At 37.1% G+C, this 72,089-nt stretch overlaps 4 protein-coding genes and 1 pseudogene across 5 annotated transcripts in view; 3 read left to right on the top strand and 2 right to left on the bottom strand.

Annotated features, from left to right (window-relative positions):
• LOC107563376 (transcriptional repressor protein YY1-like) overlaps positions 1-1,254 on the top strand; it is a 4,819-nt gene extending 3,565 nt beyond the window's left edge. For both annotated transcript variants that reach the window (XM_016248234.1, XM_016248235.1), the window contains 2 exons: positions 1-151; positions 271-1,254. The exon at positions 1-151 is cut by the window's left edge and continues 8 nt beyond it. In XM_016248234.1, coding sequence (XP_016103720.1) covers positions 1-151; positions 271-453 — 334 coding nt within the window. In that variant the 3' untranslated portion in view covers positions 454-1,254. The remainder of the gene's footprint in view (positions 152-270) is intronic.
• A 1,574-nt stretch (positions 1,255-2,828) lies between these two features.
• Positions 2,829-7,694, bottom strand: LOC107563370 (tripeptidyl-peptidase 1-like; annotated as a pseudogene).
• Positions 7,695-10,269: 2,575 nt separating this feature from the next.
• Positions 10,270-10,793, top strand: LOC107563372 (growth/differentiation factor 6-A-like). The gene has a single exon (XM_016248229.1). It carries the CDS (start codon positions 10,404-10,406, stop codon positions 10,719-10,721), a length of 318 nt encoding a protein of 105 aa, XP_016103715.1. The 5' UTR covers positions 10,270-10,403; the 3' UTR covers positions 10,722-10,793.
• A 1,317-nt stretch (positions 10,794-12,110) lies between these two features.
• LOC107563371 (growth/differentiation factor 6-A-like) lies at positions 12,111-17,124 on the top strand. Its single transcript, XM_016248228.1, has 2 exons — positions 12,111-12,554; positions 15,820-17,124. The coding sequence occupies exons 1-2, from the start codon at positions 12,245-12,247 to the stop codon at positions 16,785-16,787; spliced, it is 1,278 nt and encodes a 425-aa protein (XP_016103714.1). The 5' UTR covers positions 12,111-12,244; the 3' UTR covers positions 16,788-17,124.
• A 6,118-nt stretch (positions 17,125-23,242) lies between these two features.
• Positions 23,243-63,767, bottom strand: LOC107563373 (lipid droplet-associated hydrolase). Its single transcript, XM_016248231.1, has 7 exons — positions 63,690-63,767; positions 62,652-62,846; positions 51,555-51,689; positions 41,085-41,254; positions 35,759-35,999; positions 28,233-28,315; positions 23,243-23,578 (listed from the first exon to the last, which is right to left on the bottom strand). Exons 1-7 carry the CDS (start codon positions 63,715-63,717, stop codon positions 23,399-23,401), a joined length of 1,032 nt encoding a protein of 343 aa, XP_016103717.1. The 5' UTR covers positions 63,718-63,767; the 3' UTR covers positions 23,243-23,398.
• Positions 63,768-72,089: the final 8,322 nt, after the last annotated feature.

Below are 72,089 nucleotides of genomic sequence, written 5' to 3'. Positions count from 1 at the left end.
AAAAATGTTTCGGGACAACTCCGCTATGAGAAAGCACTTGCACACCCATGGGCCACGGGTTCATGTCTGCGCTGAATGTGGGAAGGCATTTGTGGAAAGTTCCAAGCTAAAACGGCATCAGTTGGTTCATACTGGTGAAAAACCTTTCCAGGTATTTTTCCCCCCTTTATATTAATGTTCTAAAAAGTTTAATGATGCTGTTCAATTTTAGAAAACTGAAATATGTTAAATATAAATAATAAATGTGCTTTTTAATCTTTTCCTCCCCAGTGTACATTTGAGGGATGTGGAAAGCGCTTTTCATTGGACTTTAACTTGCGCACACACGTGCGGATTCACACTGGAGACAGACCTTACGTTTGCCCGTTCGATGGCTGCAACAAGAAATTCGCTCAGTCCACCAACCTGAAGTCTCACATTTTGACACACGCGAAAGCTAAAAACAATCCGTGAGATCGCTCGCTGAAGAAAGATCCCTTAAAGACTCTGTCTGACCACAGCTTCCTGCTCCAAAACCCACTTTGTATGTCGTTTCTAGAACCATTATTTTCTAAGAGAATCTCAGTGCACATTTTGATGGGAATTGAAATGTGAATGAGGACCTGACACCAAACTATCCCGTCAACCTTCTCACGGTATAGACCCGAGTTAAATAACTTCCCGAGTTATGAGAGTTTCTTCTTTTGAAGATGTGATTGTTTTTGTGGACCCTCATTCGCATACAAGATGCTCATTAACCTGAGCCCAAAGAAGCAAATTGCCCATCGGTGTGTCTGTTTCTACCAGTTTGCAAAGACAAAGACTGCTTTTTAGATGTCTTCAAAGTGTGCATATTGTACACTTTTTAGAGCGTAGAGCTGTCATAATGTGTGTGTGTGTCCCTGAGACTTAAAACCTGTGAATGCTTTTCTTCAAGGAGAATGAGATGCCGTTCAGCTATTTTCAATGTAAATACAGCTTTTCTTTGTGAGGTATCCTGCGCAGGTATCTCATTTTGTACACCCGACCTGTACAAATGTTTTGAAATCATGTAGATAATAGAGATGTTGATTAGATTGTGTGTAACCAATTAAAACCGTTTTATCCAGCTTCAGGAAATACTGCTACATACACATGCCTTCTTTTGTAACACAGTAACAGTCTACTCAGTATGTGAAAAGACACTTTTCCTTCAAATTCTCTAATTTATTTAATGATATGGAATAAAGCTAAACTCCCCTGTGCAGTTCCCAAGAGCCTGAAGTTCATCATGCTGTTCAGTATGCTGAATGTCCTCTAGCCATTGATTTTAAGATTTAATGATATGGAATAAAGCTAAACTCCCCTGTGCAGTTCCCAAGAGCCTGAAGTTCAGTATGCTGAATGTCCTCTAGCCATTGATTTTAAAAAGCAAGAATTTGTGAAACTTTAAACCTTATGATATGGTCTGGTGAAAGGTAAAATTGTCACATAAAAAGTCATGTTTTCTGTAGTAGACAATGGTAGCAAACGGCAGTGAGCCTAAAAAGCTCTTGTTTAATCCAACAAATAACTTGGTGTTGTAACATATAAGCGCTTGGAAGTATTGCAATGACATTGCAATTTCATATGCTATTTTAAAATATCTCCACTGACACACTGCATTACTTCCAGCTAATAATTTTGTTAATAGGATCCTAACTTGGCATATGCACAACATTTAGTTATTTGTAAATTACACAATTCTTGCTGTTTAAAATATGTAGTTTTTTTGAAAAGGTCCTATTAGAGATTGCGTTTGCTGACACAACCTCATGTGTTCTTATATATCAAGACTTGCAGTGTTTTTAGAAACTAGTTATCCTTGCATAACCCTAAAATATATTGAACTATATTAATCTGAGCTGATTTTATTTCATGTACATCCTATATCTGACTTAAGGCTGCATTTACATTTATATAATGTAAAAAAAAAACATTTAAATTATTTAAACTTTTCTCTCATGTATGTTTTGAGAGACGATTTAAACTGAATTGATCCATGCACCAATACCACATGCTTATTTGCCATTGTAAATGCGTAAATATGTTCTGCCAACTCCAAATTACAGTTCCTTCTCAAAAACGTATATTCTTTTGTACGTTTCTGGATTATATTAAAAATAATTAAATCCAAAACTAAGCACACAAATGCATTTATTTAAAAGTAAAAACTTTAATTTGTATTTTTCAAGCAAAAAAATGAAACATCAGTCTTCAAAATATCCTATAAAGGCAATGCATCTTTAAAAAAAAAAAACAAGTTGGACCAGTTGCTCAAACAACATTCAGTGCACCAAACGTCTATAGTAGAAAAACATTCTTAATCTTACCAACGACCTAGTAATTCCAGAACAACAAATCCATTCAATATTTAATTCCCTGAGGATCTCTTCACAAAGTCTGTTAAATCAACCCATTAAAAATGTCAAAAAACAGGCCATTGGTCTATGCAGCTCTCAAGTATGTTCAATAATTAGGCTGGTTTCATTAAATGCTACATTTGAACCTTGGAAAAACCTAATGTTTATGAATAAAGGATCTATTTTAATTGTTTTAAAAGGAACTGAAATGTATTATTAGGGAATATTGCACTTCTCTTAGAAAATCTATCAATTTAATTGATTTTTCATGTCACACGGTCTTGTTTAAACCAAAGAAGCTTGCAAAACATACAGTTGTGGTCTACACCTGGAAACCTCTGATCCTTTACTTTGGGACAAATCAACCTCATCTGAAAGAACTGAAGTGGTATGACCTGTTGGACAGAGAGAAGAACTGTGGGAGGGTAAATCAACTAGTCATCAAAGGTTCAGTTTACAATGAAAGAACATTATTTTTTGAAAATGATTCTTAGATGATTGACAGCTATGATATGTTGACATGATTACACAATGCATAGTCATTTAGATGCTTCAACAAACATGAAAAACCAATACATTTCAAAAAAAAAAAAAATAGTGCAAAGGGTGGATATTTCTTTTGCAATCTGACTAAAGCAACAGCTCAATCCATAAGAGCTTTTAGAAGAGCAGGATAATTTGGTGTTCCCCATCCCGTTACTGGATCCCATGAAGGGGAGGCACGGAAACCCTTCCCTTCAACTTTATCATCCAGACAACTCTGGTGACATCCCTCTGTTACCTAAGGGTAGGAGGAGAAAACGCTGTTAAATCAATTTGCTAGGCATCTATGGTTACATGAACAGATAAAGTGAAGGTTTTAAGTGTCATACTTAAGCTGTTACACAAGCTCAATTTCATACATAGCTGCTTTCTGAAATGTGAGTGCGCTGCATGTAGTTGCCACAAGGGACACTACAGCGAGTATTTCCATATACTGCCTTTTATGATCATTTCATACATGGAATTATTTTAGGACAGTAACATTAAAATTGAAAGATCATTAAACTGACATTTTAAATATGGATTTTGTAGACATAGTAGTTCTGAACACAGGGAAAAGGCTAAAAGAGAGGCTAATGTTAAAAATGTTTTTAAACACTTACATCATAAAGACCCTTGCCTTGCAGTTTGTAAAGGCGAGGGTTGATGAATCCTAATGAAGGAAGACCCTTCAGAAAGCGCTGGTCATTTATGAGGGACAGCATTCCACCCACTACTGGAGTTGATGCCTTGGAAAAACATTCGGTTTATGAAATATCAGACTTTAATGGGTAATGTATTGTAATCTAATCTGTACTTTCAATTGTTACTAAAATGATAAATGTACATTGTTTTTGCATTTTCTACCTTACAGATGCTTGGGGTCAGTAAGATTTTTTTTGTAATGTTTTTGAAATAAGTCTCTTATGCTCAATAAGATTTGCATTTATTTGATCAAAAATACAATGAAATATTACAATTTAATAACTTAATTTCATCCGGAATTATTTCTTATTAATAATGTTGAAAACAGTTTTGCGGCTTATTTTTCTAGAAACTGTGATAAAAAACATTTTTCAAGATTCTTCAATGAATTTAAAGTAATATACTGTAATATAAGTGCACTAGCAAACACAAACCCATTTTCTTTGTATTATTACTAACCGAAGTTCCAGAAACCCGTGGTACGGGTACACGGTTGGTAACAACCCAGTAGTTGTCAGAGAGCGCAGCTAAATCTGGATAGGCTCTTCCAGTGATGTTGAAATATGTCTGAGGAGGTAGAGGCTGAACACTCTTCAGATATGCTTGAACAGCACCAACCTACAGAGAACAGAACACAATAGCCTTGTTTGTCAGAAATAAGCAAATAGATAAAAGCTTCCAAAAGTACAGTATGCAAAAGATCTGCATGTATGGAATGACCTACATTTACACAATATCACATAGCAAACACTTTCTCTTTCCATTGTGATGTGAAAAAAGCAGCGATTAAAAACATAAATAAAAAAAATTTGATTTTGCCAAATGATATTAAAAACGCAAGTATTTTTTCCAATATGACAACTGTATTTGAATTGCTGACTTGAGGTCATGGGGGGGGAATCATGAAGTCATGTGACAAAGAGCCGTTTAAAACAGAAAATAGTGCTGATTTCAGCTACTTAAATAGACTCTAGGGACATTCTGCACAGTTATCATTAAGCAGCACGATAGTATTCAAAACACAGCAAAGGATGCAGACTCATGGAGCTTTACCTGATAATCTGGCATTGCAAACACATTACTGAAGCCACCTCCACTGATGTAGTCTGTGACCTCATAGGTGAGTTTGAAGGAGTTCTTGAAAGAAGTCCCACCCACCGTGGTCACATAGGGACTAGATAGTGAAGAGATTAATTTCACACATTAACTATTTTTCAGTATAAAAGGTATCATTATACAGATTTTTTAGAGAGCAACAACTACCTGGATGCAGGAAAACTTGGCCTAAACGTATTTCTTTCCTTGGTCAAGTGTCTACAGCCTGCTCCACTGTCACCTGCATTAAAAAAAAAAAAAACACACACACACACAGAGCTATTGAATGAGTGTGGCTTTCTTTGAGATTTTAGACCAAAAGAAGAAAAAAATTTAATAAAGAACTAGTATATGCAACCAGCAGTTAATCAAATTTCAAAATAAAATGCACAAAAGAAAAAGTTTTTGTTCCTGCAACATGGTTTTTGTTATCTTACCAGAAGCAAAAAGCATGGAAATCCCTCTGAGGCCACCTTTCATGAACTCGGTGTTGATGCGGTTCATATAGGCATCAGAAAGGCTGTCCTCATCATCTCCATAGCTGATAGTGTGGACCCAAGGCACTGCAGACATGTTGCTGAGCAGCACCATCCACTGAAGGAACGGCTCCTGAGACTCATGACGACCTGTTACCAAGACCAAGGGAAAGTTGGTAACCTTTACAATGCATGAAATAAAAGAACCTATTTGGAAAAAGACCCAACTGATGCACTAAAATCAGGTCATTTGAGAAGATCAATACTGAATTTGCAAAAACAGTAGACATGATCCTTAATGGAATCGTTCACCCATAAATAACAATTTGCTGAAATTGACTCATCCTCAGCCCATCCAAGATGTAGAGGAGTTTGAGATTTGGAGAAGCTTCACTAGAGTAAGTGTTATTATGGATCCCCCAATTGTAAGTCGCTTTGGATAAAAGCGTCTGCTAAATGATTAAATGTAAATGTAAATTATGGACTCATATTTTGGCCAGAAGCAACAGTTTAATGGTAAATGGTTTTAATGATGGATTTGTTTCTTACAAACACTTCAAAAGAAGTGGACTGGTGTTGTGTGGATTACTTGTGGCTTATTGTGATGTTATTATCAGCCATTTGAACTCTCATTCTGACGGCACCCATTCACTGCAGAGGATCCATTTGTGAATAAGTGATGTTATGCTAAATTTCACCAAATCAGATGAAGAAATAAACTCATCTACATCTAGAATGCAACAGCAAACTTAACTAAGGCAAATTATGTCCATGAATCAAAGTTATTATAGTTTGAGAGAAATATTGTTCTGGCAACTAGCTGAAATAAAATAAAATCAACTTAACGCACTAAAACCGAAATAAAAATTAATAAAAACTATACAGACAAATAAGAAATAATAATAGAAAATGACACAACAAAACTACTAAAACTTAATAGAAAACCAACTCAAAATACTAATAAAAACTATAATAGCATCTGGTACTAACATAATGCTTCCATGGACCACATACCTGGATTTGTGAAGACCCATGTAGAAATGTTTGCTCCACTGCTCATGATGTACTCCACATCCAGACTGGCCTCAATGCCAGCTTTCCCACCGCCCTGAGTGCCCACGACCCGCTCTACAGCAGACATGTGTGTGAATCCTCCAGCAAACAGACTCATAAACTCAGCCAAGTCAGCGGGGTGGTAGTACTGCTCCAAGAACTACTTAGTGAGGATATTTACACTTCAGAATTCTGTTCATATGATTAAATTAATGGATTTAATCAGTGAAATGTACACAGTAAATATGAGAGTTGGACCTGTGCCACTGCCTGACTGTTGTTAGTGGCAGTGCCCACATCTTTTGCTGTAAGGTTGTAGCGACTCCTAATGACTGAGGGGGTGACACCCAATTGATAGCCTAATGCTGACTGTCTTGCTCCTTCCCAGCCTTTACTGATATCTTTTCCTTTTGGTGGAAAACGGTTCCTGAGAAAGACAGATAGAAGATGAGAAACTGGTCTAATTTTTGTGGTCTCTTGATACTATAAAATTCACTCAAAATGTGTCCTTACTGCACAGTCATGACACATTGAAGGAAGTCCCGTGTTACAACTGTGTGACAGTTTTTGACCCCATGACTCTGGAGCCAATTCTGCACTACTTTCTCGGTCAGCTGAGTAGGCTGCACAAGAGTAGCCACTTCTTCCAAACTCAGGTACTTCCCTAAAAAAAATTACGAGAAAATGAGAACTTCATTTCTTTATTTGATCATTTGGATTATAACAAATGAGCGGCTCAATACCATATTGATGCGAGTCAGGGTCCGACACTAGTTTCAGTAACTCTTCCATCTGCTTAACATTCTGCTGCTTTAATGCAAATGTAAGTTCCACTTCCTCCAAAGGTTCAACCCCTTCAACTAGAATCCAGTTCTCAGGCACGCTAAAACATTGAGAATAACATTGCTCAAGGGCTGTTTCTAGTGTAAATAAATGATAGAAATGACATCAGAAGTTACCAATATAGTTCATAATTTAGACATCATTTATAATTATTGCTAGACAGAGGCATGCATGGGCTTACGAAGCATCTTGGTCAGCCTCAAGCAGCTCCCCACTGACGAGCCAAATAAAGCTCAGGACAAAAACAGCACTCCTGTAAAAATAAACACTGTCACTTTAAGAACCCACTTTAATGCACAATGAATTATTTTATAGCCAACGCACAAGAGCAGGAGGTTACTGACTTTTGTCATTTTAATTCTAATAGTCAACTTGCAATAATGAACATGCTAGAAAGCAGTACACGAGGGAACACGTTTAAGTGAACCGTTTGTCCTGACCATCTGACCTCACGAGGTGAGCCGCTGTCTGTGAGATTTACAAATAGTTTCTGCAGATGTGATCTATAAACTACGACTAGCGTAAGATAACTCTATGTAAACAACAAAATACTCACCGCATTGTTTTCGCGTTCATGTATCCCGATATCTGGAAAAACAACACCAATGCCTGTGTCCTAATGTACTGATCATGTGATAGTCACGTGACCCTCAGCTGATCTATTATTTTGATTGAGGAAGTTAATGTGCAGGATGTGTCTGCAAATAAAAACTTGCAAGAAAAGCAGAGAAAGTCTTAGCTTGCGTCCCAATGTGCATACTATCCATCCTAAATTCTATGTGGTATTAATTTTCAATACTATTTAGGGCAGATAGGGTGGATAGTATGCACAATGGGACGCAGGGTGTGTTTTCAGAACGATCTTATAAAACAGGTAACACAGTGCATATTTTTATTTGCAAATTTACAAAGGGAATTTTAAATGTTGTACTCGCATGTTATCGGTACAAAAATGACCACGATAACCACAGTTTCCAAACAAATACCACAATTAGGCTACCAGGTGTTATTTGCCTTAAAAAGAATAAGACATTTAATTAATAATTTAGCCTACATTTAATTTTAATTAATTTAAATGTATTTCTTTTAAGGGTAACACCCACATTTGTTAGCAAGAATTACAATACCAGTCCTTGTGGGGACATTTTTTGTTTTGGTCCCCAGGGAAACCGCTTATAAATCATACTACATCAATTTTTTGAAAATCTAAAAATGCTGAAGTTTTTTTTGTGAGGGGAAGTTTGTACCGTATAAAAATCATTACTTCTATGCAATGTCCCCATAAAACATTGAAACCCAACGTGCTTGTGCGTGTGTTGGCATGTGGTTACAAACACTTCAAAAGAAGTGGACTGGTGTTGTGTGGATTATTGTGATTTTTTTATCAGCCATTTGAACTCTCATTCTGACGGCACCCATTCACTGCAGAGGATCCATTTGTGAATAAGTGATGTAATGCTAAATTTCACCAAATCAGATGAAGAAACAAACTCATCTACATCTAGGATGCAACAGCAAACTTAACTAAGGCAAATTATGTCCATGAATGTCCATGGCAAATGGTATGAGCTGATTCATAGATAAAACACAAAATTGAGATATGACATACTTCGTAGTGAGTTGGTGGAAGTTTATTTAGTTTCAAGGGAATGATGATCATGATACTCATTTTTGGAAACAAAAGGCCATAATCTTTCAAAATATATAATCATTTAGACATTAATTTAGTTATGTTTTGAACTTTATGATAACACTTTTTACGTATGTCCATTTCTTATACATACATTTACAAAATCTTTGTAGCTATTTGACAGCAATGAGAAAAGATCTGTAATTGGCGTCTAATGCAGGGCAACTGATCACAAGTTACTGAAATGCTGGAGTGGAAATATACTGTAGTCAACATACTAGTCAATTATTATGAGGGGTAAAAATACCATTTTTTCACCAAGATAACCTTTCAGTCCAAGCTCATGCTGTGAGCTTAATAAATGTTTCTTTGGCTACTAGAATGTGTTTAGTTTACTGAACATTAGTTATTAACTAATGAGGTCAGGAGAGGAAGCAGAAGAATTGAGCTTCCTGGCAAAAACTCCTGAGTTAAACATGTTACCCATATACAGTACATTATAGCAAAGTGTTGGATAATCCAGGCAGCAAATCAACACACAATCAGCTGCATGTTGACATGTTGAATTTATATAAATTAGGTGTTCAGGTAGTAGCCTACCATTGGAAATGTGCTTTACCTCAACATTGTGATCCAAAGTTAAATCTCTATGGTACCATATTTTCAGCTGGACATTTTCATCTTAAATTGAGCAGATGTTAGCTGTAATGAAAAAGTAATGGATTGTAATGCTCCTTCTTTGAATCCAGCAAGTGACAAGTGAAAAGAAGCGTATGCGTGACTGATTATGTATATGATAGTCTTTATTTTTTGGTAGCTGACAAGGTGTAAATTAGTAGAAAAATGGACAGCATGAAGAAAGAATCAGATCTAAATCCATGCTATTAATCTGCATGAATGCATTCACTAATGGCTTGCACAGCAGAGGGAATATCATATAACATAGTGAATGCCTTTAGTGGCTTTATAGTCATATTTTCGTAGGTTGTATTTTTGGCCACAACAGTGATTTGATATATACAGAAATTGACTTTCAAAAAGAAAACTACACTGAGAAATATTAACCCGAGTATGAAGTGTGACAACTCTGTTCCCCCTTAGCATATGTAGCCTATAAGAAAGGCAGTATTTGTACTTAAAAGCATGGACTACTATTCCTGCAGTGAAAACGGATTTTACTATTAGCGGTTTTGTACTGTAATTTCACTTGCATAAACTTTGCACGTGTATTAGTTAAGTGTTGTCAACGGTAGATGGCAGTGTGCGCGCATTAAACGGGGTCGATTGCGCAAAAGATGTTACAGCATGAAAAGCAACTTTTCCGAATACTTCCAATAAGCTTATTTTAAATTATTATGCTTATTTTGAAGAAAAATGTCAATGCTATATAAAAAAACAATACAAGTGTACTAAGAAAATTCATAGCAAAGCAGAATAATTCTTTTCATTCTTTACTTTAAGCTCAGTCTGTTTAGCATAATTTTATTTATTTAAAAATGACAAAATTGCCAATAATATCAGCCCACTCCTATCCTGACTTTAAACACACGTTAACGCTTCCAAATATCTTTCCAAAGGGGGGCGCTGTCTGAATACAGAGCAACAGGCATTCAGTGTTACTCACATTCCAGATATTAACACTATCTAAAGAGCAAAGGGGAGTTTCCAAAGTCATCAAGTCCATCCAACTTTGCCATTTTCGGCCAGAGACCACTGAAAATGACTCCCAAGAAGACTGCCGCTCCCTTCCTATGGTTTTCTTTTTGCTTTGGGAATGTTCTTGAGGCAGTGGTGCTGGGATCGGTGCAGTACCCCTCTGATAACGGGCTGCACTCACATCTGGATGCGCGCAGTTCTGCAGAAGCCAGCGCGAGCTCTCGGAACGACTCCACATCTGTTCATGTTCCGTCTTACATGATCTCTCTGTACAGGACTCTATCGGAACTGGATCGACGGGGAAGCAACGGCAGCCAGACGCGCTCCAGGAGATATGCCAATACAGTGACCAGCTTCATTGACCTGGGACAAGGTGAGTGAGACTGATCCACCGGTGAGACAGATAGATAGATGGGTTGTAAGATGATCTGCTTGAGGCCATCGGTGCGGATTTCATTCCTTCAGATTGGGCCTGAAATGTTTATTTTGATGTATTATACTTTGCACATAAAATCATCAATTGTAATGAATGGCATAAGGTATACGCTGCAGTAATAAATCATGCTTGTAATATGACAGCTGACACTGTAAGATGATTGATCTCGGTGTGACTGATAGTAAGACTTTAAGTTTATACATGAGGACAGTTAAGAGTATATTTCACCCATGATATATAGAAATGTTCTGATGCTCTGGATATTATTATTATCGAATAATATTATTTGTTGCCGACAACAATATTGTTACTATTATTAATCATTATAATTACGAACCCTTATTATCATTATTATTATTATTGATGGCACATCATTATGACTCCAGAAAAAAAGATGGCAATAAAAATATCTGCATAAATTGGAGAAATGTGTAGTTTTGGCAGATGTTAGCTGTAATGAAAAAGTAATGGATTGTAATGCTCCTTCTTTGAATCCAGCAAGTGACAAGTGAAAAGAAGCGTATGCGTGACTGATTATGTATATGATAGTCTTTATTTTTTGGTAGCTGACAAGGTGTAAATTAGTAGAAAAATGGACAGCATGAAGAAAGAATCAGATCTAAATCCATGCTATTAATCTGCATGAATGCATTCACTAATGGCTTGCACAGCAGAGGGAATATCATATAACATAGTGAATGCCTTTAGTGGCTTTATAGTCATATTTTCGTAGGTTGTATTTTTGGCCACAACAGTGATTTGATATATACAGAAATTGACTTTCAAAAAGAAAACTACACTGAGAAATATTAACCCGAGTATGAAGTGTGACAACTCTGTTCCCCCTTAGCATATGTAGCCTATAAGAAAGGCAGTATTTGTACTTAAAAGCATGGACTACTATTCCTGCAGTGAAAACGGATTTTACTATTAGCGGTTTTGTACTGTAATTTCACTTGCATAAACTTTGCACGTGTATTAGTTAAGTGTTGTCAACGGTAGATGGCAGTGTGCGCGCATTAAACGGGGTCGATTGCGCAAAAGATGTTACAGCATGAAAAGCAACTTTTCCGAATACTTCCAATAAGCTTATTTTAAATTATTATGCTTATTTTGAAGAAAAATGTCAATGCTATATAAAAAAACAATACAAGTGTACTAAGAAAATTCATAGCAAAGCAGAATAATTCTTTTCATTCTTTACTTTAAGCTCAGTCTGTTTAGCATAATTTTATTTATTTAAAAATGACAAAATTGCCAATAATATCAGCCCACTCCTATCCTGACTTTAAACACACGTTAACGCTTCCAAATATCTTTCCAAAGGGGGGCGCTGTCTGAATACAGAGCAACAGGCATTCAGTGTTACTCACATTCCAGATATTAACACTATCTAAAGAGCAAAGGGGAGTTTCCAAAGTCATCAAGTCCATCCAACTTTGCCATTTTCGGCCAGAGACCACTGAAAATGACTCCCAAGAAGACTGCCGCTCCCTTCCTATGGTTTTCTTTTTGCTTTGGGAATGTTCTTGAGGCAGTGGTGCTGGGATCGGTGCAGTACCCCTCTGATAACGGGCTGCACTCACATCTGGATGCGCGCAGTTCTGCAGAAGCCAGCGCGAGCTCTCGGAACGACTCCACATCTGTTCATGTTCCGTCTTACATGATCTCTCTGTACAGGACTCTATCGGAACTGGATCGACGGGGAAGCAACGGCAGCCAGACGCGCTCCAGGAGATATGCCAATACAGTGACCAGCTTCATTGACCTGGGACAAGGTGAGTGAGACTGATCCACCGGTGAGACAGATAGATAGATGGGTTGTAAGATGATCTGCTTGAGGCCATCGGTGCGGATTTCATTCCTTCAGATTGGGCCTGAAATGTTTATTTTGATGTATTATACTTTGCACATAAAATCATCAATTGTAATGAATGGCATAAGGTATACGCTGCAGTAATAAATCATGCTTGTAATATGACAGCTGACACTGTAAGATAATTGATCTCGGTGTGACTGATAGTAAGACTTTAAGTTTATACATGAGGACAGTTAAGAGTATATTTCACCCATGATATATAGAAATGTTCTGATGCTCTGGATATTATTATTATCGAATAATATTATTTGTTGCCGACAATAATATTGTTACTATTATTAATCATTATAATTACGAACCCTTATTATCATTATTATTATTATTGATGGCACATCATTATGACTCCAGAAAAAAAGATGGCAATAAAAATATCTGCATAAATTGGAGAAATGTGTAGTTTTGCGTGAATTAGAATTATGCGGATAGCCTGTCCTTTGGCCGTTCAACTATAGAGACATCATTTATTAAATACTCTGCCTCAGTGATGGATTGTTATAATATAAATTCGCGATCCCATATGTACAGCTCGAGTTTAATTTCGTTCAGGATCATCTACTTCTCAATAATATTTTCGAAATACATAAAATTCCCAAAAAGAAATATGAAGTCAAATGTCTCAAATTTCCAACATCTGTGACAAATAAACTTGAGCAGCACCTTGAGCTAAAGTATCTAAAACGGAGCACGCGTTCTCCCCTCCAGGTGTTGCTGATAAAGATAGAGAAACATTTTAATTTAAAACGTATGTTCAAATAAAGATTGTCACGTAAAATACAGGATTTGTGAAATGCAGTATGTCAGCTCTCCTCCGGACCAAATATATGGAGATATGCGTGAAAAACTTTTATTTTTTTTAGTATGCAAAAAGGTTCTTCTGTGTTCGATATATTGAAGTGACATTCATATATTGACAGGCCAGTTATTACATTTGAGGGCACAGCCTTTGAATAATAAAAAGTGCACAATGCCACAGTTGTTCAAGAATATTAAGGGTAATAATTAGCATTATATGCATTCCAAGCATTATATTTCCCCTCATATTTTCCCACATTTTGCGAATAGTGAAGAGTCATGAAATTTTATTCGAACTCTATTAGTTCTTATAAAGTAAATATAAAACCATTGGCATCACATTGGCACACACACAAAACGGGACACAGCGGTAGATATGACATCACAATCTTAATATATTAAATGAGTAATGTAAAAAAAAAAATTTAAATCAACAATTTCAATAGCATTTTTTCTGACATTAATCTTAGACTATGCATAGGTATATGAGGTAGCAATCATTCTGACCAGTTCAAGTGCTAAAATGAACTGTGACGTTTACATATTTAATTATATACCTTCACATATACATCTGATGCTTATGGGTCCAGAATTTTGTTGTTGGTTCAATGGTAATGTGTTTGGTTTGAATATGAGTTGTTTCTGGTTCAAATCTGGCTTGGGAGTGCAGCATGGCTTTGTGTAAAGATTGTCCCACCTGTCCCCATCATAAATGATGCCAATGCAAAATGTTAATGTAAAAAAATAAAAATAAAAAACTACATCCATAACATAGTTTGGTGACCAAATTATGACTGTGCATTGTCTGAAGCCAATAAACAGCAAATACAGACACTAGATGTAGGCCCAAGGAACTTGAGTCCCTGCCTGCCTCGGCTCATTTTCTAGGTTATGTCATTGTTTAGTCTGGCAAGCGGATATTAGCTTTGAGGAGGATGCTTTACTCTATACCCCTCCCCTCTGTTCACCTTTCATTTTTATAGCATTCCTTTGTCTCAGAAAGGAGAGAAATATATAGTGCTTTTCTTTCAAAACACCTCTTTTGGATGCTCCTTCTCATGTAGCGCCATAGGACAGGTACAGCATTTGTGGCCAAACCCCAAAAATCTTGTGGCTCGAAACAGTTTACAATTACCATTATTCTCAAGGTTCTCTCGTAATATGACATCAATATGATATTTCCCAATCTGGCCTTGGGTTTTTGTACAGCCAGCTCATATTGGAAGAATCCTCTTCATGTTTACCCCATGAAACTGTGGTCTCTATATCAGGTTGCATAGTACTCTGGGTTCCATTTCTTGAACTGGATGTCAAGATGTCAACATTGAAGCTTGTTTTACTCTGAGCGTAAAGTCTGGTCTCTCTTAGCAAAGGTTGGTTCTGCATCCTTTCAGTCACGGATGAGACTGAGTATTGGATGTGTTCTTTTAGCCTATTTCTTTCTCCAGACAAAAAGGATAGGACAACATCTTGCAGTCAGAGATTTTGTTCCCCGCAGTGATTTCAAGTTAGCTGTGCGAATAATGAAAGACCACTTCCAGTTCATGGTGGCCACAGAAAACTGAGGTCCACCTCAGCTTGAAATGTTACCTAACATTTAATTACACCCTTAAGCCACCCACCTTTCAAATTTACTACATCCTCCTGAGGACATATAGTGGAAGGAGGAAGGCTGAGCATTTCCAATGTCCTGCCAAACCTTCTTCTCACTCAATCAGCGTAATTAGCAGATGCTGCCAAAGGCCGACACAGTCTGACAGGTCAGCCAAATGCTCTCCACCTGGTCTCCGTGAGCATGCTGCACCTCGTGTTTGGAGAAATCATTCAGGCCCTTGAATGTTATTCTCATTGAGTAGAAGGACTGACAATTTGTGTATGCCATTTTCTCAAAAGCCATATGTAAGACCGTTCATAGTAAGGTGAGGAAACACATTCATGTCTGCCTCTTGCTGCATTAACTCTTAAAATTCCTTCTTCTATTTCTTATTTCAATGCTAATCAATCCTTTTTCTTATACCTTCAGACGATCCTTCTCTAAAGTTCCACCAGCAGTACACATTCGACCTGTCTGGTCTCTCACGACTGGACGAACTTGACACAGTCTGACAGGTCAGCCAAATGCTCTCCACCTGGTCTCCGTGAGCATGCTGCACCTCGTGTTTGGAGAAATCATTCAGGCCCTTGAATGTTATTCTCATTGAGTAGAAGGACTGACAATTTGTGTATGCCATTTTCTCAAAAGCCATATGTAAGACCGTTCATAGTAAGGAGAGGAAACACATTCATGTCTGCCTCTTGCTGCATTAACTCTAAAAATTCCTTCTTCTATTTCTTATTTCAATGTTAAGCAATCCTTTTTCTTATACCTTCAGACGATCCTTCTCTAAAGTTCCACCAGCAGTACACATTCGACCTGTCTGGTCTCTCACGACTGGACGAACTGATGGAGGTGGAGCTGCGGGTTCTGAGGAGGCCACCGCCTGATGTCTTACGTTTACTCTCCACTGGTGGGAACCTGTACCGACTACTCCTTCACACCTGCTCCCTCCCGGGATCCTCTAACCAACCTTGGCTCCTCACTTCCAGGACCATTGATCTTCTAGATACCGCTTCAGCCACATGGGACGTGTTTGACGTTGGCACAAGCGTGAAGACCCACCTCAAGTTGAACAGGGCCACAGAAGGCAGCAGGCCGTTGTGCTTCAGCATATCCACCATTTCTGATTCAAATAACGAGGTGGTGCATCCCGGCATGCTGGGTCTGAGCCATGAGGATCAGCAGACCCACGAAAGGGCCTTACTGGTGGCCTTTACTCGAGCTCGGAGGAAGGAGAACCTTTTTAGGGAGATCCGCGAGAAGATAAAGGCCATGAAAAGTCGTAAATTTACTAATCCTGCACCCGAGCATGGTATTAAAGGTCATCCGAGACATCGGCGGAGGAGGCGGACTGCACTAGCAGGCCGTTCTGGTGTAGGACCCGCAACAGGAGGCGCCGGCGGAGGAAAGGGTGGTGGCAGACGGAGAACACGTTGCAGCCGGAAGCCGCTTCACGTGAACTTCAAAGAACTGGGTTGGGACGACTGGATTATTGCGCCGCTTGATTACGAAGCTTATCACTGTGAGGGTTTGTGTGACTTCCCCTTGCGCTCACACCTGGAACCGACCAACCACGCCATCATCCAGACTCTCATGAACTCCATGGACCCGGAGTCCACCCCTCCCAGTTGTTGTGTTCCTTCTAAACTCAGTCCCATCAGCATCCTGTACATTGACTCTGGGAATAACGTGGTTTATAAACAGTATGAGGACATGGTGGTGGAGAGTTGTGGGTGCAGGTAGCAATGTGAGTGAGGGGTGAACTACCCCTGGACACTATCCGAATGCTGCCGCTGCCTCATACGCAGAGGCCTCATATGTGGGCAAGATGAAGGAGTCAGAGCTGGTGAGATGGACCGTGTGTAAATGTGTGACAACGAGCATGTGTGTATGTTCAGACGACGACAAGACATTGAGTTGTGTTTTAGAAGTGAGCGAAGGACATGTGTGCCGAACAGCTCCAAATTCCCTTACAACACCAAATAAACAACTCCTCAACAGAAAATGAGTGAAAACATAGGCTTTCCAGAAAGTATTTTACATCCTGTTAATATAAACTCAATGATAGAGTGTTGAAGTATCCTTGCAGCAGCGGTAGAAATGTTGGCCCCGTTAAGACTCAGAGTCTGAGAATCTGTCAGCGGTAGCACGCAACTATAACATGTATAACAGTTAAAGGTGCTTTGCATGACAGTCAGCTTATATTCAAGATGAAATAGCTCAGAAGAATTTCGATAGTGCCTCTGAAAATGTTTCTCCGTGGAGTCTGGTGGCCTTAATTAAATATGGCATTGACTGATTGAAAGTTTGACTCCATTCTAAATCTAAGGGGTCCAAGTTTAGCTGGTTAGCATGGCCTCATTAGCCCCTGCTGGTAGATGTCGTAACTACACCATGTGGTTGCAAAAACATCTTTATCAACTGACGACCATTCAAAATAGCTGTATTTTATTTAGGTGTTTTACCAGTGCACAGGGCTTTCTTAAACATGTAAAATTGACATTTTTACCCAGTCTTTTGTCATAGCTCAGGATAGTCACTAGTAAAGGATTGGGGACTGTGCATGTGTGGTTTCATCAGCCAATCAGCATTTGTCATGATATCATTTTTCTGCAGCTTTGGAATGATTAGTCAGGAGTAGTCAACAGTAGGGTATATGGTTTTCCTTTTTGGAGCTTCAGATGCTTCTAGAACCAACAGGCCAATGTAATAAACCATAACACTGTTAAGCACATCATTTTATATTCTTAAAATAACATAGTTAATGCTAAAACTAAAATTAAGCTATTTAATGAGAATGAGAACCCAGGCGTTTTATGTTAATGACACCACATTTGGCTTCGGTCAGACGATAGAGCTGCATTATAGTACATGATGTGTGCAATATGTGCAAGATAAATGACTTCATTGCATTGAGTGACCTAAGACCTTATTTTGTGAAAGGCATTGTGGAGCCAAAATCAAAATGATTGTTTTGTTTTATTCTGACACCAGATTTGGCTGTTTGAAGACTTCAGTGTTCACCTGCATTTACTGAGAGAGTTTGTTTACTTGAGCTGGTAATTAGATTAGATTACTTTTATCCTTTAATGTCATGTCTTACTATGGGTTATCATACAAATCCACTGTGTTTCCTCAAATGTTTAATTTAAATAGTTTATTTATGAATGACAGCCACAAGGTAAAAAGGTGCTTTGTCCCATAATATAACAAAAACAAAAAGGAACCTAATTTATGCCCAATTTAAATGCTTTAAATGGTTCATCATTTATTTACCCTGTCATTCCAAACTTGTATGATTTTTTTTCTTCTGTTGAACATAAAAGAAGATGTTTTGAAGAATGTTCAAACTGTCCATAGACTTCCATTGTATGGACAAAAAACATTTCTCAAAACATTTTTTTTATATTCCACAGAAGAAAGAAAGTGTGGGTGAATTATCTCCTTAAATTCATGTTAGTTTATGTGAAAGTTTTAGATAGAACTTCTTCTGAATGACATCAAGCCACAAGAACAAAATGAAAATAAGCTTCTAGCGTTCATTAATCTCAGTGTCAGAGCAGAAATATTTGCCTGCTTACTGTTTATATAACATCAACTGTTTCCTCTATGAAGAAATACAAAGCAGATTTTGAATTCATAACAGCAATTGTTTTCCTTTTTTTGACATTTCTCCATGGTAATTCCCCTCAATCAACGTTGGTCTCATTGTATGGGAATGATAATCACCCAAATTGTCCACGGTGGCAGTATGAAAGTTACATTCCTAAATCAACAGACCACAGAATCTGCATCTGTGCAGTTCAGAACAATATAATGGCACGAAATCTGAAGAAAACTTCCTGTGTGGTTTTACGGTACATTACTGTCATGACCGTTAGTTTATAAGCTTTGTTGTTTTGATTGTTTGTAAGTACTTTTGCAGAAGTAAATTCATTTTACCATTTAAAATTATGTTGAAAACAGTTGCATCTCTCACAGAATTTCTCGATTTCCCATTCAAATTGTGCAGAGCTGTTTTTGTTCTGAGGCAAAATCTTGTTCTGCAGGACTGAACGGAGTGTTTGGAAAGATAAAGCAAAAATGAGATCTTCAACATCTATTTCAAACAAATTAATTTCATTTGGCCAGACAAGGATAGTTCAAGCAATATCCCTCTCTCGAGGTCTTTATCTCCTCTCATTGTAAACAATTCCATTCGTATAATAATAATAAAAAAAATACTACATACACACACACACACACACACATATATATATATGACACAATAAATATTCTAAATTCAAAAAAGATTTTTGGTAAGCTAACAAGTGACCACATTTCTGTAATATATTGGTCATTTATCCATTTCTACATATTTTCTCAAATATTTTAGATGATTTTTATTGAAATATTTTAAAACAAAGTAATACTTAAGTTTAAAAATCTATAATTTCAACAAGTAGTGAAATTTCCATTGCGAGTGTACATCATAACTGCATATATCAAAGGTAAATTATAAATACAATGAGGGAAACTGTAGGATCACATGCATTCATAACAGTTTTCTAATAGGATACATTTTAGTTTGCACTTAAACTAGAATGCTGTATAATGAAATCCATGTTCTTTCCAAAAGGTTTGGGCATTTACTATTTTACAAATCTTTTCCAAAACTGCGAATCAGCTTGCCAGATTTTTCAAACCTGTTTCATGCATCCCTTCTGAATGTACGATATGCAATACGCAGCATTACATACATCAAACTTAATTATGAAACTAGTGCCCACAAAATACTAAAGACTGGTAAAGTAGTAACTGAAGCGTTCTGGTTTCATGCACATGGTTATCAGCACTTTAATATAGCTGAATGCAAAGGCAGGTCATGCCATCAAACTCAGCGTTGGCCGGCTTGTCTTTTAGTGTGTTTTTCCCATTAAGATTTTCATACATTTCTGCGCATATGATTCCACTATTACACTCTGATGTTAAAGTTGAACTTGAGAACCCGAGGATCTGATTTGTAAACAAATCATTCAAATGGTTGAAAAGATCTGTTCAGGAATTGGACATCACCACTTCTCTCAGGAATGCAGCGGGGAAAGTGGTGAATCTCACGCCGTTTTTTTTTTTTTAAATAATGATCTACATTTTGGTATGAGGCTTCAGATTCATATGGACCATTTTATGACACTTTTATGGTGCTTTTTTGTCATTTTGGAGCTTGACAGTCACAGTTCTTGTTCATTTTCATCATATGGTCAAATTTGGAACAGGGTATGTGTCCCAAATATGAAGGATGTCATACAGGTTTAAAACGGTGAGTAAATGATGACAGACTATCAATTTTTGGGTGAACTGTTCCTTTAAGGTCAGGAATACCATATCAAGTCACTTTGAGCATCAGAGTAAAATATGAGAGTTTTGATGTTTCAGTACATTGACTGAGGTGGTTAGAGGACTGAATAATATTACTGGTCCCTGGGCTGTTGAGGTAAACTGTCAAAATATTTCACTTGGTAACCCCCAGGAAGCCATGCAAGCAGAGAACCAACCTACAGCCGGCTTTTCTTATAAGGGGTCCCGCTTTGGCTTCTCCATTCACCATAAAGCAAACTCTTGGGAGGTGTCAGGAGCCAAGTTGGGGCACTAAAACACTATTCCAAAGTCCTGCTGATGCCGTCTGGAAAATAAAAATGATCCAGGGCTAATGTTGAGGTCCATTCATATGGAGAGAGCTCAAATATGCATAATTTTCCAGCCTTAAATGAGGGTTAGCCCAAGCTTCATTAAAATTCATAATTTTGTGGTTCTACAAGGTCCCAGGTCATTGCTGACAGGACCGTATTTGACCCGTTCTAATACAGGCATTTCCTGCCAAAATAATACAATTTCGCTTCAGACAGAAATCAAGTCATATGTTCTGTGTGTAAAACATTTAACTAAAAAACCTAAAAGAATCATACAAGAGTGATATACAATGGGAAATAAACATTAAGCAAAACCTCTTTAGATACTAAACATTTAAAATATTTAAGTCCTGCTGATGCCGTCTGGAAAATAAAAATGATCCAGGGCTAATGTTGAGGTCCATTCATATGGAGAAAGCTCAAATATGCATAATTTTCCAGCCTTAAATGAGGGTTAGCCCAAGCTTCATTAAAATTCATAATTTTGTGGTTCTACAAGGTCCCAGGTCATTGCTGACAGGACCGTATTTGACCCGTTCTAATACAGGCATTTCCTGCCAAAATAATACAATTTCGCTTCAGACAGAAATCAAATCACATGTTCTGTGTAAAACATTTAACTAAAAAACCTAAAAGAATCATACAAGAGTGATATACAATGGGAAATAAACATTAAGCAAAACCTCTTTAGATACTAAACATTTAAAATATTTTATACATAATCAACATTGTAATTTGTACAATAATTACAATAATTCTATTAATATAGAAATACATAGAAGTACAAATGTTACATTTGAAATTTGCAAAAAATAATTAGCAAAAAAATGGACAAGTATGTCTCTTAACCATCTTTTATCGATTCAACTGCAAATGTGTTTATTAATAATGTGACATTCTATGGACAGAATGCAGTTTTAATCTTTTGCAGTCTAAATCATTCTCTGTGTGGTTTGTAATATGTATTGTTTTTTAACCTTCTGATGTTATTGAATAATAATATAAAATCATTTAAATTATAAAAATACATTTCCCATCAAGAGGAGAATATCTTCATGCCAGGTCGTCATATATAAGATTTTTCTTCTTATGTGAGCTGTCTGGTTAAATCAAGTATCAAAAATTACCATGTTCCACTAAAAAAAAAAAAAATGGACATGTGTCCTGCTCCACACCCCACTGCACATTTGTGTGTTTAGAAATCATTCCCATAAACATCACAAACAGACAATTACAATGTCCACTTGACAGAAAGTAGAGACTCTTGACGTAAACTAAAGCAATACACCACATAGTTGAGGGACAAAATACATTTACTTACACATCAAAATACCAGATATTTTACAATCATGAATATTTGAAAAATAAAATGCCACCAATACATCAGTCATACAGCACCTTTGTGAAGTGTTTTGTGACAAGCTTGATGCTTTGCCATGGAAATAGGTAATACATCCTAAAAAATTGGTCGCATTAAAAAACTCACACAGGGGGCTCAGTTCGAATATTTGGCTGGTAGAGGTTAAAGAGGAATACAATGTTAATCTGGCAGTCAGAGCGTCCTCAATCATCAAAGATCCACTCTGCCGTCATGTTAGCCATTTCCTCCCCTGCATCCAGGACAAATGCATGCCGGATGCCCCTCTCACACAGACGAATGTCCCCTTCAGGGAAGTCTTTTCTGATATCGTGGTAATACTGCACAGGGCACCAGTGATCCGTGGCTCCATAGTAAAAAATAAGCTGACAGAAGAAAACAAAATCAGCAGAGCAGATTAAGACATTAACATGATTTAAATTTGTTCTCATGCTGTATGTGGGATTCACCACTATGTCCATGTATCATAACAAGAGCAGAACTAAAACAATAAATATATCGAAAGGCTTTTCTGTTTTTCTGACAGCCACTTCAGCGAGAGCTAGTACCTGTATGTCACTGCTTGATAAAAACCTCATCTTTCATTTTAAAGGCACGATCTGTGATGTTAGAATAACAAAAGTAGCAGCCCTCCCATTTGATTTACATAGGAACTTAGACCACCACTGCTCCTTCATGTTCCTCAGCACACCTCAAGATGTCAGAAGTAACTAGAAGTATCAAATTATGAATGACGTCATAATTTGAAGCTCTAAAACTTTTTTTTCTTTGTGAAAAAGAGTTTAAACTATGGATGTCAATTAAAACATTTATTGGAATGAATTACATTATACACTAATCACAAATAATTGCATAAATCAATATCTGTTGAGAAAAGCCCCAATATAAAAGATAATTTTTTTAATCAGGGGACTTGAGAGTTTTTATATGTGACCCTGGACCACAGTCATAAGGGTACATTTTTCTAAATTGAGATTTACATATACATCATCCGAAGAAAAATTTAAGGGGGTCTGAATACTTTCCGTACCCACTGTACATTTACTTACACATATTTGAGAATCAAAATACCAGATATTTTACAATCATGAATATTTGAAAAATAAAATGCCACCAATACATCAGTCATACAGCACCTTCACCTTTGTGAAGTGTTTTGTGACAAGCTTGATGCTTTGCCATGGAAATAGGTAATACATCCTAAAAAATTGGTCGCATTAAAAAACTCACACAGGGGGCTCAGTTAGAATATTTGGCTGGTAGAGGTTAAAGAGGAATACAATGTTAATCTGGCAGTCAGAGCGTCCTCAATCATCAAAGATCCACTCTGCCGTCATGTTAGCCATTTCCTCCCCTGCATCCAGGACAAATGCATGCCGGATGCCCCTCTCACACAGACGAATGTCCCCTTCAGGGAAGTCTTTTCTGATATCGTGGTAATACTGCACAGGGCACCAGTGATCCGTGGCTCCATAGTAAAAAATAAGCTGACAGAAGAAAACAAAATCAGCAGAGCAGATTAAGACATTAACATGATTTAAATTTGTTCTCATGCTGTATGTGGGATTCACCACTATGTCCATGTATCATAACAAGAGCAGAACTAAAACAATAAATATATCGAAAGGCTTTTCTGTTTTTCTGACAGCCACTTAAGCGAGAGCTAGTACCTGTATGTCACTGCTTGATAAAAACCTCATCTTTCATTTTAAAGGCACGATCTGTGATGTTAGAATAACAAAAGTAGCAGCCCTCCCATTTGATTTACATAGGAATTTAGACCACCACTGCTCCTTCATGTTCCTCAGCACACCTCAAGATGTCAGAAGTAACTAGAAGTATCAAATTATGAATGATGTCATAATTTGAAGCTCTAAAACTTTTTTTCTTTTTGAAAAAGAGTTTAAACTATGGATGTCAATTAAAACATTTATTGGAATGAATTACATTATACACTAATCACAAATAATTGCATAAATCAATCTCTGTTGAGAAAAGCCCCAATATAAAAGATACTTTTTTTAATCAGGGGACTTGAGAGTTTTTATATGTGACCCTGGACCACAGTCATAAGGGTACATTTTTCTAAATTGAGATTTACATATACATCATCCGAAGGCTGACTAAATAAGCTTTTCATTGATGTATGGTTTGTTAGGATAGGACAATATTTGGCTGAGATACAACTATTTGAAAAACTGGAATCTGAAGGTGCAAAAAAATATAAAAAAAATTGAGAAAATTGCCTTTAAAGTTGTCCAAATGAAGTCCTTAGCAATGCATATTACTAATCAAAAATGAAGTTTTAATATATTTACGGTAGGAAATTTACTAAATATCTTCATGGAACATGATCTTTACTTAATATCCTAATGATTTTTGGCATAAAAGAAAAATGTATAATTTTGACCCATACAATGTATTTTTGGCTATTGCTACAAATATACCCAAGCGACTTATGACTGGTTTTGTGGTCCAGGGTCATATATTATTATTTGTACTAATTAAGGCAATAAATTGACAGCTCTAGTCAAGATATAATCAGTCACATCTTTGGCAGATAAAATTCATCATGTGCCATAAATCTATAAAGCAGAATAACTTAATAAATCATATAGAAAGTCTTTAACAAAGGCGAGGCACACTGAGAACTTCACAGAGGATCCAAATGGGAAAACAATCAAGATTGTGTTTCAATAACACAAAATTTAAGAAAGATTGACATTAAATACACTACGTCCACCACATCCCCTCGGACACCAGTGTGGACACTTGAAGGGTTTTTCCTTCAGTCAGGCTGCCGTAACCTCGGCTGAACGGTGCCAATAACATCAATGTGAAAGGAAAAACCACCCGTGCAGATTTCTAAAGGCTATTTTTTGGTGAGACCTCGAGAGCCGTACACAATAGAAAGATCAAATTCTCTTGTCAACTGCTTTGCATGATTTCTATGACAAACTGCATAATGTTTGGCCTTTGCCGACTGTACCAGTTAATCGTGATGGGTTCTACATCTGTCGGCCTGATCGATTTCACCACAGCCCATAAATCTAATAGAGGAGTCAGATGCATGTGGTTTAAGGCTGAGAGGGGTTTAAACATATGACCTCCTGTCTTCACCTTCAGCTTTTTCGGAAGAAAATGATTCTAGCATCGCTATTGGCAAGCTAGACGGACTGCGAAGCCGATACCAAAGAATGCCACATACTTTGACACCCATACAGACAATGGTTGTTAGAGAAATGGAAGAGCTTCCTTCCACCATCGAATTATGGGTGGGATGCACAGATCAGACAGGGAAAAATTCGACCGGTTTCCAGGCTCAAGGAATTTCTTCAAGTCGAGGTGCTATGTGTAACATAAGATGCAGGTCTCGAGTATGCAACTCTTAAGAGCAGTGAAGATATCACCTATTTAACGGATGACAGATATAGACCATAAGCAGCCCCGTCCTCCTCCCTCTGCATATGTATGCAGTCTCTGCTTTGCATCACACCATGGTACTGAAAGGTACATATGGTTCTTCTGCCATGCATCCATTGAGACAACCGAAGCGTGGGTTGGAGGAACGTTCTTTGAGATCTGATATTGTTTGATTGGTTATCAGCTCTCTGAGGGTGAGTCAGCGTGGGCTTCATCTGCGTCTAACATGTTTAGAGGCTTCCCAAATCTCTTTGATCAGCGCCGTTAATATGTAGGAAATTAAGGAAAGCTGCATCAACTCATTGTTTCTGTAAAAACAAATACCCATGCATGGGGAACAATGCTGTTGGCAAGTTACTTCTGTGATTTGTTGAATTTATTACAGTCTTCTTCTAGTTATGCATCAACATTTCGGCCACAAACTAAGAAAAATGGCCAAAAATATGAACAAAAACCTGTACTTGAAAACAGAATTTTTTAACAATTACAGTTAATGAGATCAAACATTTTAGGGATGCACAACATATCTGAAGCATATTGATTATCAGCAATTATTAGAGTTTAAAAAAAAAAAATCAATAACAGTAAATTTTCCATATTTAATTGTGCATTCCACTATTTTACATTTAGATTACCGTTGCAGTCATGAAACGCTCACTTTAAGATAATTTTTTAAAACAAAATAAATATGCATTTTCATAGTGTACATTATGATGCCTAAATCCACTTGTAACATTTGAAATGACTGTTTTTAGTCTTTTAATTGTATTTATTTAGACAAAATAGTATAAAATAGCATTACTGGCAATTTATTATGGCTACAGAACTTTTAGCAAATTTTAATATCACTGAATCCCTACCTAATTGTAATATTTATCTATGTTAAATATAATGCATATTTTAATGTATTTCCAGAAGTGACACTGGATGTGTACATTGACTGATTACTAAAGATACCACACTTGTTTGCCTTATGCATTATAGGGACAGTAGCTATGTTTCCATCCACCTATTTTTATGCGCATTTTGGAATATCACATAAAAAAAATGCTGGATGGAAATGCCAAGATGCGCATAAGTTGTAAAAATGCGCATAAAAAACCTATGCACACAACTGAGTAGGATAAACCTTTTATCCGATAAGAAAAAATGCACATAAACTACGATGGAAACACATTTACCGAATAAATTCCACCATGCGCATGGAAAAAGTCATGTGACTTTGCGCTATGAGACGGGATAAATTGACTAACCAGCGGACCGATCTCTATATGTTGTTTTGGTCATTCTGAAATGCCTGAGGAAATTCTGTCATCAAAGTATTTCTGTATAATTACTGTCTTACAAGTAGGGCTGTGCGATATGGACAAAAAAAACCTATCGTGATTTCTTTGATCAATTTTAGCATGACTGCTGCAGACGCACCGCTCCTGGAGCACACTGCCGGACCGCAATCTTGTGCAGTGTGAACGCTCTGATCCGTTAACATGGGCGCAGAAAAAATACGCACCCCCGCCCGGTCTGTTGCGCGCTGCATTCTGATTGGTTCGGATAGCATACTGCGGGAGGTCGAGGGCACGGAAAATCGTGCTCTAAAGCGATTTAGAAATCGCGCAAGCTCAAATCGCGATTTTATGACGATTTCGATTAATCGCACAGCTACAAGACTGCGTTTCCAAACAGCATATGAAAATTATTATATTCAGTGGCTTCTCCTAGTTTTCTTATGGCGCTTTTCCACTGCATGGTACGGCACGGTACGGCTCGGGACGGGTCACTTTTTTGGGGGGTTTCACTTGGGGCCGGACCTGGGCACTTCTGTTGGGGTTCCAAGTGAACTGTACCGTTACCAAAATGTGACGTGTAAACTCTGCTGATCACGGATTGGCCGGAGAGAATCGTCACTACCTGCGTCACTGAACTTGCAACACAAATACAACAGAACTGCTAGATTTAAATCAGCACAGCCAGCGAAGGATCGGACGCAACGGTTTTGAACGAGCGCACCTTTTTTTAACAACCAAAAAGTTTTGTTGTCTGTTGCGGAAGAACAGACGTTCCTCCCGTTGATAGCAGAGGAGCGGATCCAGCGAGAGCTTGATGGGGCGATGCGGAATGAAAAAGTTTTTTTTTTTTTAGGAGTCGTGGTAGTAGAGGTAGCGCAACTATAACGACATGTGAATAATCCCGCCCACTCTAAAGCGGTACTGAACTGCAGTGGAAATGCAAACCGAGCCGAGTCGTGCCGTACCGTACCGTACTGAGCCGTACCGAGCAGAGTCGTACCACAATTAGTGATATTTAGTGCCAGTTTACCAGGAAGTGAAAATTTTGTTCTCTTTGACTCGTTGGATGGAAACGGTGCTTTATTCGCAAATGTTTAACGCAATATTCCAGTTTTGCGCACAAGTTAAATTCGCATCTTTGGATGGAAACATAGCTAGTGATAGTCTAATGCAACATCGCATGTAATGCACTGAAGGATACAGATGTTCTTGTATTAGACACAAATCAGTTCAAGACTGTTTGGAGTTTGTTTAAAGTCAATTGATAAATATTGACAGTTATTTCCATACTGTCAACAACATTTCAAATATTGTTTCTTCCTTCCTACGTGAAGAAACCAGTTCACTTTAAAAGATATCTTTAAAATATTAATAGAATTGTTTGTTATTCCAAACACTCATATTTACTGTTCAAATGTTGTGTGATCATTACCTTGCTGAGGTGTTGACGTACAGTTGCGTTGTCTCTTTCTACAACCAGTCTCATTTCTTGGCTTCCCATGTACATACCGTTGGCTGCAGAGACAACAACAGAGACAAACATGTAGATTAGCATGTTACAAAACTGTAATAAATCAGGTAGTGCAAACATAACTTAGTAAACATTTGCATAAGACATCAGCCTCTGCGGGTTTACTAAACACGAAGAGTATCAAAATTAAACACACCCAGAAACACTGCCGCAACCTCAAAGGGCAGCGCTCGTACAAACACAGAAACAGCAAACCAGATCATGAGGATTACATCTGTTCCCATTCACATTTACTGGATGTACACTCATACTAACAGTTTAATGGTGTGCAATGATGTCATTGTTTTCACGTTTAGATTCTGTGTGCTGAAATGATTTGTGTCGTTTGTGAATATTTCATACTTTGTGCCCCCAATTTATGAATATATTAGTTGCGGGATACACATTACTGATATCTTTTTTGCATTTTAATATGAAACTATTTATAATTTATATTAAATACGAACAGTATCATATACATATTTATATATACATATATGGGGGTTCGAGGGGATGTGGCTTGTCATGTGACATACAGCAGCCACGATAGCACTGTGTAAATGATATAGGCTCATGTTTTATTTATTTTTTCCTTATTATTCAAAATATTCCCAAACGCGTTACCCACATCATGAAATATCTCGATTCTCCAATATGTGTGAGTAAATGCATTTTGCATTTGCATTTAGTTGATCTATAATGGGCAAAGGGCAAAATAGCCTAATAGTGTAATCTATTAACTACGCATAAAAACCTGTAAGTACCACATTTGGGAGTCATGCATTTTATTTATTTTTTATATGACTGACTTTGTATTTAATGTGAATTAGAACACTTTCATTGTACAGAAAGAAAAGAAAGAACATTTACATTATCAAAGAACATTTTCAAGCACTATCAACTCTCATTATAATCACTGAAGCTGTCGTATGAACATCTGCACTTTGTTGTTTCTGATGAGAGAATTCGCCAGAGAGCAGAATTCAGTCAGCGAGCAAGTGAACTAAACACCGGCGTTTCAGCGATGACTCATCTGAATGCCTCTAATTTGGTCATTGCATTCATAAGCTCAACAGAATCGTGTGTGACTGATGCTGTGTTGCACTGCATGTTCTAATCACGCCGGTGCTATTGTATGAAATATAAAAAAATATTATTCTGCAATTTAAAAAAAATATTTTTTTTGAAGGTGCATTTAAAATTCACTTAATCTCAAAAAATCTCAGCTCGAAAATCTGAGGGGGCACTTGACTCTGTGTGTGTGTGTTAAGTTTTGACTGTAGGCAAATAATCAGCTTGTTGCAGTTATTCAACCAAATCATGCTAATCTGCGATAACTACAATCACCGTGAAGTTTAAATCTCACTTACATACCATATATTTAAATAAGAACATATTTCTGGTATTTTATGGTACTTTAAGAGTTTGATTCACCTTATTTTTTAAATTCTCAAACTTAAAGATATTGATTTATTTGGTAGCACTTTAGCATAGGGACCAATTCTTACTATTAAGTTGCTAATTAGCATGCCTATTAATAACATATTGGCTGTTTATTAGTACTTATAAAACATTTATTCTACATGACCATATTCTATATCCCTAATCCCACCCAATACCTAAATTTAACAACTACTACCCAATACCTAAACTTAACTAACTATTAATAAGCAGCAAATTAGGAGTTTATTAAGGCAAATGTCATAGTTAATGGTTTATTAATAGTGAGAACTGCTTAAAATAAAGTGTAACCATATAATTTTTAATGAAGGCTGGGATGGTTGAAAATACATAAAATAAGACAGAAACACTGCATATTATTTGTGAAAAAGAAAGAAAGAAAGAAAGAAAGAAAGAAAGGCTGGATGGTTGAAAATACAGAAAATAAGTTAAGACAGAAATGTTGCATATTATTTGTGATAAATAAACAAACAAATCAATAAATAAAAGTATTCTTTATTTTATTAATATTCAGGTGGGCAGATTACAAAAATCAAATGGAGAGTGGAATTAAACTAATTTAAACATTATTAACAAATTGCATTATTTAATATTTAGAATTTTATAATAATATTTCTCAACCCTGTGAAATTATTTGTATGACAAATAATCATCAGACCAAATTTCATAAATGTTACAACCCTTTGATTTGGGGTAGAGGGGGGAGGGAGACAAAACAAAACACAAAAAAAACACTTTTTTATTTTTTTACCAGGGGTTCACTTCAAAATATTTTGAGTTGATTATTTAAATTAAATTGTTGTATAAATTTAAGCCCATTTTCAAATAACAAACTTTATGCAGGTAATGCAAACGCTAGGACTACATATAGGAGGAAAATCCCATGAATGAGGAGAAGGTAAGGGAAAAAGAGGGAGAAGGGTGTGCCAGACTTGGGGCAGTGATCTGCGAGACATCCCCTGTTCTATCTCACTTATCTCCAGGGGGGTATCGGGCTGGGGGGTTTGGCAGGGCACAGCATTCCAGTCAATTTTACACATCCTCACACATGCACCTAGTTAACAACTGACTGGAGAGGTAGAAATGAGGGATACGTGCGCAAAAAACGCACACAAATACACAAACAGACAAACACGTGGCGATATTTTATTATCTCCTGTGAGCATTCTGCCATGGGTGCCTCCATGTGGCAAGACACAAAAACAAGATGGGTATTTGAACATAACCTGTTCAATGTGGACTTTCTACATCAACATCAAGATTTTCATTTAATATTAGTTTTAAAAAGTTTAGTAAATTTCTGTTGAAACTGCCATGTCAACTAACCATATACACAGTGAAAGTGATCAAGCTAATTATAATTCATAATTGAGCCAAATGTTCAACTACAGTAAACATCTAATCTTCATAGTTTTATAAAAGAAAAACAACCGTAAAACACTGTAGTGATTCAAGGAGCAGAAGGAGCCTTACAAACAAACAAAAGCTTTTAAATGTTTCATCCTGTTCAGTTCAGATACAGATGGGAACAAAAAGTTTTCTTCTTCCACTATGCTTTTACACCACACACTCCTTTATTGGTTCTAAAACCATCTATTTACTTCTTTCCTTCAGTCACTTTGCATTAGTAACACAAACAAGACAATTTCAAGTTCATGACGGCACAATTGTCTGAAGTCCATGGACACAGAAAGTACAGCGTGTTATCCAGTTTCTCCTCCGTTTACACGGACCACAGAATCACAATGTGCTTCTCTTTATTCTATTTGCCTTTAAAAGAGCTAAGCGAATATGACAATTATATTCTCCCTTCCAATTCAATAACACATGCCGTAATAGAAAGTCACAACAACCGAAATACAATACAGGTTTCATTTTCGTTACTTTAAAAAGAGCACAAGGTGGGTGGCCGTGATCCATTGCACCTCAAGTAAAGTCACACAGAGCAGAAATTTAGGAGAGTTACATTAATAAACAAACCTTGCATTATCATCTGTCATCACTTTTTCATTCATACCCCTAATGAACAGGATATTCCTATTCGGCCCTTTGGGGTGGCTTGTGTTTCCTTTTTTCATGATACATCACACCTGATGACCAGGTTGTGAAATTAACTATAACTACTGTACTAACTACTGCTAGAGAAACTACAATTTCAGCATGGCTCTATTATAAGGAAAGGTCAACCGTTCAGCCATATATCAAAAGCAACAATGAGAAAATGACATTTTTAGGGGATTTTTTTTACTGCCCTCTGGGCTAACACAAGAGTTGCAGATGTGGTTCTTGGATCTCAAGTAAAATAATAATATAAAAATAATATAAATGACTAGCCCATGGACACAATGTCATAAAATGACAAACCTTTAATATCAGGCAGCACAGCGCTCTACGAAGTGTGGAAAATCAGGAATCTATGTATTCAGCTTCGACATGATCAAATCCTGACACTCCATTGTATCATATAATGATTTTCAAATGGAGTAAATGATGGATGTCACAATCCTCAGTCCTTCAAACCTTCAACAGATAATGAAATCAAACATCATATCCTCATCATATCTATGATTACAACAGACAATAACACAACATTTAGTTCTTCAGAAAATCTCAGGATAATCAAAATGAACCAAATACAATGCAATTTAACTCTAGCACTGAAAACAGATGCAACAAGCTTACACGAGTGTACATAAAAATAGATATTTCCAATCCAAAAGAGGACTTATGTGGATCAGCTAATTTTAAGATTTAAAAGATGATCCTGTTTGTTTGTGTAAAACAGTTACAGTAAGTATCTCAAAGATGCCTGGCACCACATTGAGCACAGCATCTTTCTATTGTGTCCTGCTCCATCTAATGGTGATGTGCAGGCAAATACTAGAACAGCTTCCATGGACATGGTGACTAAATTGTTTTAAGACTACTTCTTGGTATGGTTGCCGGATGATGTATTTTTGTTTGTCTGTTAATGCGAAATGGTCCGTATGAATCTTTCTCAAGATTATAAAATAAGAACATCTGCAAGGAAATAGATTGATCACTTTAAAACATGGTAGAGCATTATGGTTATCATGTCTGACCTCATAAATGTCATATGGCTACTGCCAAGATGCTTATAGGGGAAGTTCACCCAAAAATAAAAATTCTGTCATTAACTCACCTTCATGTCATTCCAAATCTGTATTACATTATTTATTCTACAAAAAAACAAGAATGTTGGTAAACAAACTGTTTTGGTAAACATTAAATTACACTGTGTTGACAAAAACACCCTGAGAAATTTCTCAAAAGAAAGAAAGTCATACCGGTTTGGAACAACATGAGGGTGAGTAAATGATGACAGGATTTTCAATTTTGAGTGAACAAACCTTATAAGATTTTGAGGCACACTGAAAAAAAAAACATTCCACTAGACGTTCCCATTGTGTTTTGACCGTCAATGAGGAACAAACACTACAGGAAGAAACAATAATTGATCAACAGCCAAGTAACTTTGTGTTTTGTTCCATTAGAATTCTACTAATATAAAGGTGTTCCGCATACTGGCCGACTTTCCAAGCAGAAACAGGTGGCCGGAGGAGGAAGTGAATATGACTCAAAAGTAAGGTGGCAGATAAGAAGTTCAGGAGTTTAGCCTCTAGGTTCCAAAATCAGGTCGACATTAACTTTGTTCCGCTCTAACAGGAAAGGAAGCCACTTGCCGCTACGCTCTGTTTTCCCGCTTTCCCAGGTGAGTCAAATTATGATCGGAACAGCAAAAAGAACTAAAGACAGAGGAGTTTAATCTGCGTCTCCAATGATGGTGGGTCAAATCTCTCGGTTCTCATAAATTAGGCCAACAGAAGCCTGGATAGAAATGTACACGAGTGTTCAATCATAAAAAACATGTCATGAGAACTGGCATAAGTGGTTAGGTGAGTGAAAACAGAAGCTGTGTGGAGTGTTGCAGTCTACTGAAAAGATAAAGTATATTAGAGACCGTTACAAGCCGCTTTCCCTACGGATTTGCAAGCAGGCACGCCTCATTGACGTTTATGCTCCTAGATGCAGAACCTTGATGTCTGCATGACAGACATTGTATGCATGCTCCACTTGCAGTTAACATCAAAATATCAACATTCTCAGTTTCAAGGAAAGGGATTTCTGAGCAAATAAATCCTTAAATGTGCCCAGGAAGTTCCAGCTAATAGCAACATGCTTTCTTAATTAAGTCTGTCAACTCGCCATTAATTACGGATGTAATACAAGACAGAGAGTCAGAGCAGCTTTTCGTATACGCAGTCACGGGCCAGCACTCAATGGTACAAAACGCATGCATGCACATGTGTACATACAGGACCACCTGGCCTATTCAATAAATAACTTCCTCGCAGCAAAGTATTTCAACATTTGTTGGTATTTAATAAGGAACAGGGGGAAAAGTTGAACATTTGAACATTTCGTTCAGATGAACAAAAAAAACCCTAAATCCATTCCAATTGACACTACATGAGAAGTGCTAATGATTAAAAGCATGCTTACAAGCGCTGTCAGGAGCAAACCTCCAACTCCCTCCGCAACATAGGGAGAGAAAAAGAGAAAAGAACCTAAAGGTAGAACTGACAGCATGAAAAAAGGAGAAAAGAAGTGCGAGCGAGCGAGAGAACTGGTTCTTCAGAGCGACTAGAGAGTGGAGCTCACACTAATGCCTCTGGGCTCGACTGAGGCCTCTTTGGCAGAGACTCTCCGGCCATCAACCCATCCATCACTCTCCTCCCTGAACAGACAGGGAAAACACTCAGCCTTTCACCTAGAGAGAGACTATGTTAGCAGTCCGTTCGCTTGCTGGAGAGGCCTCTTAATTACTCCTACTCACAACACTTCATCTGCATGATTAGTCCATGTACCGAAAGCCCTGGAGATTAAATACGAGTTATGATAAATAAAACTTTATTCAAAACAATGTGAGACAATGCTCTCTTGGCTGCCACTCAAATATTATTTGCGTTTTCCCCCTCTTCGGCCTCAACTTTTTTATCTGAACTAAATCGGCCAAATCATCTTTGAAGTGGTGATATACTTCTTATCGTCCGATAAAAAGAGAGAGAAACGCATCTGAGCAATGGGGGTTTGGAGGGATGCCAGCATGTGAACTTTTGAAAGGTTTCAGCACCTCATTGAAACAAGGATTAGGTCTTTGGAGCAGAGTCCAAACTGGAAATGGAGAAGTGAGGGGACATCACTGAGGTGAACAGTAAGGTTGCATGAGAGTTACACTTTAGTGGAATATTAAAGATGCTGCACTAGATTATCACATGCTGAGATGCATCCTGACAACAATAAATCATCACCACTGAACAAACCAAAAAACACATTATAATCAGTAGCTGACAAATTAATTAATTAATTTAATAAACAAACAAACAAGGGCTGGAAGAATCAGGACAATTAAACAGCCAATATTTGGTTATTTATTGTACCAGTCAATAATTTTTCTAACCAGGTAGATAAAAACGATCTATTTTAAACCATTTGAAGTTCAAACATTTACCATTATTTTATTTTCATTCTCTCAATATTTAATTTTGATAAACAATTCTGAGTAAATATTGATTAAAATAACTGTTCATTTAAATTTACAGATTTTGTGTAAACTGTACACAAGTCAAATATTAGTGCACATATGAATCAATAATTAAAAAAATAGAATATTTGATTAATTTAAATTCAGCACTTTTGTGTACATCTGACCTTATTAGCTATCATTTAAGTGTAATAAATATAATGGTATAAATGTATATAAATTGTGTGTGTTTGTGGGTGTGTGTGTGTATACACGTACACACACACTTCAACAAAAATCTTTATAAATAAATGAATGAATGAATTAATTGACTACTGAAAAAAACGTATCGGTTATTCACTAAATTACACCACCCAACACACATTAAAATGGATTTCTGGAGCTTGTTCTATTGAAACAACAAAGTAAAACGTTTACTCACCTGCACAGTCTACATTGATCAGGCTGACGGTGGCTGGGATGATGGAGGTGTCCACTGCATAAAAATTCCTCAGAGCCAGACGCACTATGCTGACCTTCAGCCTCTCTGGAAGGAGGGAGAGCAGGAAGATGGGCAAATAGAAGGCGTACCGCAGCCGGCAGAGCACAGGGGTCATGATCTTGCCTTGAGGGCTACAGGCCATGCGCTCAATCGTAGGGAAGAGCATCACCGCCTTCACAACCTGAGGATGACAAGTACAGATGGATTTTAGAGATGAATGTAGGTCAGGAAAACTCTGCTTTCTCTTGAACCATCTACTTTTAGTCAAAGTAGTTAACAGTTTGGTTAAGTAACCGACACTTAGGAAAAACAAGACCAGCAGAGCAATATGTGACTTACTGAGATGCAACGTATAATATTTATGACAGCAATGTGAGCAGTTTTAATCATAACAAATGACACACCTTAATTTCAATGCTTAAGAGTTATCAAACTATGAAAAATGACATATTTGTGTTCTCACTATATTATGAAATCGATAGGAGAGACAAGGGAAGGAGGGAACAGAGAGGAGAGAGAGACTTCCAGAAACAGGAAACACCTGCCTCTGTTTGGCCATTGAGTAGAAGGCAGCTAGACTCATTCAGTGAGTAAGACAGAGTGGATGTGCTTCATCTGTCTCTACAATCCTTTGCAGTTGCAGCCAAGTATTTTTCAATGAAACTAAACAGTGCAATATCTTCAATTCTCTTGTGTAAAATATGTGATAGCCAGCACAATTCTTTGTCAGCAGTGCCAAATGCAATCTATTCAGCTTCAAACCACTAAACTTCAAACTCAGCTAGTTCTGCAATCCTGAAAGAGTGCTGGTTTCATCACGCCCCGGCAACAGGCGAACAGGCAAAGTTCTGCTGCCGCTGAATTTATCATCTGAATGGGCCTTATGGAACTGAAAAATATCTATTGCTGTCAGTGGAAAAGATATCAAACCCCAAATGGATGAGAGATTCACAATCCAGAGTCCCTCTGTCGTAACAATTACAATACAAACCATCAAATGAGTGGAGATTAAACGAGTTGCTCTGCTTACACGTGAAGAAATAATCAAATTTCTTCAATATACAAAGTACTCAGCTGTAAACTACATTTTCTGGAGTAAATGTGAACGGTGCTTGAGGTGTAAAACCATGATGCTAGGTGTTCTGGGTGGTTGCCAAGACTCTACTATGCAGTTGCTCATGTTTTCTGAACCATTGTTAGCACATTGCTGTGTTAGCTGCCGCGTTCTAAGCAGCTGTTAGCACATTACAATGCAGCTGACAGTGTGTTCAAAGCTGCTAGCATCTTATTGTACGGTTGCTAGTGAGTTCTAAAGGTCCAGGCATACTTATTTTTCCACATTCCACTTTATCTTGTGCACAGCCATGTCCGCACAGCTTTCAAAAGTATGCGTCTGTCCAAAAACCCTCACTTGCAGTCTTAGTCACTTGAAAGAGCGTGCACACAACAGTGAGCAAGACTGTCCCAAGTCTTAAAAATGCCAAAACTAAATCCACACTATCCATACCACTCTGGAGTGGTGTTCGAGGCTGTGTGTGTCCCATCATGCATCATGTAATGGAAATAAATTGTGAGACTTTTTGCCGAGACCTCACAAAATGTTGCAGAAACCTTTCCAGTGCAAGTTAAATATGAATGATAATTAGATACTATGTATAATTTGGTAGTAAAACAAAGTGTTCTACATTTTAGTATTTGGACAGGCCCTATACTCACTCTCGGATGAACGAGTTTGACACGTGCAGTAATGCTAAGCCCTAATACTAAGTATGAATACGAGTAATAGTTATAATGACAGTGGCCACTAATAAATCTATACAAAACCATCTAGTCCACATACCACTCCAGGAATCATTCAACCCTCTCACATAATACTTTTCATCTGCTATTGCATTGCTTATCCTGATGCCCATCAGTTGTCAGACAAAGAGAGAGAGAGTGGAAAAGAGGTAGTGAAAGAGAGAGGGAAAGGTGAAGAAGAGGGAGTGTGTGCGGAGCAGGTGATCTTTGATGTGCAAGTAGTGCTTTTGACAAGAAGCAGTTCCTCTTCCTGGAGGTCACAGGAATGTAACAGAGAACACAGAACAATCTGACAGAGTCTTTGGGAGTGGCTCTTTAATCAGAGAGACAGACGGCCAGTCACACACACACACTTCTACTTCTAGAGGGTTCCTTCTCTGGTACTGCTGAGGTCAGTAAGGGGAAAGGAGTTCTCTGCATCTGGAGAAGGGGCGAAGAGAGTTTAAACGTCACAATTTGACTTCCACAGATCTGAGATGTGAGGGTGCGATCTGATAGTGGAGGAATGTTAATGATGCACAGATCTACTGGAGCTTCAGACAGCATGATGGATCATACGGCAGTCCAGACCACATCTCTTTCAACTCAACCACTTACAGTGAGTGAATATCTCAATGGGAATGTGTTGCAAGGGCCGCCTCCACTCACGTCAGCACTGCTCTGCTCTTTTCGAACGTAGCCTTGCTGCCAGGCTCCAGAGTGGGAATAGGCACGATAGTGGAGTGGCGACATAATGAACACTGCTGGAAGGCCCACCTGAAGCTGACAGTGCCCCATCACTGCTAACCTTAAATGCCAAATGCGTCTTTGGGAAAAAAGACTGGTCAGCTCCTCATAGGTCCCAGGAGAAAGCATAAAGGAATTCCTAGAGGTGGGCAATATGACCAAAATCTTATATCACGATATAAGCAATTTTATTTCACGGGAGCGATGTATATCATGGTATAGTTATTTTTTATTTAAATAATCAACATTTTTGATATATAAATTTCATAATTCTTGTCACCAGTGTCAATATCACAAAAAAACGTCATGAGCGTGTAACCGAGAAAGAGACGATAGTCCAAAATCGGTTAATCGTGTCTACCGGTATAAACGCCCACCCCTAGGAAATCCCATGTCACTTTTATTTAGACCAATAAAAAAACACCAGGTCAAGCCAGGATGCCAGGCCACCATAACCCTTACTCTCCAGAGGGTCAAGGGAAACCACTGCCCCTTGCGTCCCAGAATGAACAATAACAAAAAATGTCGCTGTAAGTGTTTTCTCAACCGTGTGACTGCATGTCCAATGGGCTGGACGGTCCGTGGTCATGTCTGGGAGCTTTAAAATCTGGAGATGTTGTGAGGGTAATCTGAGCCAGGGCTATGTGCTGTAATGTTTATGCTTGTGTTTGGCTCATGCTGTGACTGTAACAATGTTTTATTTGAGTGAAGTATGAAATCATACCAATAATTCAGTACTGTCAGTGTGACCTCTGCTCCCCGAATGTAGGCCCACCCAGAACGCAGCGACACACACTCGCCCACAAGTTAATCTACACACCCAAATCCTCATGTCCTGGACAAGAAAGACACATTGTAGTGTCAGGGGAACTTGAGCGTGCCATCAGTCCACTGAAGAGAATGACGGGACTTGTTAAGCATTATTCCTAGCAACCATCTCCAAGAATCCCTTCGGCTTTCCAATAGAATGCATCTCGTACAGATTAGAACATAAATCATACAGATTTAGAACAACATAAGGGTGAGGAACAGATATCTGTTAATAATAAAACGCAAAGTGTTCTTCAGCCAACAGCTGTTAAACCAAACTATACATCTGTGCAGACAAATGTAGGAAATGGCATCACCTTCCCGGGGCACATGGCAAGATGATTGCTACAGGAGGAGGCATAAAGCATTTTCCTCCTCACCTAAAAGAGCTCTACCTCAGCTGAGGTGTCGGGTGGAAAAAGGTCTTTACTGCAGCCTCACATCTGAGTGACAAATCAATTTCTTTCTTTAGACTGTCTATTCTACAACTGGTACATATACAGTGTCACTTTGTTACAACAAGCAAGTACTTCAAAAGGCATCAGGGAAGACTTGTGAACTGGACTCATGTCAGAGACATACAATTGAGCACCTCCATATGCAGTCAGTCAAACTCTTCCTCTAGTTTTGGGGAGGTTTTCCAACCTACCTCATGCTGCTCCTGGTCTGAGGCTGAAATCTGCAAACATTCTCCTCCAGAAATGCACTAAAGAAACCCCTACCATCATTTAAACTGACTGGTCTCTTCCATTCCAAAATAAATATCTAGAGCCCATAGTAACAGTTTCTGATTATCACACATCATATGTTACCAGGCATAATCGCCAGGTTGGCTTCCTGGCAGCCTGCAATCTGGGACGAAAAAGGAAATCTTTTTCTCCTTCGAGCATGTTTGCTCTGAGCCATGCCATATCTGCCTACATCGTACAGGGATTTAACTAGCCATAATTTGAAAAGACCAGATTCAGACGAGTATACAAAAGGTCTACATGGTTGGCAATGTTTTAATGACCTGGAATTAAAAAATGTTCACCGATTATGAAAGAGGACCTTAAAATCGATGAGTGAGATTGAGATTGGGACCAGCTTTTCGACTGAAGTTCTTGAACTAAATCCCTAAAAGTGGTTTGGATGTGGATTGTATCCAAAAGTATCAGAACATATTTTTATCGCACTGCAAAAAGTGGTACATAAGTGCACTGGCCCCATTAATGAAGCTAAAATCAATTTATCTTTGCCAGGAGGAAAACATGCCCCTCTAGTTAGAGGAAATACTAAAAAGGTAGAGAAAATGCTTAAAAATAAAAATGACGAAGAGCACATCTTAGAGCAGGAAAACCCCAGAGGGAGAAAGAAAATCAAGGTTCTTTTCCATGTTATTTAATCTCCTGACCTTTTACACAACAAGGAAAGGGAACAGAAGTGTCTTATTATGCTGCTGATTGGCAGTGTCTCGCTTTGCTTTCACACATTACATACTTTCATGCAGCGACCATGTTTTGGCGGCATGTCCTCTAATGGCAAAGTTGCAAATCGCTGAGGTGGTCTGCGGAGGTTATGCAGACAGCAGTACTGTAGCCGTTATTCATACTGTTTTAAGTGGAGAATCAGACAGAATCAGTAGATAGTCTCTAAGCAAGGCATTGAAACAGGAAAGATGTTGTGGGTCAACGAACTGGGGTACTTTTTCAATTCACTGTCAGTGTTCAATGAGAAATACCTTACTAAGCAAGTATCGGTCATTTAATTAATTAATCACAAATATAATCTCTATGTTTTGGCAGGGGGGATAATTAAATTCAATTAAAATAATTAATTAATTCAAAATAATTCATTTAAAAGTGAGACCATATCCAGCAACTAGTAAGATGTGTGTTTCATTAATAGTCACATAGTAGTTCCATGGACTTTCTTATCTAGTTGCTTATACCTTTAGCTCTGGGTCTCTCTTCATCATCTCCAAAATGATGTAGCAACCGATGGAGTGACCAATCAGCAGCAGGTTGGTGTCCCGAGGCACATGCTTTCGAAGGAAGGCCAGCTTGTGTTCAATCTGCCCGTTTAGCCCAAAAACATCCTCCTTCTCAGTCACAGATGCATCTTTGAATTAAAAAGAGGGAAAACCTGCATAAAGCTCTTACACCAAACCCAATGTACATCACATGGTGGCCAGGACTGTAGCCAGTACTTTCATCATGACCTAGAACTAATAAATACAGCAAATAATATAATTAGACAAAGCTGCCTAGTTTGATCGATTGTGGAGCTCCGATCACAGCTGAATGAGAACTGTAAAGGATCCAGAAGACACATTAAATTGTTAAGCTCTCCATATAAGACGTTTTCTTTCATCATCTTGATCTTGTTCTTCATTATTTCTTTGGAAGGGAGTAAAATTACGCTCTATTGAACAATCGCAGTAACTGGAGATCCTGATAATGCTTGGCAGGCTTTGATATTAATATCTTCCTACAGGTGCTGAATTCACCAGTATGAACCCGAGAAAGGGTAAGAATTAGAAAGACAATGGAGTGCGCAGAAACAAAGGAATGACAGAAGAAGAGAGAAGAAGCTGGACTGAGGTGGGGTGAGGCTGAGGCATTTATCACTATGATGAGTTATGGGAGCAGAACTGTTAATGATGAGACAGGGGGAGAGAGGAGTACCAGAGGGGAGAGAGAAATAACTCATATTAGCTTCAAGACATAAATAGACAAAGTGCTCCTTCATGAGACATCTCACAATATATGGTTCCTGGAGCACTCTGCATCTTCTCCTCTTTCTAAAATAATAAAGATATCTCAACTGACGTAGTTGCACATGGCTAATTACTTAGACCTGTTTTATGATGAGATGTGCTGGAACAACAAATCCTAAGGGTCTCGTGGATTACCTTGGATTGGACTGTTGTTGAAAGACAAATTAATATATTTTTATAAATTGTCGGCAACACATAGAGAAGGGACACTCTCAAATATTTTCTTTTTTATTTAAAAAAATAAAAAGTGATAGATTTTTTTCCCAAGGAAAGTGACTTTCATGAAGTGCAATACTGTAAAAGAGATCTGCTACTTCCATGAACCTTCAAATTTATACAGAAGATAAAAACAGATTTCAAAAAGGAAAGGATGTTGGATGGGGGTGTTAGAGGGTGAGCAGGATGGATGGAGGAACAGGAGGGGGACCACTAAGACCAAAAGGAGTGCATATGACCTTAAGGTACAGACACATGCAGGAGAGATAAAAAGGAAGCCGAAGAGAGGAGGAACCAATGAAATCCATTCAAAAGGTTCAAAACATTAAATCATTTTCATTGCATAAAATACCAGTGGATGTACAAGAATGATAAGACAGGGTAAAAAAAAATAGAAACACATTCGGAGACAAAACGCAAGACTGAAAAATCTACATGCCATGTGCAATACAGCTTAAAGCTGGGTTTGGGGTTTGATGGACAATTGCTAAGGTACTAAGATGGCAAATTCACTGCCAAGCATTAACATATCAGGGTCACATGGTGTGTGCTGTAAAAGAGAGAAAATAAGACTTGATTATAGATTCACCAGCTAGAAATAAGATGAATAGCAAACAAAAATATGTATGGAGAGGTTTTCGACATAAGAAAAGTTCACAGAACAAATCAGCTAATGTACAATGTGTTAATGTATTATGAGTTATGATTTCACAAACAACTGTCTGAGTCTGCTCAATCTAGAAATCTTTCTGGGAGAGCCTAAAATGTTAATGTTATAGGCTATACATACAGTAATGTTCTCCAAGAAATTAATCATGTTATCATTCTATTAAGCAAGGACACAATAAATCAATCAAAAGTCATTAAATTAATCAAAAAATAAAGAGATGCATCAGTACAGCAGCACAACTGCTTTCAAGATTGATGATATTAAGAAATGTTTCTTGAGCAGCAAATCAGCACTAGAATGATTTCTGAAGGATCATGATGTGACACTGAAGACTGGAGTAAGAGCTGCTAAAATGTTAGATTTGAAATCATAGGAATAAATTACTTTTTAAAATATATTTCAGTAGAAAACATGTATTTTAAATTGTAATAATATTTCACATTATTACTGTTTTTACTGTATTTGTGATCAAACAAATGCAGCATCAGTGAACATAAGAGACATCTTTATTATAACTATTTATTGTATATGACAGGTTTGGGACACTGAGTAGGACCTTGAAAGGGACCAACTCTACAGCATACACATAATTTCAGAAAAAAGTATTTAACCAATAATATTTTTTTAAAGGTACTGACAGGCACTCAATCCAGGGCTATTTTCATTCATGAATGTAAGCGAGAGATCAGACACTGAGCAATGAAGTCAGTGACCTGTGCATGCACACACATTTGGCTCTCCCCAACCACTCCTTACCCCTCATTTCCCATTTTCCAAATCTGATCTTGATTTTTTCCCGAAGGTTCCCACTGAAGTTTGCCTACAAAAGGGCCCTACATGTTTATCTACCAGCACAGAGGGGCACTATGAGCTCAGAGCCCAAACACCAATGAGAGCAGTTTACACATTGAGTGGCCTCTCAGGATTACCTCATGAACATTTAAGACTATCCTACTCGAAAAACATACAAAACCTACATCCAGCTACAATGACCTACCTACAGTCACCTATATTAAAGAAATCTTTAACTGTGGGAAAGATGGTTAGACAAAATAAAAAAAACTACAAATACAGTGGGTACGGAAAGTATTCAGACCCCCTTAAATTTTTCACTCTTTGTTATATTGCAGCCATTTGCTAAAATCATTTAAGTTCATTTTTTTTCCTCATTAATGTACACACAGCACCCCATATTGACAGAAAAACACAGAATTGTTGACATTTTTGCAGATTTATTAAAAAAGAAAAACTGAAATATCACATGGTCCTAAGTATTCAGACCCTTTGCTCAGTATTTAGTAGAAGCACCCTTTTGATCGAATACAGCCATGAGTCTTTTTGGGAAAGAGGCAACAAGTTTTTCACACCTGGATTTGGGAATCCTCTGCCATTCCTCCTTGCAGAGCCTCTCCAGTTCTGTCAGGTTGGATAGTAAACGTTGGTGGACAGCCATTTTTAGGTCTCTCCAGAGATGCTCAATTGAGTTTAAGTCAGGGCTCTGGCTGGGCCATTCAAGAACAGTCACAGAGTTGTTGTGAAGCCACTCCTTCGTTATTTTAGCTGTGTGCTTAAGGTCATTGTCTTGTATATATATATATATATATATATATATATATATATATATATATATATATATATATATATAAGGCAATTTGGACTTCATGTTGATTTTAAAGCTATATAGATTTATCCTATAAGAAAGCCAAAGAATATCCTTCTGGATATGGAACAGGAACAAAATCAGAGCAACCTGTAATGGGTCCAAAGAAGCATTTATGCAACATGGCAAACACAAATTCCTCAATATAAAATAACGATCTGTTGGCAAGAGCAAGCGATGTATAGGGAGCAGGCTGTTAAGTGATTATATCCCCCTCTCAAAAATGTGCAATAAATGTGTGGTGCATGTTTCATCCAGGGATCAGGTTACTGAATATTAATGTCAAGAGGAACCACAACAGAGTGGTGTTACTGAATAAAAATGGGTTGATACAGCAGGCTTGTCCTTTTGCTTTTGTAAGTATGCTCAGAGAATCTTAAAAAAAAGAGAGAACTGCAAGTATTTCAAACACAGGAGAATGCTGTTTGCATGTAAAGATGCTTAAAGATATACATGAAAATGTATTCATACTCAGGCCATCCAAGATGTACAGTGGTGTGAAAAAGTTGTCCTGTTACTTTCTTTCTCATTTGTTTCTGAATTTCTTTGGATCTCGGCATGATGTCTAGCTTTTGAGGATCTTTTGGTCTACTTCACTTTGTCAGGCAGGTCCTATTTAAGAGATGTCTTGATTGCGAACAGGTGTGGCAGTAATCAGGCCTGGGTGTGGCTAGAGAAATTGAACTCAGGTGAAATAAACCACAGTTTTAACAGGGGGGCAAACACTTCTTCACACAGGGCCATGTAGTTTTGGATTTTGTTTTCCCTTAATAATAAAAACCTTCATTTAAGAACTGCATGTTGTGTCCACTTGTGTTATCTTAGATTAATATTTAAATTTGTTTGATGATCTGAAACATTAAAGTGTGACAAACATGCAAAAAAATAAGAAATCAGGAAGGGGGCCAACACTTTTTCACACCACTGTAGATGAGATTGTTTCTTCATCGGAACAGATTTGGAGAAATGTAGCATTTGCTCTCGATCACCAAAGAATCCTCTGCAGTGAATGGGTGCCGTTAGAATGAGGGTATAAACAGCTGATAAAAACATCTCAAAATAATTCACAAGTAATGTAATTAATCAACAAACTGAATGTTTGTAATAAAAATTAAAGACATATTTTGGGCATTTTTGCCTTTATTATGATAGGACAGTATGTAGACAGGAAGCAAAGCTTGAGAGAGAGAGAGAGAGAGAGAGAGAGAGAGAGGGGGGGACGGGATTGTGAAAAGTCCACGAGTCTGGATTCGAACTTGGGACACACAAAGCGCAACAACGCTCTATGTAGTCATGCTGACATTTTGGTGGATTTGGATGATAGAAGACAACAAGGGATGGACTTTTCACTGGGGGAAGCATTATTATGGATTATGGACTGGTATTATTTGGCCAGAAGCGACAGTTTAAATTTAAAATGTTTTATTGATGGACTTGTTTTTTTGCAAACACAGCTTTCTGCTTCACAAGACATTCATTGGTGGACTGGAGTCATGTGGATTACTTATGGATTATTGTGATGTTTTTAATCAGTTGTTTGGACTCCCATTCTGACGGCACCCATTCACTGCTGAGGATCCATTGGTGAGCAAGTGATGTAATGTTAAATTTCTCCAAACCTGTTCTGATGAAGAAACTCAGTTATATCGAGGATGGCCTGAGGGTGAGTAAACTTTCAGCAAATTTTAATTTTAGGTGAACTATATAGATGCATAAGAATGCATCTACATCAGCCTCTACTGCCAAATACAACCAAAATACAACTAATGTAAAGGCCATCTTTAGCATTCAAAATGAACAGTTACAACCAACCAACAATTATTACAAAGAGGTATTAGACAACTCTTGTTTTAAATGCTATATGTTTAAAAAGGGCCAATAGGCTTCCCACTAATGCCCATGCCTCCAATCAGCAAGACAAACATGAAATCCAACCTGACTACAACTGGTCACAAAAGGTCACATCAACCAAACTGCTCAGAACAATCTATTTCCCTTTTACTATACCACAGGCAATCTTACAAGAACGAGGGAAATTCCTTTTTTTATGCCTGCTTTAATAGCCTGGGCATAAATGGAGGGTAATTTAGTCATATCAGAGAAGGGAAAGTAGATTTTGAGTAGTAGCTCTCTTAACACGCTCTGACAAAATGAATGAGATGTGTAGGTCTGGAGGACGGCTTGACCCAGGGCAGGGTTATTGACATTGGCAAAGTCCAAAATGTTCCCCATGTTTGCATTAACAGATATTTTTGCTGTAATCAAAAGGCATCAATCACGAATCGCCAACCACAGGAACAGTTCCTCCACAGAGATTTGGCATGTTTACCCCACTACCATTTCCCCCTGCTTTTGTTTATGTTTCCAAGACACATGGATGTAATATCACTTAATATATGCCATTAAATACGACTAGCCCTGTATTGCCAATGGGACTGAAATGTTTGGCATTGAGAGTTTAAGATCTCATCAATGAACTCAATGAAGTCTCTGGATGAAGTGAGGTTTCTGTGGGTTCCGAATGGCTGTGCCTGCTGCTGACCGCTGGCTGACCAAGAGCCCTTTGAACAGCAGTAAATCAATGGGCAGCATTCACATGGAAAGCCACCAGTGACTTCTGGACAAGGAAGTTGAATTTGAAAACCTGAAGCTGTTTGAAGGGTCATCATAAGACGAAACCGCAAACTAGATCTGATGCCCAAGTCCGTGATGCCATCGTCTTACGGAAACCAAATTCTACAATCAGCTTTTCGAATAGTTTAAATAGTGAATTTCAAAGTAATAAATGTAAATTTAGTTAATTTAAAAATTATTTTAAATTAAAAAATAATTTAAACCAGTGTTATTTTAGTATTATTTATATACTATCATAGTTTTTACAAATATGTTAAATTAATGTTTTCATTTAAATGTTATTTTAAGTCATTTGTATTAGTTTTTTAATCACTATTTTCATTTATTATAGTTTTAATTATTTATTTATTTACATTTAGTAATTTTAGCTCTTCATCTTATTTCAGTTAGTTGCCATTGTAACATTTAATTTTTGATCAGTTTAAATAATTTTATCTGATATTTACATTCTATTTTATTTTTATTACAATCAACAAAATAGTTTTTAACAGTTTTAGTTAACAATAATAAGTTAATAACCCTAATTATTTACATATTAATTAGATAATTTCTGTTCCACTAGTTTCCATAAACAGAAGGTAGTCCCGCCCTCACGTTGTGCCATTGGTTGAGCCAACATTGCCCTTTTAGCCTGCAAAAAAAAGCATCTAAATAATTACTGAAAGAAACTATCCAAACAATGAACAATCACTTAAATAGTTCATTTAATCTAACATTAAAAAAAAATCTGCACATGCCTGCATTATAAAAAACAAAAGCTTTCGAGGATCTCTTTAGGAGTTTTCAGTTGATTACAGTCTGATATACTAAATCCTCAGCAATGTGAAGCAACACAAGCAGCTATTTCCTCGGACAGGGGCATCTGCGAACCAAATGGCAGAACATGATGAGGGATGGATCATTGAGATGAACCGTGGAAAGAAAAGCCCAGCGTGTTTGATACCGCCCTGCTTAAGACGGCCATTGATTGTAATCAAGAATGTCACTCAAATAGCGAGATTGGGGAAATGAAATATAACTTTTAATTGCATCCCCTCTTTCATCTGCACTGGCTTGGCAAACGCCTGCCGCTTGTTGTCATCTCTTGGCACATTTGAATCCGCTGCTGAGTTTTGACTTTTAATCATCCAGCTTGTGATTGCACAACATGATATGAACAGCAATGAATGTCATCGTCTGTTGTGTGAGCCAGAGATCAGCTGTCTGTCACTAAATACTTTAAGACTGTGATTCCGGTAAAAAGTATTCCATGTGTTCACAATAAAAAAGCAATTGTCTGATACTTCAGTTTGTAAAAATAATATATACTGAACAAGCAACAAGATTGCTGAAAATTTCAGATGCTCTGCAGGAAGTTTTGTTCTGCCAGATCTACTGATTTGATTTTGGTCATTTCTGCTAATCTGGTGGCAAATACACCACAATATGACATACTGAGAAGTGCAAGCTTGTCTGTCCGGACAGTAGACCTGATGTGACCAACGTTCACCTAGACTGTCCAATCCATCAAGCGAGCCAGTAGAAATGCTGTTTTTGGAGATCCCAGCCATCTGCATGTGGTTTGTCTTATTACAGGTGAGGGCTTGGTAATGTCTTTCCCACATAGCGAGTTCAATAAAAACATCCATGCTGCTTAATGGATGAACATGCTGGACATTCATATACTGGTTCAGGCAGAGGAGGGAGACACGGCTTGGCTCGTTCGTCAGTCCCCAATGCATTCCACCTTACTGTGCGCTCTGTGAAAGGATTCCAGGAGGAGCATCCCGCAACCTGACAGACACTACAAACCAGCATATCAGTCTGGACAGAGTACGGCGGTGTCTGAATCTGTCTGTCGGGGACTTCAAGGGCAGTGTTTGTTTGATACAAGAACCTGAACCATGCAATATTGCGAGAAAAAGAAGCGATAACCAAATGCAATATTTAAAAAAATAATTAAATCAATTAATATTTTATATGAATACAATTAATTATTAAAAATAATAGCATTTATAAATTATAGTCGAATAATGAGAATACATATTATTAATTAATAACAATTATATAATAATAATAATATCTTGAATGGTAAATAAAGGGGGAAACCATCTAAAAATTACAAAATTATAAACAATTATTCCCCTAAATAACCAAAGTCACTTAATTATCTGCTGCCATCTACTGTCTCATTTATAACAGTGGTAATGACATAATGCTGAGTGAGAGGACAGCAAACAGTGCTTTCTGCAGATCACTCTATGATCGTTCTCTCTATGACATTTATGTAAAAACAAAAAGCTTTAAGAAATGCTTAAATGTTATCTCATGAGAAGAAAAACTATTTTGACCATCTGCAGACAGATACTTGTAATATAGTTCACATTTGAAAAGGCTGACACTCTGAATTAACTTTTAAAACGACAAGCTACTTTGAAGTCCATGAACAACTCAGAATTGGGACAGATCATATGTCAACCACTTACATGATTGTCCTTCTTTGTTCTCAATATGGGCCACTTCTGATCACTTCACCTTCAGAAGGACTGTACCGTAACTGTATGTTGGATTTTATACATCTGTTAGTCATGGCATAGCTGAAATAGCCAAATCTGAATAATTAGAAAGCAGGTGTCCACATGTACTTTTGGCTGTGTAGTGTATGAAAAGAGGAAAATATCCCACCTTCAATCATATCATAGGTTTCTGGAGGCATACAGTGTCCAGCATGGCTCACAGCCCACACTGGATATCTCCGGATGAACGTCTGATACAGCGTCCACATGTATGTTTTGTAGAAGCCCACCACACCTGGGTTACCTGTGGAAAGGTGAAAACTAAATTTAGCTAAATTTTCACTTCAATATAAGGATTGTTGTAAGACATGGTCTTCATTGTTTAGACAAGAGCAGACGTCTGTTCCAGGTCTGCTGACGTAGCTCTGCTGCTCTTCACAGATGAGGTTAACTGCGAGTGAGGGGAGATAAGAAGATAAATGGCATCTCTGATACCCAGCTGCCTTCAGTGCAGAACAATGGTCACTCTGTGTGGTCACAGGGAATTCACTCACTCGCTCCAAAGAGCATCGATGGGCCACAGCCTCACAGGCTGATTCCTTTACCATAATTGTTGTGTGTGTCTGTGAGGTGAGAGTACACGTAAACGAATCACACCAATGTTTCAATAATGTTTGAAGTGTTAAAGAATCACCCATCATTGGAGATAAACTAATTTTGGGACTATTGCGAGTTATGTAAATGTAACTCCAGGGTACTACAATCCAGGCTAGATAGTAAACCAAATTTTTACGCAAAACACAATATACTCTATAACAGCGGTGGCGAACTCCGGTCCTGGAGAGCCGCAGCCCTGCAGAGTTCAGCTCTAACCCTAATTAAAACTCACCTGCCTGTAGCTTCCTAATAACCGTTCAGACCTTGATTAGCTTGTTCAGGTGTGTTTGATTAGGGTTGAAGCAAAACTCTGCAGGGCTGCGGCTCTGGAGACACGGCTTGGCTCGTTCGTCAGTCCCCAATGCATTCCACCTTACTGTGCGCTCTGTGAAAGGATTCCAGGAGGAGCATCCCGCAACCTGACAGACACTACAAACCAGCATATCAGTCTGGACAGAGTACGGCGGTGTCTGAATCTGTCTGTCGGGGACTTCAAGGGCAGTGTTTGTTTGATACAAGAACCTGAACCATGCAATATTGCGAGAAAAAGAAGCGATAACCAAATGCAATATTTAAAAAAATAATTAAATCAATTAATATTTTATATGAATACAATTAATTATTAAAAATAATAGCATTTATAAATTATAGTCGAATAATGAGAATACATATTATTAATTAATAACAATTATATAATAATAATAATATCTTGAATGGTAAATAAAGGGGGAAACCATCTAAAAATTACAAAATTATAAACAATTATTCCCCTAAATAACCAAAGTCACTTAATTATCTGCTGCCATCTACTGTCTCATTTATAACAGTGGTAATGACATAATGCTGAGTGAGAGGACAGCAAACAGTGCTTTCTGCAGATCACTCTATGATCGTTCTCTCTATGACATTTATGCAAAAACAAAAAGCTTTAAGAAATGCTTAAATGTTATCTCATGAGAAGAAAAACTATTTTGACCATCTGCAGACAGATACTTGTAATATAGTTCACATTTGAAAAGGCTGACACTCTGAATTAACTTTTAAAACGACAAGCTACTTTGAAGGCCATGAACAACTCAGAATTGGGACAGATCATATGTCAACCACTTACATGATTGTCCTTCTTTGTTCTCAATATGGGCCACTTCTGATCACTTCACCTTCAGAAGGACTGTACCGTAACTGTATGTTGGATTTTATACATCTGTTAGTCATGGCATAGCTGAAATAGCCAAATCTGAATAATTAGAAAGCAGGTGTCCACATGTACTTTTGGCTGTGTAGTGTATGAAAAGAGGAAAATATCCCACCTTCAATCATATCATAGGTTTCTGGAGGCATACAGTGTCCAGCATGGCTCACAGCCCACACTGGATATCTCCGGATGAACGTCTGATACAGCGTCCACATGTATGTTTTGTAGAAGCCCACCACACCTGGGTTACCTGTGGAAAGGTGAAAACTAAATTTAGCTAAATTTTCACTTCAATATAAGGATTGTTGTAAGACATGGTCTTCATTGTTTAGACAAGAGCAGACGTCTGTTCCAGGTCTGCTGACGTAGCTCTGCTGCTCTTCACAGATGAGGTTAACTGCGAGTGAGGGGAGATAAGAAGATAAATGGCATCTCTGATACCCAGCTGCCTTCAGTGCAGAACAATGGTCACTCTGTGTGGTCACAGGGAATTCACTCTCTCGCTCCAAAGAGTATCGATGGGCCACAGCCTCGCAGGCCGATTCCTTTACCACGATTGTTGTGTGTCTCTGAGATGAGATTACACGTAAATGCATCTCACAAGTGTTTGAATAATAATGTTTGAATTGGCTAAGTATTAAAGAATCACTCATCATAGGACATATTTAAACTAATTGTGGGAATATTGTGAGTTATGTAAATGTAACTCCAAGGCACTACAATCCAGGCTAGACAGGCTAAACCAATTAACATGCAAAAAACAATATACTCTGACATTACAAAGTAAGCAACAGAAAACTCTAAATGGTCCCATATACTATACAATGCAAAATAAATAAACTAGATCAGTGTGACATACTGACATATGAAAAAACTTGTATAAAGAGACCTGTATAAAGAGAATATAAAGCTCAGGTTTATTCGAGGGACCAAACTGAGCAAAAATATGAAACGAGGTACAATTGTAAAAAAAGTAAGATGAAATTCTGCTTGTAATGAGAATCAAATAGATTTTTTAAACAGTATAGCACACTACAAATATCAAAGCATTGTAGTGTCAAATGTGTGGGGTAAAACATAATGCAAACAATACAATGATGACTAAGAGATGTACAAATAAACATTTTTCAAAAGTTTGTTGTATCATATTTAATTTTTGTACAAAATAATGTATAAATAATCAAGTTGCCTCTTGTTTAAATTAAAATCTTGGTCTCTACCTCACACAAGCTGGTGTAACTCCAAGGCACTACAATCCAGGCTACACACTTTTTGCCATAGCAAATCAACAAATTTCAAGTGTTCATCTTGAAATGTTAAAAAATAACAATATAAATGTTATTAATATGTTTACTTTAGCTTTTACAGCAAAAAGACATGTGTACCATGACCTGAAGGGGGTTGTTTTTGGACATTTTCACACTAGACTGTCCTTTACTTGCTAAAAAGTATGTACCGTCTCTCAGAGGGCAGAAGGAATGAAGTAGATTGTGCGCAACAGGTTTTCCAGCAGTTTTGATCATTTTAATATTTTAGAGGCCTAGGATCAAATATGACAAAATAGGCTTTATAGGGTTAAAGTAGGACTAGTGAAGCAAAGTTCTCCACCGTCTGTCCCAGTCTTCACAGCAGGGGCTGTGTTCGCTGAGATACGCTGCACTGATGTGAGCGGCGAGGGCCAACAGCAGCCCTTCCGAGCTCTTTTCAAACTGATTAAATCCATTTGTATGTTTTTATTCATGCTGAGGGTTCCCAAATCTCTTTCAGATGGAACTTGACATGCTCAAAGTCCGAACTGCTTCAAGCCAGTGTTATTAGAAATGGCAGGTTTTTCCCAACCAGTCACCACAATAAAGTCACAGGCTCTCTCGCTCTAAAGGCAGATGGAATCAAAGAATGCACTGTCACACATGGGCCCACGGATAGATTTCATCTATAGGGGCAGGGGAGGTGGAAAAGGAGACAAGTGCTCTACAGCTTTAAGCACCGCTCCACCCTTATCTAGCCGATAATTACATCCGCTTTCCAATTTTTCTGTCCCCACCGTAGGTGAAAATGCTGCACAAAACTGAAAGCAATAAAATCACAGACAATCAGATTAATTTTCACTATCTGGGACGCGTTGTTGGCCCAATGAGATTTCATTTTGGGCATGATTACTCTGCTCAGAGAAACCAAGCAACCAACAAAATGCTTTGTTTCTTGACATGACGCAGCTGTGAAGAACAGAAACTGAAATTCAAGGGAAAATCTTCCCTCATGTCATTCCAGACCCGTATGACTTTCTTTCTTCCATACAATGAAAGTGGATGGAGATCAGGAGCTGTGATGCTCCACAAAGGATGCATTGTAAAAACCGTCCATATAACTTATTCATTCTGAAACAGCTAATACAGGTGCATCTCAATTATATATATATATAAAGTAAACTAAATGTAAAAACAGGAAAATAAGCTGAACAATTAAATATCCAGTTTCAACTAATACCAATAAATTCAAAATAGCAATATTTAAATTAAAAATCTAATATAAGCCAATAACCAATATATTGTGCATCCCTACCAAATAGCCATGATCACCATTCACTTTCATTATGTGGAGCTTGGAAACGTCATTATAAATAACTCAATTATGACTCTATTTTAAGGTCCAATTCTCGCTTTTAACAAACCATTAACTATGACTTTTGCCTCGATAAACTCCTAATTTGCTGCTTATTAATAGTTAGTAAGGTAGTTGTTAAGTTTAGTCATTGGGTAGGATTAGGGATGTAGAATATGGTCATGCAGAATATGTGCTTTATAAGTACTGATAAACAGCCAATGTGTTAATAATAGGCACGCTAATAAGCAACTACACTCTTAAAAATAAAGGTGCTTCAAAAGGTTCTTCAAGCGATGCCATAGAAGAACCATTTTTGGTTCCACAAAGAACCATTCAGTCAAAGGTTCTTTAAAGAACCATCTCTTTCTTACCTTTTTATAATCTGAAGAACCTTCTTTCGCCCCAAAGAACCTTTTGCGAAACAGAAAGGTTCTTCAGATGTTAAAGGTTCTTTATGGAACCATTTAAACAAAAAGGTTCTTCTATGGCATCGTGAATCACCTTTATTTTTAAGAGTGTAGTTAATGGTGTCACTGGTCCCTATACTAAAGTGTTATCTTTGGTTTTTGTGTGTGTATATACCAGGGAAATAGAAGATCTCCTCCCCTTGGTAATTGTGTCTGTTCCGTTCCTGTGTTAAAACTATAACAGCCTCTCTATATGGACATCACAGAGCTTACAGTGAGACCGAACTAGCATTTGCCTCAGTGTGGGGAGAAAGAATGCAAAGGAGGCATTCCTACCAGAAAAAGACGACACAAGCATGAGCTATCCTCTCCTCTCCCACACGTTATCATTTCCCCCTCTCCCTGAGTTCATAAATTCAGGGCTGCTCACCGGGACATTAAACAGATACCCTGCCTGCCGTCTCTGACCCCAAGGCTGCCTTGACTACCACACCACTGACGTAGCCCTGCAGGTGCAGGACGCACTCTCACATTGTCTCTCCCTCGGTCTCTCACACACACACACACACACACACACACACCCCATCCTGTTTGCTTACCAACCAAACCGATTCACAAATACACACGAGGGAAGCCACTAAATCAATGCATAAACACCAGCAGTGATGTAGGACCCTAGTGGATATCAAAAAATAAAATAGAGTTGAAAATATTGAGTAACTTGGCACTCAAATAAAGAGTCTCCTTCTGGTTTAGTTTGTGAATGTTGCATTAAAGCATCATTGAGATACTATTATAGTTTTGAATTATGTTTTATTTATATATTTATTCTGTTTTCATTTTAATTTTAGTTAAAGTTTTAGTAGTTTTATTTTTTGATTTTGGAAGTTTTATTAGCCGTTTTAATGTTTTTTTAATTTAATTAAATTTTTTTAAGTTAAAATAAAAAAGAGAAATATTGCTTTTGGCAACAAGCTAAAGTAAAATAAGTTTTTTTGTTTTCATTTTATTTCAGTTGAAGTTTATTCTATTTCAAGGAACAAATGTTTTTTTAACAGTTTTAGTTAACTATAATAACCCTGCATTAAACAGAAATTTTTGCATTTAATCTTTCATAGAAAATGTCTGTCAACAGATACCACCATTTAATAACATTAAAGTGCAGACAAAAACAGGAATGGAGTTAAACAGGTTAAGGAGACCTGCCGTAAGGAAGGCATTAGCAAGTGTTGGAATTCGTTCATGCAGACAGTGTGTGAAGTTGTCTTTAACTTATTAGCTCCAACATGCCATAAAGCTGATCCAGTCTGCAGAGAGAGAGGAACAAGTGAAAATGCTTATTGACTCTGGCAAACATGCAGACACAAGGGTGACTATAGCCAGATCTCCTGACAGATTGCCCTCTGAGGGTTGTTTCAATCTATTCAAGAGGTATTGTAATCCAGGATAAAAGGCAGTAGGGGAGTTGTCAACCTCAGGAGGTGGAAAAGTTTGGATGGATGAGGAACAATTTACGAATCAATAAAGAATACCACAACAGGTATTTTTAATATAACAGTCAGTTTAAACTCAATTGGCCCAGTAAATACGCCTTACTGTATTGTCTGAGTTTACGAATACTATTCAAACAAACAAGGGAAACAGCACAAAAACTCAGATTTAATACAAGCATGTTCCGTAAAATGTTTAAATATGTAAAGCACACTAATAAATAGCATTTACACACATTTGTGCTTTTTGTGATTGTGAGGCCGTTTAGAAAGAGTTAGAAAGAAACCATCCTACATGTGAAAGTCAGAAAAGCTTCTATTATAAATGGGCAATGGGGAAAAACACTTTTATTCAGTAAGCACACATTAAACTGATCAAAAGTAACAGTGAAGTCATTTATACAAATCTATTTCAAATAAATTGTTCTTTTGAAATTGCCATCTATCAAAGAGTCCTGGAAAAATTATCAAGGTTTCCACAAAATATTAAGCAGGACTCTTTCCAACATTGATAATAATAAGAAATGTTTCTTGATGACCAAATCAACAATTTATTACATTTTAAAATCTATTAAAATAATAAAGAGTTAAGGACTCGCTATGCAAGACTAGAGGGGAGGGTAAAAGGTCATTGCTGGACTGGCAATCAAATACAACCTCCGGGTAACATTCCTAAAAGCATTATGCCAGAAATCCCAGAAATGCATGAAAAAGCAAAAATAATAACCTCCTTGGCAAGCCCATCGTAACTACTCATCCACCTGCTCATCAAATGCTAGCAAGAGAATCGTAATTGCAGAACGTTCATATCATTTTATATTATTGCAAGGTGGTCAGCAGAGTTGGCTGGAGTGGAGTTGTTCCATGCATGAGCCATGAAAACTGACATAAACATTAGTTTCCGTATCCAAAAAGAGAGGGAAACCCCTGGGAAACTTTTGGTGATAAAAAAGGCCATGTTATTAGGAACATAAGTTAGAGTAAAGTTCACACTGATTAACTCTGTGAACACAATGTGCCTCAACCTCAAGTGGAAACCAAGATACTGTCTAAAGATGGCAAAGGAAAGAGGAATCTTTGTAAGATTATTATGAATTATCAAACAATGTGATACTGTGGGCTATTGGATGCAGCTGGTGGGACAAGCAGAGTGCTTTGCACAGCAGGTTTCTGTAAATCAAAACCATCTGGATAGCTATCCCTGACCCATTGAACATCTCTGTGCTTTAAATAGGACTCATCATAAGCAATTTTTCTTCTTTTAAAATGATAAGGGGCTGAACAATTTTCTTTTACAATTCAATATATAAAATAGCCTTCCTTCTATTTATAAATCATTATATATTCTTCAAGGTCAGACAAGATCACCTTTAAGTCCATTGTACTTTAGCTGAAAACATGACAATTTGTTATTGACAGTGGGACATTTAGATAAAAACATATCTAAAAAAACTTTTGATATGGATACAATATGAACAACATGTAGATAACAGTTTAAGGATCCCTCAGATATTGGTCTAAAAGCTCACTAAAAGAAAGATTTCAAATAGACAGTTCCTATAAAACAACAAAGTAATCGCTAAACTGACTGCTAAACTAATTAATGTTAACTGGCTAATTTCAGTGCTGTACTATTACTGTTCCACTGAAAAGCTTTCAAAATAGGAAATAACATGAAACACTTCATGTTCAGCAGGGGACATACAATATCAGCAATAGCACAGCAAACCTGCTGCCATCCAGTGGTTTAGTCAGTTAACACGGTTAGCATGCTATGTGAACTGAGGTGATTTAGCATTTATGCATCGCACACAAATCTCAGCATGCCTGTTTCTAACAGGACTCAATTGGAACTTGACCTTTTTGGGAGATATATGCCTTAAATACATAAAAAGACCCTGAACAATTTGTATTTTGAACAATACTAACTATTAATGAGTAACAATCATTAATAAATACAGATCTTTCTGGGAAAGCATGATTGCTTTGTTACACCATGCAATAAAAAGGTTAAATTTGGTATCATTTACACTAAGCTGGGGTAATAAGACTATATCATGTTAAAAAAAAGTTTTCTAATGGCAAATAAAATATTATTTGTGTTTGTATCCTTTTACTTTCCTCAGTCAGTGCGCTAGTTTCAAGAATACAACACTGATCCTCATTCTTACAGAGTGAACACATTAAAACAGTAGCACCTGTGCCGGCCCTGGAGGATATAAGAGCCAAGGGAGCCTCTGGCCAGACTGCAGAGATTATTGCCGTTATCTCTGGAGAAAAGGGCACAGGTTCTACAATAACAGTGTCGGTGTATGGGCTCTCCATTTCCCATAAAGAGTCTATTGAGCATAATGCTCAGTGACATTCAGAGCCTGGTGAAAAGTGGCCCTCTTTAAGGTCATCAGTTTGACCGTGCTCTCTCTGCAGGACATCTGCAGTTGGGGTTTCTCTTTTTTTCAATAGCTTACGTCAGGAATTTAAAGGGGTCATCCGATGCCCATTTTCCACAAGTTGATATGATTCTTTAGGGTCTTAATGAAAAGTCTGTAACATAGTTTAGTTAAAATTTCTCAATGGTAGTGTAAAACACCTTTTTTACCCTGTCAAAAACAGCTCTTTTCAGAGCAAGCCGTTTTGTAGCATTTTCCTTTAAATGTTAATGAGCTCTGCTGACCCCCCCCCTCTCTTTCGAGCCGCTCTCTGAGGGACTGTTTACTTTAGCTGCATTCATCATGAAACTTGCTAATTAGCACATTATAAGGAAAGTCGATTTGCAAAGATTCATTAAAAACCTTATACTCACTTCTTCTGGAGGTGAAGCTGGATCACGAATGATTCGCGCGAACAAAGATGCATTTATGTAGATCGGGGGCGCATTCCCTATGCAATCCACTGCGGCTCAGATGTCGGGAGTAAATGACGACTGCTATGTTCATTATTACATCCAACAACAGAACACCTCAAACGCTTTGGAGACAATCTTGTCTGACTGATGACAGCTCACTCAAGGTGGGTCTAAGGTAAGACACCAGTCCAGTCTGTGCTGAAACGCTACTGTCAATCAAACTATTGTGGGAGGGGCCTGTCTGTGTGACGTCACACAGACAGGGATCTGAGATTGGCTCGATTTGAGAACGGGGTAAAGATTTTAGTAGATTTAAAAAAAAAAAAAAACACTGGGGGGATCTTTTACATTATAGGGTGGATGGGTACACACACTGCCAACACACATTTCAGTTCAAACAACTTGTAAAAGTGCATGTAGCATCGGATGACCCCTTTAAAAAGTGCTATATGTACCACTGTCATTTAAAAAAAAGACTGGTCAGTACTTTTTTTGGTTAAAAGAAATAAATTAGTACTTTTATTCAGCAAGGACATTCAATTGATCAAAACTGACAGTAAAGACATTTATAAAGACGTTCATCAAATGTTACAACAGATTTATATTAAAATAAATGCTATCCTTTTGGACTATTTTTCTAAGAATCCTGAAAAAAAAGTTTCACGGTTTCCACAAATATATTAAGTAGCACAGCCGTTTTCAACAGTGATAATAATAAGAAATGTTTCTTAAGTAGCAATTTAGCATATAAGAATGATTTCTGAAAGATCATGTGACACTGAAGACTGGAGTAATGGCTGCTGCCTGAAAATTCAGCTTTGCATCACAGGAATAAATTACATGTTTAAATATATTCAAAAAGAAAACAGTTATTTTAAACTGTAATAAAAGCATAAAAGTTCTTTCAAAAACAATACAAATTTTTTTACCAACCCCAAACCTTTGAATGATAGTATAAATCGTTAAAAAATGAGAATAAAGAGACTTTGTCACCTTACTATTTTTGGAGATGGATAAACAAAGAGGAACTGGGAGACGAGATTTCGTAAGTATGAAATTTGGTGACAGCATAAGACACTTCACTGACAGTTAAACTGCTTTAAGAAGACAACTATAAAAAACATGTGCTATGCAGTAATTCAATGAATCATGAACCCATGATGACTGCCTGGACATGATGGCTTTCAGCAAAACTAAGCTGTCTTTGTTATGAACATTCATAAACAGCAATGAATGGGACTAGACCGTTCAATCTTCAAAAAAAGTATCATAAAATCGGCATAAAATTGGTTCATATAACTTGTGCACTTTACTCCAACAGATTCATATTGATGAACAATTTGTTCTTTGGAGGCAGAGTTTTTCAATTAATTGGTAAATTTGGCTGACAAAACGGGCCTGATTTGTTAACGAACATAGTTTTTCTGACAAGGTGTAATAATCTGAAACAATATTTTTAGTGCTTAACATCTGCTCCTGAGCTACACAGCTTTTCCATGAAGTCAATGTGCTAGAAGCTGCTGTCAGGGGAAGAATGGTGGCCCGTAGAGCCATTTTCCACTGGGGTTTTCCTCTTGACCCAGGGCCAAGTGTAAAAAAGGTAGACTCCCAACTGCGCTGAACTTTTCCTCATATCCCCTGCATCTGTTGGACTGTGTTATGTCCAATGCTTCAGATAGCTGTGACGCACTCACGCACCTGTGTACCAATCACTGCTATACAAATTTGGCTAGTTCCATTAGTTATGTTTATTTATGCCTTGGAAACCAAAACCTAACACAGCTCAGTCTACGATATGCATTTCATCTCAAGACAGGTTTATTTGGTGCTTGGTCTTAATTATGGAAGTGAAGTCATAGGCTTTGAAGCTGAGCAAAACTTAAAAAAAGCTTTAAAGTTCATGCAAACAATGCCTGACATTCAAAATGCAACTTTCAAAAACAATATATATAGAAACCGCAAAATAAAAAATAAAACAGGCAGTGTACATAGCAATACCCAAGTTGGATATTTTGGGCTGTCTCAAATATAAATAATAATATAATATAATATAATATAATATATGTCATCGTGCAATATATATTAAAAAGGGCCGAATATGTATTTTTACATGAATGTTTGGCATTGTTGAATCATTGAGTTGAAATTTTAAGTCAGAAATACAAGTCCTGGACTAGCATGTACTAATTAAGTGGAGCTAAAAGGAATAAAATACAATTTGTAATATAATATAAAAATATAAGATATAAAATTTTATTTTTAAAATATTGTATTTTAAAATATAAAATATATTATAATTAGGGCTGACGATTTAACAGGTTAAATGAGCGAGATTTCAAAATAAATGTAAAGACAGAGCCTGAAAGGGGAACAGAATCTCGTGACAGACACAGTGATGAATGTGTGTTTGCAGTACACAAACCACGGTTAAGACAGGTGACTCCACTGTGATGGGTCTCGCTCACGCTCGCGCTCTCTCTCTCTCTCTCTCGCTCGCACACACACACACGATGCGCAAAACTCCGCATTTGAACAGCCAATGGCAAATACTTAAACTAATAACAAAACAGTAGCTGATTCAGAAGCGCCAGATTGTCATAGCAAAGTCAGAATTACCTCCTCTCCTAGGTTCACGAAACGGTCGTCCATAAAATGCATTGCTGTTCTGTTGTAAGTAATCTTAAAGATTCCTAAATGCATCTACTTTCGGAAGGCCAAATAAAGCGCTTTTGCTTTCGCCTAGAAACAAAACCTAGCGTCTCCCTGACATGGCTGCTTCAACACTAACTACGGTTACTGAAACCACGCCTTCTTTCTTTGCATGAACATTTGGGTGGCATTATGAAAATATTTCCACATAGTGAGGTAGATATGTGGGGGCGTGTTAGAACGAGTCGTTTTAGGGGGGCGTGGCAGAGTCTTAACTTTGATAAAGAATATCTCTTTGGTTTTGAGACTTTAGTCTTTGCAACTTCAGGGCTCTTATCTATGCACAATCAGCTTGTAACACTCCAAAGAGAAAGGAAAACTTGAAATCGCACGAATATGAACATGGTTTTGCGCAGCTCGTCAGTGAACAACGGCTCTGTGTAGTTAATGCTGCTCAATGTGAAAGCCCGCAGGTGATGGAGATTTACCGCTGATTACAGAACTGGCTTTACTGATAAGATGCGCGTTAAATATCGCATGCGATTTATCGTGCAGCCTTTAAAAAAAACATTAAAATTAAGCGAAATGAAGGCATTTAATGCATCTGCCCCGGCCTAGACCTGTTGCTCACGAACATGATGCAGGACGACTCACTGCACAATGTAGCCTTTATATGATCATAAAATTCAAGATAAGAGGGCAAAAAATGCCCCTGTGGGTTTTGTCTTAAATAATTTGATACCGTTTAGCAATATCTCACGAGCAAGAGTGCTGTTTTTCCCAATTGCAAATATTATATTGATTTTATTCATCAGTTCAATAAAAAAAGAAGTTAATATCGTGTTACCTTTTGGAAACAATATTGTCGGTATTGCCTGTTTTGTTCAATTTCACCAATGAAAATAGTTCCAAACAAAGCCACAGCAGAACTGTTATGCCTGTCTGAGCTACACACAGCACTGTTTGTTACTGAATGAATCCACATTTTTGAACTAATCAACTGAGCTAGTGATTCAGAAATATTACTTATTTTAGAATACATTCAAAATTCTATTTTATTATATTTTAATATACAAACAGTATATTAAAATATAAAGTAAAGTCTGAACTGTTCTTTTTTCCTAATTTACATTAGCCAAATATATATTGAAATCTAACTATAATACAATATTGTATATTTAGACTTCTTGACAAGTGGAAAACTTGACCCATCCTACCTGGAATGACAAGGATGAGCATTTTGGGAGGATTGGGGCTTTTGCTGGCAGCATGCAGGTCTGTTGGTCCATATTTAAGCAGCTCTGTGATTGCTCCTCTGCAGTACACATACTCTACAGAGGCGTCCTCTCCAGGCCCCCCCGATCCTGGACTGCACATCACATCAACCGGATCAGCTCCACACAGTTCTGGGCCTAAATATAGAAACCAGACAAAAGCGACTGATTATATTATATAAAACCAACCACAATACAACTAACCAATAAGAGATAAATGTCAAAAGGGAAGGTATTAAAGTAATATATCATATTCAAAAATTATTAAAGCAATTTTCTTAATCAGAGAAAAAAAAGATCAATCTAATAATTAAGACTGCAACTACAAGTTGCTGATTAAATGCACAGAAAAACACAGCTAAAACAAATGTTGAATCAGCCTTTATTGATTATGGTCACAAGCTGTAGAACTGTCCCAGAATCCCTGCAATCAGTTCTCAAAAAGGCAGCAGAACTGCTGTGTGATGAAAGTCAACCTCTGACACCTAATGCCAAAATGACAGCTTGCAACACACTGAACATTGGAGTTTAGAGTCTGTTATCTTGTTAAGTCCTTTGTTCAGATCATTCAGTTCAGCCACAACATGCATTCAGAATCAACAGAATAGAATAGAATAGAATAGAATAGAATAGAATAGAATAGAATAGAATAGAATAGAATAGAATAGAATAGAGCAAAGCAGAGGTAATTTACACTCAAGCATCACTGACAACTTTTTATTATCTAGAATCAAAGCTTGTCACTGGATAATGTCTTATTGACATGTCTAAATTATGAAGGTCTTACTCTTCAATATAATCACTAGTAAATCCGTATAACGCTCATTCATAAATCTACCTACGACTTTAAACACAAAGTTCAAAGCTTTAACACGGCTGTGACATTTGAATGACTTCATTGCATTTCTTACTGACAGACGATATTCTTTTGAGTGTTTGTGAGCGGAGAAGGTTTGTAAGAAGAGATGTAATGACATTTACCGGTAATCTTCCCCAAGGCAGGTACCATTAAACCCAAGGAGCGAAACGCTTCCTACTGTTTCTTCTCCTAAAGATTTCAAAGTCTGAGAACCAACGGAAGCTTATATCGCCACCTATTGTACTGTATGTACTCATTCATCGACACTCATTTATTTTAACCCTCTATAGACTAATTGTGAATTTACAGCTTAAAAAATAATTGACTTTATATTTTACATATATTTAGGAATAAAAACATTTTCCAAAATTTGTTTTCTTCATCTGACCTTTGACCTTTTGACGTTGTCCCATTAGGGTAAATTATTTTTGGCAAATTGTCTGAAACTTCACACACAATCAAATGCTTTTTCACTATCTGAAAAGAAGTGAAAAGGTATCACTGTTTCAAAAAACATTAAAAATCTTTATGAACATTCCATTTTTTTCTTGTGCTGCTAAAACTTGACACAAATTCGGATGCAATTTCACTGCCTGAAAACCATGTCTTAGTGTTTCAAAAGCATTAAAACAACTTTAACATTGTGTTTCATCTTGGAATTTCAAATCAATTATCGTAGCATTATCTTCTTTTTCAATATACCCCACACGTCCCACACATAAGTAGATGTTGACTTGTGCAGTCATCATTTGGAGCATTGCTGCCTGTCAGTATAGTAATGCCAATAGACATTGGCATCTTGACCTCTGGTTGTTGTATGGATCACATCTTTCAAACTGGTATACAATAATACCCAAGTACCCAAATGCCTGACTTCCACAACAACCTATTATTCATCACTGCCCTCACCCTCATTGCTTCTATCCTCCTTGGTCCTCAACAACTTGTTTTATTACTACAACCTGATTTTCTGATGCGCTCATATCACTATCATCAATACTTTCTGAAATAAGTACAGAGTTGTCTCTCCATCTTCCAAAAATCTTTAAAAAAGGAACCTAAAACACATGCATAAAGGCTATAACACTGCCCGCCAACGCTGGTCAATAGTGCCAGCTACACACAACATGCATCACATAATAGGACTTTGCCAGTTATGCATGACGCTCAGATTTGTTGGTCTCTGAGTTGTTGTTTTTATAAAAGTGCATTAAAAATGACAAAAAAATTTAAAAAACACATATTTTTTATAACTTGAATTTATATGTATTTTCTAGTCTAAAATGAGCTCACTGTGGAGCCTTGAGAGCATGTGACCTACCATGTGCTAATGTCTCCTTTACTACTTAGTTACCAAAAATGTAAAGCACATGGCTAATAAATTTAAATTTTACTGGTTGACGGGGATGTCATTTGACATCACTAAAATAAAATTTTGTTGGTTGAATATTAATGTTGTATTTTAAATGCAATTTTGCTTAGCATCATTTATAAATGACCATATCCCATAGAGGGATAAGGAATCAAAAATAGAGGGGTTTGCTTATATATAAGCATATGCCATTATTTTTCTTCATAATTTTTTTTCTAATTTATTTATTTATCATTTTAACTTGACTTTTTATGCCTCTTTTTATTCCTCCGCTTTTGATTGATTTAACACTATTGATTTTAATAAAGCCGAACCTTGTCAAACTTGTTCTCAAAAGCACACACTGATGTATCTTGCATTCTTGCAAAAATAATTTCATAAATTTTAATTTCAATAGATATGAAAAGAAAAGAATACGGAAATAGTCTTTTATTGTGTAGGCCTATGTCGTTTACTGTGCACTTTTAGCCATGGAAAGCAGCGTTTCTCAATTTTAATATATAAAAGGTTAGCATCGTTTGAATTCTGAGTTTTGAAACATTGCAGACTGTGAAGCCAAGGATACACAATGTGCAACGATGCAGTGTTATTTTTAGGGGCTCTTCACACAGAAAGCGATTTGAAATCCACTCCGCTGCTTTTCTATTGCTTTTCTATGTAAACATGCACCAACGATACATGAGCATATTTGACCGTTGAGCATTGCTTCTTTTGTAAAAATGTTACTTTTAAAAGTCTTGGTTGAAGAAATTTCACAGTGTTTTTACCATTCCACTACCCTGACTGCTCCTCACATTTTTAAATGCAAAAGCGCGTTCTGTGTTAATGGCCGGTGTGACGTAAAATGCAACGGCTAGTTGTTTAGCAACAAGCCACCAATCAGAAACTGAACAGCACTTACCTCTTTAAATATTTACACACTTTGTATAGTCATAGAAACTTCCATGCTCTGTATTTTAAATCTTATTGCAGTTTGAGTGATGATCACTTGATTCTTATGATCTGAAAAGTGTGAAAAGCTTTTTAGGGTGTGTTTTAAACAGGAGGAAATAATATTTTCTGGTGCAAAGATTGTCAGATCACCCCTGACCCCCACAAACAGTATTAGGTCTCAAACATATGCTTATGGCATTGCTCTGAAGAGCATTGCTCATATACATACTATGTATGTCTGCAGAGAGTATGCCAAGAATTCCATGCTTCAGACCTGAAATTCTCACATCTCAATCTAATCAATAATAATGATATTTTACTGGAAACATATGTAACATTTAACCACACACACAGTCAAACACATTTTCACCAAGCTGCTTGAGGACAAACGGGAATACTCAGTGCACCTGTGAAAACACAGTATCAAAATATTGGTAGAGAGATCTGTTGTTTAACTATGAAAAAAGAGAGATTATAATGTTAAGTATTTCCTGAATATATCTTGATGCATGACAATGTGAATATCAGTCATTCATATATCCATAACACAGCAGTTTTTCTTGGTATATTAGCTCTTTTTTTCCTTTTTACCTAAGATAATTAATCAAACGTTTCACAAGACTTGAAGACTGAGGACACAAGACCGGAGTTCAGATGTGATTACAAGAAATCAGCTATATGTGCTTTTGATATTCATATGAATTCATAAACAGAAAGAGGCATAACACATTAACTTTACAGAGAAACATAGAGAAATGTCAGAAATTAATGCAATTTCTTGATCCTATAAACGTGATGTTTGTCTAAAGATAAACTGTGAAGAAATAACTTAGTTTTTTAGGCCAAGGCCAAGCAATCACACTGATTTGTACTGCAAAAAGTATGAGCATGAAAGGCTGTTCATATTTAATTTGAAGGTTAATAAATTGATTTCATGATAGAAAGGTGAATGTAATGACAGATGAAGGAAGAAAGTGAAAAAATATATAGAAACAGATGTACATTATTAAGTTGAATTGTTTCATTGGCATTGTCCCAAATAACATATTATCTCAGTCTGCTTCACTTTTTAGTCCATGACTACTAATGATTGATTATTGAATGCAATAGTTGCAATGCAATTCCAGTGGTGAAAAATCAATACTGCTATCAAAAAAGCTGGTGGTTCAGTCCAAAGACGTTTTAACATAGAAAATGGGGAGTTACTAAACTCACAACCCTGATTTATCACCATTATAAAGCTTTTATCATCATTGGAATCAAATCAATAAATTAATTAAAGGAGACCTATTATACCCTTTTTTTTATTTTTACAATTTGTAATATAAGTCTCAGGTGTCCCCAGAATGCGTCTGTGAAGTTTCAGATCAAAATACTCCACAGATCATTTATTATATAATTTTAAAAATGCATATTTTGAGTAGAAGGAGAAACAGGCTGTTTTTGTTGTCTCTTTAAATGCAAATGAGCTACTGCTCCCTGCCCCATTTTTCAGAATAGGTCTGTGCCATTACAGCTGGTATCTCAGATATGCTAAAACACATCTGTTTGGTTTTGATTATCATGTCTATCATTAAAGGGGTCACATCTATTCAGACGCATAAACACATTGCATTACACCAAATACACAAAATAACGTTCTTTGTAGCAACGTCATATGACCCCTTTAAACCATATTAGTTTAAACTTCTGATATACAATTTTCTGAGCGCACATCCAAAGCACTCACACAGAAAGCGGCTGTCACATGGCATATGAGTACTAAACTAGGTTCTCTTTCAAGTCTTATTGCGCTTAAACTGTCAAATACACACAAGTTTATGTTAAAAACACGAGTTACAAAAAAAGTCAGTTATGTCTGTGCAGGTAAACAGCTGGGGAAAAAATTGCATGTTTATATTAGATCAATGTAGCAGCAGCATAATATACAGTAAAGAAATCAATAAATCCACTGCTCTCTTGTCTTCTCTGAGGCTGGAACTCTAAACAGTGTTCTGCTCGTCAGTGCAGCCAAAGACAGAACAGCTAGCATGCTTTGCTTGAACTTTTGCCATGGCGTTAGAACTGGTACACTGTTGTCGCTTGCGAAAACACAATGGCGGAGCAGTTCATGGAAACTTGCAGATTAAGGGGCAGTAATATTATAATAAGATCCCCTTTTTATGTCACGGGGGAGCGAAATCTGAGTGGCTCGTTATTTCACAAGCTTACAGAGAAAGGCTTACCAAAAAAAATTTACTGGGTTATTCTTTTTCACATTTTCTCGTTTGGTAGATGCACCGGGGACCCGATTATAGCGCTTAAACATGGAAAAAGTCAGATTTTCGTGATATTTCACTTTTAAATTTCTTGTTGTATTCAGGGTTACCAAGGAATTAATTTAGAGATTTATGCCTCAGGCATTTTTTACTGCTCTGTGACAATTTCTACTGTTAAAATAAGAAGAAACTGTTTGCTCATTTGATCAAATATTTGAAAACAAAAAAATTAAAAAAGAATAATAATAAAACAATACCCGAATAAAGACAGCTTTATTTTGCATGGAGCACCTCATGCGGTTGACTATTTTGCATCACATGACCAGCCATGTACAAACCAATTCATCTCAGTAACCAGTAATCTCAATGCCATTGGTAGCTGAAAATATTTGTGATGCCGCATCCACACCTCTAGTTGTCAGACGATTATTGTCCAGAGCATGTTATCAGTTTTTTTAAACACTGACCACTTTGACTGAAAGGCATTGCTTCGTTTCAAAGCAGCTTCCACTCTGACACACAAGTGCCTGGAAATGTTTCAAAATTCCAAGTGCCACACAGAAAGGATTCACTCTGCTGCCATATCTGTAATATGTTGCTCAGTCAGTGGCCAGCTGTTGTTTTATGCTCCAGCTTGGTTGTAAATCGTCACAAGATTTAGAGAGACACTTTGAAACCTGCTGCAGTGATTTACATGTATGACAGACCCAACAGGTTGAGCTACATTATCTGAACTCTCAAGGGGGGAACTGCTGTCCATTAGAGGCACTGCACAACCCACACACACATAATCTGTAGCCAAAATGGTTAGAAACAGATGCATCCAAAATCTTCAAGTGCCCTGTGTGGTTAAAAGTCCATATTAGTGTCTTGCTCCTGTGGGGCCTTTAGTACTTGAGAGCATGTGTGTGCGTGTGTGTGTATTAGTGAAAAGGATGTGATTTACACATGCAGGGGTCAGAAGGAAGAGGGGGTGCCTGGTGTTTGGTAAAGCACCTGGCCCGTCATATCTGATCACATCAGTTTCTTCTTTCTCCCCTTGCTACTCAGAGACATTTATCAAACAAGTTCTTCATCACTACAACCTCTAAAGCCTGAGGAAAAAACTTTCCCCATTCAACCATCTGTGCCTCTATTCAGAGAATAATACAGAATTTATTGCTTTATTGTTAAGGAACTAGTGCGCTGGAATGATGACTTAATGCATTTATATTAGCTAATTTTAGTTTGTTTTGAATTTCTTTATACAACTTTGTTAAATACATAAAATAATTTTTATTAAAAATTATATATAAGTATAATTATATTAAATATTATTTACTAATATTTAAATATTAATAAATAAAATGATTAAATATGATTTACATTATAATTATAAAAATTATGCACTGCTATTTATTAATTAACAATATGTAATATTTATGATTTTATATGCATGCAACTACTCACAAATCAGCACTTTATAATAATAATAATAATAATAATAATAACAATTCATTACATTTATATATCACATTTATAACCAATCAGTAGATAAGGGGATTGTTAGGAGGCCATGATGGTCAGAGATGGTCACACCTCTACTCTTTTCGAAAGACATCCTGGGATTTTACAATAAATTTGAATTTGTTAATACAAATATAGGCCTATATATTCGCAGAAGTATTACAACTGAATATGCAATAACTTTAACTTGAAAATCATGCTAAACAACATTAAATCACAATATTATTTGCCATCTGGTTCACTGACCATATACGTATAATACCAAACTCATTGTACTGGTGTTTGTCTATGATGGGCTGCAATTATGTCATTTCCTGCCTTCATGTTACTAGTGGCAAATTCATCCACCAGATTTCATTACATTTGACATTTCAAATAGAAACCATTGGCAGTGCTGCTCTTTGTCTGGCATGGCTTGTCCAGCATCAGGTGGGGTGATGGGGCAAACAGGTTTAGCGTCACCCTCAGCTGCCATTAATTAAACACAGAGAGCAAAAATGAATGACAGACTGTCACCGCTGCCAGCATGTGCCTTCCAACCTTTGCATATGAATATGTGTTATGTAATTAAAGAGATGCCCATTGCAATATTTTCTGTCCACATTCAAAACTTTGAGGGCACATGGGTGTTTTCTTTGTGTCTCAAGGGTTGATTCGAATTAAAACTAACTAAACGTACTAAGAAAAATTTTTTAGAAAAAACAATACATAGCATAGTCCATTAAAATGGTTTCATTATTTTTCATGCATTCATAATTTTGTAATATTTTTCACAGGCATATTATGTATTTAATGTATTACCCTTGTCCAAGACCCAGACTATCAACTTTGAGCTAGTAAAATCCATATAAAAAATATTGAATATTTAATTTTTTAAAATGGAGATAAATAATCATACATTCAGACATTTGTACCATCATTTAGACCACAACAAAACAAGCAGCTTTGGCACTAATAAAGTTTTGTAAAGTGTGCAATTTCCATACAAGCTAAAAAAAAAATCTACAACAAAAATAAATAAATCACTTTTAGTTTAATTTCTAAATGCCTCGGTGTCCATAGAAACACCTATATGTGTTTTTCAGCTCTGTCCACCTTCTCAAACTCTAAATTTGAGAGTGTTTATATTATATGGTATACATTTTCATCAGTTGACTGAGCACCATATAGAGGAAATGTAAAACAGGCTACTTATTTTAGCTTCCAAACTTCTTGAAAATGTCAGTAGATGGTCAGGAGCCACATGAGTTCATCATTTTAAGTGTGGAAGGTAATACATCACTTCAAGCCTTCATGCTGTCATAACTGGGATGTATTCAGTAGAATGCATTTGAAGAAATGTTTACAAATCAATGTAATGTAGACATTTACACAAACTGACAGAAAACACTGCAATATTGTTATACTGCAATATGTTTGACATTAAAAACTAAATATAGTGGTAAAATGATCTCCTTCATTTAAAATAATAATAATAAAAAAGAATAGATCAATTCATTGCGACGAATGAAGTTCTATGGAAGTCTGAAGAAAGGTCTTATTTACTTCTGCATAGTTTGAGTGTATGAGAGCATGTAATAAATAGATGAGTAACGGTGCAAATGGGAAATCTGAAACCTGCTCATCTGCCGGACTTTCTTTTTAAAAGTTCCCTCAAAAGATTCAAATCCCTGTGATTTATGAACAGACAAAGCATAGATTATTATAAAGAGGCTTTTGGTCTCTGTGGACAAAAAGAAAGACATGCAAATTGGAAAATGTATAAATTCTAACTGGTGTTTACTGCATGAACAAAAGCACCAATGTGTCACATTAAGTTTAACTCTTAAGTCACCTGGTTGGCTTAAACAAGAAAGTAGACAGGTTTCGATTTTTCACAAATTTTCATTTTAGTTTGTAGTCAATCGGCCTGAACTTTGTCACCCTGGATGAAAAGTTCACTGAGGAGTGGAGAAAATGAATGACCTTTTGATTAATATGATGCTGGTGTGAGGAGCTGATGATACCCAAATGCCAGCAACTAGCAGAGAGACAGTCAGCATTTGATCTGTAAGAAGGTCAAGTGAAAAGCAAAACAGCTAAGAAGCATGAAATCATCTGTCCATGTGATTTTTATCAGTTTCCAGCCTTCTTCCAGCTGCAGCAGGTCTGGATGGTGGAGTGGCGTAGAGCAGCGCGTGTTTTATTGCCTTTTATACACCCTGTAAATCATTGACATTTTGTTTTCACTTGTTAGCCTACTCTGTAAAAATGAGATTATTTCAAGCTGGCACTGAATCAGCTCAGGGATATTTTAAGATCAGGGATGTTGTTATGAAATGTCTTGTTGACATCTGTGCTTATGCTACTGAAGCTGCTTTGTTTAGGCTTTTAACTTTGCTACTTATTTGATTCTGGCTAAATCTGCAACACAAACAAGTGCACTTTCACTGCAAATTATCAGTATTTTACTA

The sequence above is a fragment of the Sinocyclocheilus grahami genome, unplaced genomic scaffold (assembly GCF_001515645.1).
Source record: "Sinocyclocheilus grahami isolate Dianchi unplaced genomic scaffold, SAMN03320097.WGS_v1.1 scaffold871.1, whole genome shotgun sequence".
In the NCBI taxonomy this organism is placed as follows: Eukaryota; Metazoa; Chordata; class Actinopteri; order Cypriniformes; family Cyprinidae; genus Sinocyclocheilus; species Sinocyclocheilus grahami.
Note: the sequence above shows the minus strand (reverse complement) of the source record. Positions and strands in the feature narration are given on the sequence as shown.

Bases quoted from the DNA above. Each gene is read 5' to 3' on its own strand.
- LOC107563373 (XM_016248231.1), bottom strand. From the start codon at position 63,717: ATGGTACCTGCCTTGGGGAAGATTACCG. The intron at 51,690-62,651 runs GTAGGATGGGTC...ACCTTTCCACAG, and splicing joins GCTCATCCTTGTCATTCCAG to GTAACCCAGGTGTGGTGGGC. The intron at 36,000-41,084 runs GTATAAGCAACT...TGTCATCCTCAG, and splicing joins AGAGAGACCCAGAGCTAAAG to GTTGTGAAGGCGGTGATGCT.
- LOC107563372 (XM_016248229.1), top strand. From the start codon at position 10,404: ATGACTCCCAAGAAGACTGCCGCTCCCTTCCTATGGTTTTCTTTTTGC.
- LOC107563371 (XM_016248228.1), top strand. From the start codon at position 12,245: ATGACTCCCAAGAAGACTGCCGCTCCCTTCCTATGGTTTTCTTTTTGC. The intron at 12,555-15,819 runs GTGAGTGAGACT...TTATACCTTCAG, and splicing joins CTTCATTGACCTGGGACAAG to ACGATCCTTCTCTAAAGTTC.